At 38.8% G+C, this 72,089-nt stretch overlaps 1 protein-coding gene and 1 long non-coding RNA gene across 2 annotated transcripts; both read left to right on the top strand.

Annotated features, from left to right (window-relative positions):
- Positions 1-25,540: 25,540 nt before the first annotated feature.
- LOC138175543 (uncharacterized) lies at positions 25,541-30,091 on the top strand. Its single transcript, XR_011172030.1, has 2 exons — positions 25,541-25,752; positions 29,137-30,091. It is a non-coding gene; the product is annotated as an uncharacterized lncRNA (long non-coding RNA).
- A 7,036-nt stretch (positions 30,092-37,127) lies between these two features.
- LOC138175367 (glutathione S-transferase-like) lies at positions 37,128-37,764 on the top strand. Its single transcript, XM_069105714.1, has one exon. It carries the CDS (start codon positions 37,128-37,130, stop codon positions 37,659-37,661), a length of 534 nt encoding a protein of 177 aa, XP_068961815.1. The 3' UTR covers positions 37,662-37,764.
- The last annotated feature ends 34,325 nt before the right edge of the window (positions 37,765-72,089 follow it).

The following is a 72,089-nucleotide window of genomic DNA, read 5'->3' as shown; positions in this document are numbered from 1 at the left end:
TAGGTCTTGGAGGAGGATCTAGTCAAAGATACTGATAAGTTATAGTCAGACAGGTAGGAGGAGAACCAAGAGATGCCAAAAATCTGAAGAGTAGAGAGTATCCAGGAGAAGAGGGTGATTAATAGTTTCAAAAGTTATAGAGAATTCAAGGAGGATGGGGACTGAGAAAAGGTGATTAAATTAGATAATTAAGACATTATTGGCAACTGTAGAGAGAGAAATTTTAATTGAATGATCAGATCTGAAGACAGAGGATAGGAGGTAGAGGACCAAATTATAGATAACCTCAAGTCTTTTAGCCATGAAGGTGAAGGAGTAATATAGGATAATGGCTAGCAGGGATAAGGGTTTCTTTTTTTTTTTTTAAAGCAATTGGGGTTAAGTAACTTGCTCAAGGTTACACGGCCAGTTATTTCTGGGTATGGTGCTGAGTATCTGAGCCCAGATTTGATCCAGGTCATCCTGACACTGGAGACGGTGCTCTTACTCGCTGAGCCACCTGGCCGCCCCTAAGCAATTGGGGTTAAGTAACTTGCTCAAGGTTACACGGCCAGGTGTTTCTGGGTGGGTGCTAAGTGTCTGAGCCCGGGATTCGATCTCCAGGTCTTCTCAACACTGGAGCTGGTGCTCTTACTCGCTGTGCTACCTGGCCGCCCCAAAATAAGGGTTTCTTAAAGATGGAGAAAACATGGACATATTTGTAGGCAGCAGGGAAGGAACAAGCAGATAGAGATTGAAAATTAAGGAGAAAAAGGGGATGAGAGAGGACAATTTGCTGAAACAGATAATATGGAATTGGATCAAAGGTGCATGTAAAGAGCTTTGCCTTAATGAAGAGAAGATCTTCCTTTTCATGTGGGACAAGGGTGAAAGAGGAAATAATGTGGAAAGACATCTGAGTGATGTGAGATGAAGAGATGAGGAGAAGAGAGGGCTTTTGGCAAATATCCTTGATTTTTTCAGTGAAGTAGAGGCAAGGTTCTCACCTGAGAGGATGAAAGAAGGTGCCGTGGAAAACTTGAGGAACTGTGAAAAGGTTTGTAATAGCTAAAGTGCTGAATGGTATAGTGATTGATTAGGGGCCCACTTTAGATTGTGACACAAAGCTGTAGTTGAGTCAGTCAACGTGATTTTAGGATTTTTCTCCAAATCAGTTCAGCAATATATGAATGGAAGCGAAGTGTAGCGAAGATGGGCTTAACTCAAGGTTGACACTTGACAAGGCATGCCTGGTAATAGGATAAAGGGTCAAGGGACTCATGTAAATGATAGTACAGAGTTGAATTGATTGATCAGAGCAGGGAGGTAGGGAAGAAAGGAGAGTATAGCCAATGTAAGGGTAATGTCCTGGAAAAGAACTGAGAGATGAAAGGATTGGAGGTCACAAGGTGGATGGAGAAATCGTTACTGTTATTTAGTCATTTCAGTTGTGTTTGACTCTTCATGACTCCATTTGGGGTTTTATTGGCAAAGATACTGGAGTGGGTTGCCATTTCCTTCTCCAACTCATTTTACAGATGAGGACACTGAGGCAGAGAGGGTTACACAACCAGAGTCAGGTCTTCCTGACTCCAGGCCAGGCACACTATTCACTCACTGCACCACTTAGCTGCTCCAAAGGAATCATAGACACAGGTAAAGTTGGAATAATAAAATATGATCAGATAAAAGGATTTCAATATTCATGAACATGGGAGTAGAACACATGTAGGTAACAGCAAGATCAAAAGTGTAACCCTTGTGAGGCTGATGTGAAATGGGGGTAGATAATGGGAACCGAGTAGATTGAGGAACTAAGAAATTAGGATCTTTGAGAAATATCAATATATATCTTGAAGTCTTCTAGTGTGAGGGCAGTAGCTGTAGTGGAAAGCCTATAAACTAGGCACTGAAGGAAGAAGAATGTGCTGAGAGTCAAGAGATAATAGGTTTCAGAATCTTGATTGGAGGATAATTTTGTATTAAATGAGGAATGAAGGGGGAAAGGTTACTGAGTGATATTGGTAGTGGGAGAGCCTGGAAATGTCAATGGAGAGAAAATATCTCTTCAAATTTCACTTCTCACACTTTTACCAGCTATGTGCCCTTGGGCAAGTCACTTAACCTCATTGGGTCTCAGTTTTTCCATCTATAAAAGGAGGAGGAGGTGAGATCCCTTTCAACTCTAAATCTCTATCCTGTTAGTCTAGATAACTTACACCTTTCCATCTAATCTAAAAAGACAGCAGGGAGAACTTTGTTCAATGCTTTTCTGACTTCTAGATAAAGTATAACTACTTTATCAAGAAAAAAATCACATCATGACCAGTAAGTCAAGCAAAAGTGAAAATAAGACTGGAAAGGGTGTCCAGACTTCAGTGAGAACCAGAACATGGAGGGATTGGAAAAGGAAAAGGCTTAAGAAGAAAGCAAATTTGTTAGCTTTGGAGTAGGCATTCCAGAGAATGCAATAAATGGAGTGGGTAAGTCTGGAGTGGGACCATTGGGGGAAGAGAGTTGGGTTTAGGGGAATGAGAATAAGGAAATATGCCACGAGAGATGGGAAATGGGATTTGTAGAATGACAACTAGGACTTCAGAATCATTGAGATAGGAAGAGTATGAGGAAGTGTATGCTAATCATTGAGAAATGAGTCTACAAAGTCCCAAATGCTTGGAGAGAGGTCTGTTGAGGGGAGTAAGTGATTGGACTGTTAAAGGACCTTCCTTGAGACCTAGCCTAGAGATATATTTTACAAAATTTTTCAAATGCTTTATTAACTTCTGATTTACATCATTAATTTCTGCCAGATTTTGAGTTACAAATTTTCTCCCTATTTTTCCCCTACCCACCACCCCAGAATAGCAGTCCCATAGGATATCCCCTCCTCCAATCTGCTCTCTCCCATATCTTCTCCCATACGCCCCTTAGACTTTTCCAGTAGGGCATGGTGGATCTCTATGCCCCAGTGCCTGTATATCTTCTTTTCTAATTACATGTAAGATAGCATTAATAATAGTATATATGTATATATAATTTTAAACATTTGATTTTAGAACTTTGAATTCCAGATTCATTCCCTTCCTCCCTTGTCTCCCACCCTTACTGGGAAGAAAAGCAGTTCAGTATGGATTGTACATGTGTAGCTAATGCTAAACATTAACATAGTAGATATATCGTAAAAGACTGACTATATTTCCCTCCCTCCTATCCCACCACCCACCTGTTCTATTCTCTACTTTGATCCTGTCCCTTTTCAAAAGTGAGTGCTTCCAACTTCCCTCCGTCCCAGCCTGCCCTCCCTTCCATCATCTCCCCTCTCATCCCCTTCCCTCTATTCTCCTGTTGGGTGAGATACCCTATTTAGTGTGTATTTCATTCCCTCCCTGAGCCAAATTCAGTGAGAATAAGGTTGACCCATTCCCTTTTGCCTTCCTATTCTTCCCCTCCATTGTAACCCTTTTCCCTTGCCTCTTCTTTATGAGATAGTTAACCCTGTTCTGTCTCTCTCCATCTCCTCTCATTATATTCCTCTCTCAATTCTTAATTTCCCCTTTTAAGTATCATCCCTTCCTATTAAATTGGTTCTGTGCCCTCTATCTATGTATACCTGTAAGCATATATACACACATTCGCACATATATTCATACACCCGTATACCCTCCGATATAGACATATATATGTATGTATATATACATATATGTATGTATGTATATACATATATATATATTTCTATTCCCTTCAACTATTTTCATACTGAGAAAGGTTTCATCAGGTATAATTATTGTTTTTCCATGTAGGAATGTTAATAGTTCAACTTTGATCAGTGGCTTATGATTTCTTTTCCCTGTTTACCTCCTCAAGCTTCTCTTGTTTCTTGTATCTGGATGTCAAATTTTCTATTCAACTCTGGTTTTTTCATTAAGAATGCTTTAAAGTCCTCTATTCCACTGAATGACCATATTTTCTCCTGAAAGATGATACTCAGTTTTGCTGGGTAGGTCATTCTTGGTTTTAAGCCCAGCTCCTTTGCCCTCCAGAATATCCTATTCCAGGCCTTTCGATCCCTCCAGGTAGAAGCTGCAAGATCCTGTGTTATCATGACTGTGTTTCCACAATATTCAAATTTTTTCTTCCTGGCTGATTGTAATATTCTCTCCTTGATCTGGGAATTCCAGAACCTGGCTATAATATTCCTAGGAGTTTTCTTTTTGGGATCTTTTTCAGGAGGTGATCAGTGGATTCTTTTAACCTTTGTTTTGCCTTCTGGTTCTAAAACATCAGGGCAATTTTCCTTGAGAATTTCTCGGAGGATGATTTCTAAGTTCTTTTTATGATCGTGGCTTTCAGGTAGTCCAATAATTTTTAAATTATTTCTCTTGGATCTATTTTCCAGGTCAGTGGTTTTGCCCATGAGATATTTCACATTGCCTTCTATTCTTTCATTTGTTTGGATCTGTTTAACAGCATCTTGATTTCTCTTAAAGTCACTAGCTTCCCTTTGCTCCAATCTAAATCCGAGGGAATGATTCTCCTCATTGAGCTTTTGAGATTCTTTTTCCACTTGGCAAATTCGGCTTTTCAAGGCATTCCTCTCCTCATTGTCTTTTTGAGGCTCTTTTGCCAATTGAGTCAATCTGTTTTTTAAGGTGTGATTTTCCTCAGTTAGGCTGCTGACTCTCATTTAGTAATTTTCTTGTATCATTCTCATTTCTCTTCCCAATTTTTCCTCCACTTCTCTTATCTGATTCTTAAAGTCCTCTATGGCCTGTAACCAGCTCATATTTTCCTTTGAAGCTTTTGGTGCAGGAGTTCTGACTTCACTGTCTTCTTCCTATTCTATGTTTTGTTCCTTTTTGTCCCCAAAATAGGAGCCTAATGTTGGAGTCTTCTGTTTGTTTTGCTTTCTTTGTCTGGTCATGTGGCCCCTCATTCACTTGAACCTGGGCTTTTTGCCACAGTTGGACTCTGGCATCAGACAGGGGATCTTTCATAGCAAATGCTGGGGTTTTCTCAACTGCCAGAGGTATTAGTTGTGTGCCCTCTCTGAGGCCTCCACATGCTCTGGCAAGCTGGTCACACACCCCAGGATCTCCACCCTAGACTGCAATCCAGTTCTAAGCAGGTTAAAGCAAGAGCAATTACCCCTCATCCTGGTTGCTTGGTTCCCCTACACTCTGCAGGCCAGGAGCTGAAGTTGCCATGTGGCACTGGCTGGCTGTGCTGGGCATCTCAGTGGCTTCTTGCCCTGACGGCAAAAGCTTCCCACTACTGTGTCCCAAAGTCCAGACTGCACTGACCTCTCACTTTGTCCTTCACATCTATTTGTTGATAAATCTGGAAACAGTCACAGCTGCTGGTGATCTGAAGTCCCTCCAGCTGGCTGCTGGTCAGGCCCGCCCCTGGCTTGTGAGTGGCTGGGCTCAGCTCCCAGACCCCTGTGCTAGCTACTTGCTGCTGGCCTGCTGGGCTGTCCTCAGTGGGAGGTTAGCTTCTCTGTGTCATTTTGTGGGTTCTGCAGCTCCAAAGTTTGTTTAGAGTCCCCTTTTTACATGGATTGGGGAAGGTGGAAGCCAGAGCCTGGCCAAGGTCCTGCTTCTACTCTTCCATCTTGACTCCACCCCTAGAGATATATATTTTTAAATCATTATTCTTTTATATAACCCACTAGCTCTCCCTCTCAACTTTGTATCATTTACAATTTTTTTTCTTGTATTAGACCCATATTTTATTCTAGAGTGCTTCCTACCCTTCCTGGACTGATTTGTCCAGGGTCCCCCAGACAATATATGTCAAAGGAGGGACTCAACCCTAGGTTTCCTGACTCCAGGGTTGGTTTTCTAGACATTATAACACACTGCCTCCCTGCCTGGCCCTCATCTTTTTCCTTTCTCAAAAATGCTAAGATGCAGTGATCACTCTTCTCCAAGGTGATATATAGCTTTTTCTATTTCGGGACCCAGTTCTTACATGTTGGGAAGAATCAAGTCCAGTAGAGCAATTCAATACATTGATTCCTCTACATTTTGAAAGATGAAATTTTCATTAATGCAAAGTAAGAAATAATTTTTATTTTTGTTTTTGTAAGCATTTGTTCAATTGATATGAATATTGCATGGTCTTAAGACACTTCATTTTTGGTTGTAAGCTTTGGATCCTCTTCATCTTTCTCTTGTTCTCCTAAAATGTGATAGCCAGTACTGAATTCATTGTCAGGTTACATAAAGACATTTTATTTTCCTTGTTCTAGACACTCTCTCTCTCTTTCTGTCTCCCCTGCCCCTCCACCTCTCAATCTTTCTTAATCCAATCTGTTTGCATTATTTTTGTCTCCTCTATTTTTGTTTCCTATTATTGATGCATAGTTCACAATCTACTAAAACCCTCCAATCTCTTTTGAACTAATGGCTATTTAGCCAATTTTCCCCAGTTTAAACTTTAACTTAAAATTAATTTTTGAACCAAAGTATAAGACTATAGATCCTTATTAAAAGTCATCTTATTAGATTTAGCCTAATCTTGAGATCTTTTGTGGATCTCTACTCTGCCATTCAATATATTCTCTGTGACTTTTCAATTTGAAAATTTGATGACCATGTCATCTATACACACACACACACACACACACACACACACACACACACGTCATTGATAAACATGTTTAATAGAGCATGGCCAAGCACAGATCACTGGGATGGTTTACTAGAGTCTTCCTTCAAGAACCCATTAATGACTTTCTTTGGATCTAGTTATTCAGTCAACTCCAAATCAGCACTGTGGCACAGTAGAAACTACATTGGCTTCAGAGTGAAAGGCCCTGACTTCAAATTTCACTTCTCATACTTTTACCAGCTATGTGCCCTTGGGCAAATCATTTAACCTCATTGGGTTTTTTCATCCATAAAAGGAGGGGGAGGTGAGATCCCTTTCAACTCTAAATCTCTATCCTGTTAGTCTAGATAACTTACATCTTTCCATCTAGTCTAAAAGGACAGGATGGAGAACTTTGTTCAATGCTTTTCTGACTTCTAGATAAAGTATAACTACATTTATTCTCTTGATCTAATAGTTCTGTGTCTGTTGATAAAGGACATGAAGTCAGCTTGATGTGACTTATTTTTGAAGAAGCCATGCTGACTATGATTACTACTTCCATTTCTAAGTGTTTACTAACAATCCCTTTAACAATACATTCTAGAATTTTGCCAGAAATTAAAGCCAAACCCACATCTTTTGAAAATCAGAAGACTATTTGCCCCTTTCAGTCACGCAACATGTTTTTCATTCTTCTTGATTCTAAAGATTACTGACAATGACTCAGTAATCACATCTGTCATTTCCTTCCATATCTAGAGGCATACTTGGTCTGAACTTTAGTGCACCTGACAGTATTCTTATAGAATCATGCCATGCCTTTTTATTCATTTTCTATCTTCTGCCCTGGCTTCTATCTTCTATGCATACCTTTAAAAAGATCTAATTTGGTTGATGAATTCCCTATGTTATCCACATTAGTTTTTTTAAAAACTCCCTTTTCTCCCTTTCCACATTTTCTGTTCTTATCTTTAAATTGTATTTATTAATTTTCTCTGGGCTGGGTTCTGTTATAGTATTTTAAAACATTGTTATTTGACATAATCTTTCTCTGAACCCTTCCAAATCTGCTTTCCCCAAATATAGGATTCATGTCAGACTATGACTTTCTTTTCTTCTGTATCAAATTCTAAAGACAGACTGACTAATACTTCCCAGGTTGCAAACATTTCCACATTAGCAAACAAGTTTCTAATTGGTGACAATCACTTTCAGAATAGTAGTTCTTCTCATTTGTTTGAGTCTCCAGCTGCCATCTCTGACACTTTCACATACCGTTATTTTTTTTTCCGATGTGTCTCTTACATGTAGTAAAATAATGAGAGGGAAGGATTTTGTTTTATTATCCACTCTGTTATTCTATCTCCTTTTATTGAATTGTCTAACAAATCCTCATTTAAAGTTATGATATTTATGTTTGGATTTTCTAATATTTATTTCTTTTGCATTTATTTTTAAGTCAATATTGGTTCCTGTGATCAGTTTTACAATATTAGTTTGGTACTGGTCTATTCCTCCCTTAGCACTATTTAATTGTTTCATCCCAATTCCTTGAATTTAGTTAAATTATTAATTTCTTTGTTTTTTTTTTTTTGCCTTGACCTTCCAAAGGGATGGTCATGCTTAGCTAAGCTTGCTGTTTAAAATCTTCAATTTACTCTGACAACTCCCCATCCTGGAACATTCTTTAGTTTTAACCTTATCTTTTATTTTCCTTTCAGGGAAAAGGCCTTGACATTTTCTTAGCATACAATCCTAGTAGGTTTCCTCACTTCCTACCTTTTTATTTATTTATTTTTTTATGCATGCTTCTATTTGTCAATTCTTTCTCTGGAGGTGGATAGCATCTTCCTTCATAGGTCCTTTGTAGCTGATTAGAGTAATTATAATACTCAGAATAACTTAATTGTTCACAGTTATTCTAATAATATTGCTGTTATGATACACATTTTCTTGGTTCTGCTCATTTCACTCTTCATTACTTCATGCAAATCCTTCCATATTTTTATAAAATCAACAATCTCACAATTTCTTGTAGCACAGTAATATTCCATCACGATCATATACCACAACTTGTTTAGCCATTTACAAATTTCATTCTTTTAAAATAAGTTACACTCTTACAAAGCCGTATTCCAGTCATTCCCCTCCTTCAGTGGTAACCATGAGGTCGAATTTCTTTCCTTGCTTTAAGATTTTTTGCTTGTTTTACTTGTTAATTTGTTTTGTGCATTTGAGGCTAGACATCTAAAGCGAGGCTTTTTATTGATAACTCCTTTCTTGCATTTTGTCTTCCGTGAATTGCATCTCTACTGCTATTCTTCTTATAGTAACTGCTTGTACCTTCCTATATTGTGATTACTCTTGATAGTATCTAGCTCAGTATAAATGCCATTTTGTCTCCCTGCTTTTGTTCTCCTTTTGATTAGAGGTACAAGATTCCAAGCAAATATACATGTGTTGTGTCTATTTATGTATATATGCACACACACACACAACATATGATGAGACTACAGCTCAGGAAACTGACGTTACTTTTCCAAGATCACAGAACTAGTCATGACAGAGCTGGATCTAAAACTGAAATCTTAGTCCCCAGGGTCTTCCTATTCTGCCCCTGCAGTTCAGTAATTGCTTAAGAACCTTGGAGAAGAAACTTCCTTGCTATGGAAGTCCCTCTAAATAACTCTTACTGATCTCATCTCTGACACTTAATTCTAGTGATTTCTGTCTGTTGATTATCTCCAATTTGTCCTGTACCATATTTTGTTTGTACAAAATTATTTACATGTTCTCTCTTTCACTAGACCAGGAACTTGAGGGCAGGGGCTATCTTTTGCATTTTTTTTGTATACTTAAAATTTAGCACAGAGCTTGGCACATAGATGCTTACTGACCACATGACCTTAGATAAGTGACTGTGTCTCTTTTCAGTTTCTTATTCTTATGCCTATCATGGTGTGGAGGTGATGAGTTTTCAAAGGCTCAAAGTTCTGGTAGATCTTACCAAACTCAAAGGTTTTGAATATGGTCTGAGTACCAGCCTATCTCTAAGGCTCATTATTAGCAGGTTGGACATAAGGTGATGAATTCTTTGACCATGGTCAACCAGGAACTAGATTAAAAAATAAACAAACAAACCCTAAACTTACCATGGGAATAACATTGAGTTCTTGTGACTAAATTACTTTGTAAATCTTTAGGTACTATGGAAATGTGAAATTTTCTTACTGTCACAGTCACTGTTTTTATTCTTTCTATAGCAAACTGGACCCATCAGTGCCACCCTGGTGATGACTCGCCCTATCAAAGGGCCTCGGGACATCCAGCTAGACTTGGAAATGATCACTGTAAACACCGTCATCAACTTCAGGGGCAGCTCTGTCATCCGGCTGAGGATATATGTGTCACAGCATCCATTCTGAGTCCCAAGCTGTTTTTTTTTTTTTTAACACTCCTACATGCCAGAAACAAGAGAAAAAAAAAAAAGAGAAAAAGGAACTTTATCCCTTTCCTGCTGAATGTTTCTCTCAAGAGTTAGTGCTAACTGTTTTGACTCCATAATTAGTATCACCATACTGACCTGTTGGTCCATGACACTCTGAGGGAAGCACTGCCCCCATCCCCAGAACTTTCTATGATGTAAACAAGTGGAAGTGTATTATCATGTGGCTCCATTGGATGTCAGTGGTGATTTTTAAAATTTGGTTATTTCTGTCTTTTCTATTTGATTAGATTTGGCCAGGGTATGATTATAATGCAAAGGACTGTGAACACCTTTCCTCTGCTCAGCCCTTCCCTTTTCTTCCTTCCCCTTCCTGTCTGGAGCTCCAATGCTACTTTGCAAAGACCCGGAAGAACTGGTGGAGAATGCTGGGTGTAGCTAGTTTGCTCTTGCATGTACTGAGAAGGCTATAAAAATCAAATTGTGGCAGGATGTAAGCATTTTTATAGAGTTTGTTTAAAAAACGTCTGGAATTGTCAACCATAAAAGAAGTTTCAGTTGTTCCTAAATATTGTCTGATGGTTTACTCCTTTCCTGACCATCTTGGAACCATAAAAAAAAGAGAATGGGAATAAGGGAAGTGGGAGTTGGATAAAAATCTTTCAACATATCCTTAAAAATCACTTTCATATTTTATCTTTCCAAATTCATTTTCCTACCCATTGTAGTACAGCCTATGGTGATAAAACTAACTTCAGTAGTTTGAGGATTGGTGGTTCCACTCCATTGGAGTAGATATTCCTTTCACAGATGCAAAGTCCAACTCTTTCATACCTCAGCATATGGTCTTTATGAGATACCCTGTCCGAAAAAAATTCATCATATGATGACCAACCCTCTGATGATCAACTTCATCATAATAAATCATATTTATATAATACTTTAATATGTATAAAATACAAACATCAAAATAATTCAAAGAGGTAGGGAATACAAGAAGTATTATTCCTATTTTATAGATGAGGAAACTGAGGTCTAATGAAATGATATCCCAGAAGTACACACAGGTAATAAGTGACCAAGCCAAGACTCAAACCCAGGTTTTCTGAATCCAAGCCCACTTTCTGCTACAGTTTATTGTATATCCTGGAAGGACTGCTTAGTCATACATTCTCTAGAATTATTCCACAAATAAAATTGGGAAGTAGGGAACTCCAGGTCAATTCAGTAACAAAAAATCTCTATTTTGCTCATTTTGACTTGCCATTATGGGTCAGCTCTAGTTTTAATTAAGCCTTAGTTATTGTGAACTAGAGCAGAAAGATCACCAGACACTTATTTATGAGTCATAAGAAATGATTATTTTCAATAGTTTTTGGTGAGGAAGGGAAAGCTAATCTTGGATTAGTCAATGAATTTGTTATTTTGAGTGTTAAATCATTTAAACTCCTTGGGATCTGGTCACCTAATCTATAAGATAAAAGGACTAGACTAGATCTCTAGGTCTTTTTCAGCTTCAAATTTTATGATTCAATTTCTTTTTGTTTTCTAGTACTCAAAATCTTCCAGTATGAGGATGAAATCAAGTTTTGGTAGGCTTTATTAAGAGAGAAAGTCTTTCAAGTCCTTGCCATAAAGTATAGTTGGGTGTTACTGAAGGTATCTAATCAGACAACACCTTTTCTGTTTATTAGAAATCTTGGATTGGAGGTACCAAACATTTTTTCTCTGAGGTCCTTCTTTTTTAAAAGCAATTGGGGTTACGTAACTTGCTCAAGGTTACACGGCCAAGTTATTTTGTGTGGGTGCTAAGTATCTGAGGCCGGAACCAATCCTGGGTCTCCTGACTCCAGGGCTGGTGCTCTTACTCACTGTGCCACCTGGCTACCCCTGAGGTCCTTCTTTTAGTCAACCTAAAAACTTCTAAGCAATATAGTAGGGTGAGGTGGGAGAAGTGAGAAGTGAATGCTGCTGATTGAGGTTACAGACCTAGTTTGTGGCACAGGGTGGAGAGTGACTAGAAGTGTAACTTGCTGATGGGCATAGTGGTTGGTATTCTGGGAATCCCCAAGGGAAGTTGGGAGTTTGGTAATGGTGGCCAATTGGGAGACTTTCCAGTTAAGTCTTGAGCTCTATCAATAGATTCATTATAATCAAGTTGTTGGGGAACATTGACTTGAGTTAGTTTTTTATTGGTCAGTGAATTGTTGGTCACGAAAATTTGTTCCGAGGTAGATCTTATTTGTTTTATAGCTGGAATGGACCTTAGAGATTATCTAGTTAAATCCCCTCATTTACAAACGTAACCTTGGATGAGTCACCCAACCTGCCCAGGACCATAGTTTTGCATTGGTAAAAAGAGAATGGTGAATTAGATTACCTCTGAGATTCCTTTCACCTATAGATTCACAAGGCCCAGATCCAAGACTAAAATACAGCTGTGCCCAGATGGATTCTTTCCTTCTGCACAAGTCATACAGATCAGTGGGGAGAAGTAAGGGCATCAGATGCTGGCTCCCATTTTGGACTAGTGTACTTTGTCACTGCTTTGTGTAAGCACTGAGGCCTAGAGAGAATCGTTTTGGCTAAAGATGATCCAAGTGGCAAGTAGCAGCTCTGAGACTGACACCAGTATCCTTCCTCTAAAGCTGGGATTTTCATTAGGCCACACTACCTCATGCAGGTTCTTGGATAAGAGTTAGGAAAAGCAGGGAACCATCATGCCCAGCTCTTTTCACCTTCTACACGGACACATTTCTGTCCCCTAAGGAAGAATATTTGTATGCTTTTTTATGAGGAAGCATATCTTTATACATTCACACTGCCTACCTGCTGTTATAGTCTTTGGTGGTTTTAAACTAAAAACAGGCACCCTCGAATTATTTCCATTTGCATTCATCCAGTTAAGCTCTACTGACAAACAGAAAAAACTGCTGAGAACATCCCAGACCCACAGCCTGGAAAAGACACATTTTGTTTATTCACCATTTCATTCCACACACCCTGATGTCTGTTGGTACAGCTCCATTGTCTAGACTCACTCAGATCAGACTCACAGATTGTTAGAGCTGGAAGGGACCTGAGAGTTCATCTATTTCAAACTCTTCATTTTACAGACTAGGAAAATATGGGGAAACAGGGTATGGCAGAAGAGCCCTTTCTCTGGAATCAGAGGACTTGGGTTCAAATTTCACTTCTGATGCTTACTACCTGTGAAACCTTGGACAAGTCACCCAACTGGCACAGGCCCACATTTTTGCATCGGTAAAAAGAGAACAGTGAATTAGATTATCTCTGAGATTCCTTTCACCTCTATATTCACAAGGCCCAGATCCAAGACCAAAATATAGTTGTGCCCAGACGGATTCTTCCCTTTTGCACAATTCATACAGAACAGTGAGGAGAGGTAAGGGCTCCCATTTTGGACTAGTGTACTTTGTCACTGCTTTTACAAAGCAAACCTGTACTACTGAGTTCTTGAGTTTTTCACACAATGGAAGGCTCAGGTTTCATTTTGCTCCTGGAAAAGAGGGAAAGGAGAATGTATCTTGGTGATTTAGAGACCCATTGGCCTCCAAGGTGCCATATTTGGAACAAAATTCAAACCTCTGGGGCCTGGATCTTGTTTGTTCACATCAAAATGTGGCACAGAGTGACTCATAAAACCTTCAAAGACTCAAGGGGTTCCCTGGACATTAGATTGCTCTTTCAAAACAATGCTGTGATGAGTTAAGTGTAAATGAATCAGGAGCATGTGGATTCAATTTTCCTTAAAATACACTTGGGCTTAAAAATTAAAGGGGGAAAAATGCTTGGGGCAACGTGTGCACTGTATTGCCAAACCCCAAACATTTGGGAAACAGTTCAAGAGGCTCAGATCATCCAACGAGCTGTTTGCTTCACCCACCCCCGGGGAAAAGTAGGATGTTGTTCTTTTCACAAGATTGAGGATAAACTGTTTTTTGGGGCCACAACATTGTCTTCCATTGTGGACTCAGATGAAGCTTGTTCTCCTCTATTACTTCTTCGGACATAAATCTTCCACACTTGGCCTTAGTCAGTCACTTCCTATGTTGGTGGAATGGGATTGCCCTCCTCTCCGTTACCATACTCTGCCTGAACACAAGAACTGAAAATCACAGAAAATTAACTCTCCAGAGACCTCAGGGGTTTTTAGCTTGGGGTCTGTGAAGTTTGTAAAAATATTTTGACAACTGTTACTTCAACATAATTGGTTTATTGTATGCTTTTGCAAACATGATTCTGAGGAGTCCATAGACTTCATCAGACTGACTGCCAAATTAGTAACTCACTCGAACCTCCTAACTTTTTAGATGAGGATCCTAAGGATTCAAAAAGAGGAGTAAGTTACCCATGATCACAATCTAATTAGATCAAAGGAAACCAGGCTTAAAAAGGTGGGGGTTGGGGGGTGTGGGGTCTGGGGGGGGGAGACTAGAGAATTAGATTTTGGGGCCAACAGAATTTCTCCCAAACTATAATTCTGTGGTTTACTTATCACAGTGCTGACTAAATGGAATAAAGTTCACTTACCTACTATTAACTTACATGCTTAGAAACCTGGCTAGGTAACAGATTTGGTCCTGGGGTACTTTTTTCCTAGTTTGTGAACTCATTTAATTTAGAAATTTTGAGTTTTGTCACATTATTAGTGTAGTTCAAATGTATCTGAAGTCCCAAAACAGGACCATTGTTTTGCAACTCGCAAAAAAAAGAAAAAGAAAAAAAAATTAAGGAAGGTAGTACTGAAAAGTGGAAAAAATACTGCACAAGGACAAAGGAAAGTCAGACTTTGGTCCCAGCTCTGTCATTGACTAGGTAACCTTGGGCAAGACACATCTCCTGCGTGGGCCCCAGTTTCTTCCTCTGTACACTTAGGGGACCAGACTAGAATCTCTTGAAGGTTTCTTTGTGGGTCCAGCAAATTAGGGATCTAAGAATCTTTCCTAAACCACAGTGGTCATGGGGTGAGATATAATGTTCTGAAGAAAGCTTGCTTTTCTCTCACCTCTAATTAGGATGAAAGCCTGTTTTGTAAGAGGCAGTTGTCATAAGCAAAGATTTGATTAGGCAAAATTCAAGGAGATAATTTCTTTCCTGTTGTGGTTTTTAAAAAAAATCCTAAAGGATGAGGTACCCTAAAAAACGAAATATTAATAATACATGAAGCTTTATGAATATTGGAAAGTGTGTGTGTGTGGTGGGGGAGGTCACCATGTTTACTCACTAAAAGTTGAATTATCATGCCAGTTTTTCTAGCTCCAGTCCAGGTCAGACATGAATATAAGCTAATAGTATTTATAGAATAAAACATCACCCTTTGAGCTCTAGATTTCTATGATTCTAGAATCTATGAAATATATATGAGATATTTCATTGAATCTTAGACTACCAAAGTTGGAAGGGGCCTTAGGATATAGAAATTTGAAAACGTAGAATAGAATAAACGAGCTAGAAGGAACATTCAAGATTGTCCAGCCAGCCCTATCAGTTTAGAGGAGAGAAAATAATAGACTTAGGGAGGCAGTGGGATTTTGCACTGGTCAGAGCATGTGGCAACAATATTTGTCTGCTCTAATACAGAGATGTAACCATTTTGTGAGGGCAGCCATTACCAGAGTGTATTTGGCCTTTTAAATCCCTTTTTTTCTTTTATTGACTTTTAGTCTTGATGTAAGTAAAAAAGTCAGATGCAAATAGAACTGCTCAGCACATAATACCTAACAATAGGAAGGCCACCATTTTCTTTCCTGAATACTAAGTTCTGAGTCATAGAGAATGAATACTTTGAGCCAGTACAGGAGGCATGAATTAATGGAAAGTTTTATTGAAGGAGGCCTCTTTTAGTCTGTTTCTTGTTTATTACTTCTGCTTGGTAAAGAGCTATTTACACACTTGTTGTTGAAAAAATGATGTGATTTTATTTTATAATTGGGTATACATGGGGGTCCTATATTTAAGATACTGCTGTTTTAGGATAGAATTTGTACCTAAACTACCTTATGCAGCAAATACCATTTGCTGTGATATAATGGAAATTATTTGACCTATTCAATTCAGTCATATCTGACTCTTTGTGACCCCATTAGGGGTTTTCTTGGCAAAGATACTGGAGTGGTTTGCCATTTCCAGCTTATTTTATAGTTGAAGAAAATGAGGCAAACAGGGTTTAAGTGACAAACCTAGGGTCCCAGTGTCTGAGTCCATATTTGAACCTATAGTATTGGTGTAATAACAAACCTGATTTTCCTTGATGGTCCTACATTTTTTTTCCATAATTACCATGACCAGATCTGACCTTGAGCAAATTACTTAATCTGAGCGGGCCTCGGTTTCCTTGTCTGCCAAAGGATAGGGGTGAAATTACATGATTCCTAACATCCTTTCCAGTTCTAAATCTGTGGTCCCTATTATCCTCTGTGGTATTTTTAAGTACCATGAATGGCAGAATGGCCATTAATGAGGTACCAATTGGGAGAGTGTACCTGTGCTGACATTCCTTTATTTAGTAGTTCACTGTTGTCCTTGATAAGAGGATCTCTTAGCACACTGAAAAGAACCCCAACCATGACCTTTGGGAGCAGAAGAGTAGATGCAAATATGACTAATCATTTTGCCAGTCTGAAGCAAAATGTTTTTGTTTTGTTGAAAACTTGTAGTGAGAACTCTTGATCTGTAACTGCTCCCTAAGAAATAACAACAGCCAGTAACTATGAGTGAAATGAATCCATTAAAAAGTGAACAGAAGTGTCAGCACAGGAACAGATTGTTGACGGACTTTGATACTGGAAATTATGCTTGAGTTGGCAATGGATAGCACTTTTCTCAGGTGGTTGGAATGCTATTGAGCAATAATGGCGACTCGAAGGCAGCTGCACAAAGAGCATTGTGACACCTACTGAAATACGTAAGAGAGTGAACTTTGCAACTGCAGTGCATTGAAGCCATGAAAACACGGCAAAGCCATAATTCTTGTTATTTGGGTGTCAGGGAGTCACTGGATAGCTAAGTTCTAGCTTGAAATTGGTCTCAGTTGAGGAAGAATTGTTTTGTTTTGCTTTGCTTTCACCTTGGATCTTTATCTGATTCTCCCTTTTCAATATGCTACTCAATTTACATGAGCTACTCCAGCCCTTGGTTTATTTCACATAAATGGCTACTGTAATTTAAACTAGTAAGTGGTTTGAGTTTTCCCAGGGTTAATATACAAATCCTTTCTTAATTTCTATCCAGAATAGAATAGAATTGATATTATACTTATTGAATTAGTCACCTTCAGTATGCCCTTATAAAACTATGGCTTAACAACTTTTACCGAAAAATAAAAATAAAAATATCTTTTGAATCAAAGCCAATGAAGTTAGAATGAGAGACTTGCATGTTTAAACCTGGGTTTATTTTAGTATGCTGTTCCTTTAAACTGGCAATTATAATGATTCATTAGTATGTACATTTAGTATGTACATTTTTGTTGAAAAGAAAATGGAGATTTCCCTTCAAGCTTTATAGTTTCATCTAGAGGCTCCCCCAACTCCCTGCCCCTGTTTTATCCAGAAGTATTGAAAGACAACGATTTTACAGTACTTTTCATACATTGGAGCCTTGTTTAGATCATAATCTGTTTCCTTTGGTTAAGTAAATGGTCCTGAAAGAAATGTATTATTTTACACATTCAAGGAGAGCAAATAATTCACTGCTTTGGATTTCCTTTTTATGTTGAAGCACAATAACTGATCATTAATTACTGATTTCTGAACTCTAATAAAAACATGCTGGAATGCCCTCCTCTTTTCTAAGTACTTGTCCTTCAAGGTTCAGTCATCTTCTCCCCCAGTGCCCTGTAAACTCACTAAGGGGACCAGGTTTCTTTAAACTACACATCTCCCTTAATGCCTTGGAGCATAGTAACATGCACACAGTAGGTGTTTAGTAATGTTTGTTATATAACCATCCGGTGGAGTTGCTAGCCACTAAGAAATCTATTAAGAAGGAAGGATCAGGTTCTAGGTCATTCTGATGCTCACCCTGGTGTTAATGTTGCTTCACCCCACTGAACATTAGTACTGGGCAGATGCCAAGCTTTCTGTGATTTTCAGAGACAGGACAACTTTTTCCTCCTTGATTCTACCTTTCTCTGGGTGGGCCCCCCAGCTTGTTTTATAGTTTATGTAAATGATCGTGGATTTGCCCAATCAGAATCAGAAACCCACTTCTAGTAAACTAAAGGCGTCCCCTGTACTCATCATGTTTTGCTGAGCACTAGCAATGTGATTTTGTCATAATGGCTCCATCTTTCCATAGGAATGGACAGTCACACCTTTATTCTGTATATGTTTTTGCTCTTGCCATGAAATCAATAAGAAGAAAACAAATCAGAATAACAAAAAAGACATATGACAAAACATTACCATATGGTTGAACACTAATAACCACAACTAGATCAAGGTGATGCCCTAGATAGTAGAAAGGACACTCTGAACTCAGTAGTTCTAGTAAAGGCACTATTCAGTTTTCTTAACTTGCATGGCCACTCCTCCTAAGGTCCAGCAAAGAAGTACAGATAACACAATGCAGTCTACAACTAACGTTCCATTCATACCCAGTATAGCTAGTCTTTATGTGAAGATACTAGAACTCTGAACTCAGGACTCAAGTTCTCTTAAGATTCAGAAACTCTGGGGCAGTTAGGTGGCACAGTGAATAGAGCACCAGCCCTGGAGTCAGGAGGGCTTGAGTTCAAATTTGGCCTCAGACACTTACTAGCTGTGTGACCTTGGGCAACTCACTTAACCTCAATTGTCTCACTTCCCCCCCTCAGAAAAAAAATTCAAAAATTCAGGACTCTAGACTTAACAACATGAGTCATGTACTCAGGACAAGTTGCAAAATCCAACCCCTCTAGATGATGCTTTTCTGATGTTGACACAGACTTCTGATTGCTAGTTTCTTTATTTGTGGAGCATGAGAGATTTTCTCAGCAACAAGCCCCAGAAAGATGAGCTTGCTACCATTCCATCCTGACATTATCTCATTTAAATTTGAGGACAACCCTGGGAGATTCCTGAGGGAAAGGCTGAAGACAATGTTTCTTTGCTTATTCTCTGGTGTTTTCCAAGAAAGCTATCATGTTGTGTATAAATAGAGAATTTGTTGTCTTATTGTTGCAAAAGTTTAGCCAAGAGAAGTCAACAGGCATTTAACAGCTCTAGGCACTGCTCTTAGCACTGGAGATACAAAGAGAAGCCAAACATAGTCCCCCTGTCCAGGAATTTATAATCCAATGGGAAACACAGCATGTAGACAGCTGTGTATAAGCAAGCTCACACAAAACGTATGCTAGGTAATTCAGAGATGACCAGCGGAAGAGGGAAGACACTTCCATTAAGAGTGCATAAGGAAAAGTTTCTTGGAGAAGGTGGGATTTTAACTGGGATTAGAAGGAAATCAGGAGACAGAAGAAGAGGAAGAGAATTCCAGGCAGGGGGAACTGCTAGTGTAAATGAATGGAGTCTGGAGATGGGCTATCATGTGCATTTAATGTCTTTGTCTTGTCCTGTTACTACCACTAGCATTCCTAGAACCAAGTCAAACCATACTGAGTTTTATCTCACTCTTTATTGACTTTGATATATACTTTATGTCATGCTAAAAACTGGTCCTTTGATGACTATGCTTTTTTATAGTTTTTAGCATGAATGAATGTCATACTTTGTAAATTTTTTTAAAAATCTACTGATGTAATCACATAGTTAAGATTTTTTTTAATAGGAGTGATTATGTTGTTTTCTTAATTATGAACTATCCTTGCATCTTTGTTCAGCTGTATCCAACTCTGTAATAATATTTTTTTTCAATATATTGGTGTAGTCTTTTTGCTAGGTTTTAATTAAAATTTTTTGTAACAACATTCATCAGCGATATTGGTCTATCATTGCTTTGTCAATACCTCATCAGTTTAAATATTAGGATCATATTTTTCTCATAAAAGGAGCTTGATAACATTTTTCTCAATTTTGAGAATAATTTATTTGTTAATTACTTTAAAATATGTTAGCATTAGTTGAAAAAACAACTGAATAAAGGGTCTGTTTCTGTGATAGGAAAAAAAGATGCTTTGTGCCTAATCCAAATGAATTTTTAGAGATTGGGCCATTTACTATACCTGTTTCATGCTTAATTTGAGTATTTTGTACTTTTGTAGAGGGTAATCCATTTAAAGAATTCTTGGTAAATATATCCACACTTAATTGTAGGCTTGGGTGCGGGGAGAGAAAGAGGGAAAAGAACAAAGTAAAAAGTGCACAGCAGAGAACAAAGGAAACTTACAAGGAAGCTAAGAAAAGATGGATAGCTCTCAACACAACATGTATATATTACATAGGCTTTCTTGAAATGGAAATTTATTGCTATATATTTTGAATCCTCTCATATTCTTCGGTGTACATGACATGGTTTTTCTTTTCTTAACTTTGTATTTAAATTTTCATATGTAAGTTTATAATGTTTCTTTTTCTTTTCATACTGTGTATTTAAATTTTAGAAAAATAAAAAAAAGAAAAAAGAATCCTTGATTATATTGACATAAAATTTTGTACAGTAGGGCCTGAGAATTATTTTTCCTTCTTCTCTATGTTGTAACTTCTTATTCCATTTGTGATTTACTTTCCTCTCTTTTTTGATCAAGATAGTTTAAAGTTTGACTTTTTTTTTCTTCAAAGGGTTTGAAGCTTTTAGTTTTGTTTATCATTTCTTGATCCCCCTGTGGTAACAACAGAAAAAAAGTAGACCTTTCCATCTAGCCTATATTAAACTCCTCATATATGTGTTATCTCTCCCTTTTAAATATGAACTCTTTGAGAGGAGAGACTATGTTACTTTTCTGTATATACCCTCAGTGCTTGGCATATAGTAAGTGGTTATTAACTTCTTTATTCATTCATTCATTTACTTCTCAAATTTTCAAGATTTCTACTTTTGTGCTTCTTTTTTATTTTTTGCCTTTTTGGAGGGCAATTGGGGTTAAGTAACTTGCCCAAGTTTACACGGCTAGTTTTTGTGTGTGTGTGTGTGTTGTGTGGGTGTTGTGTCTGAAGCCGGAACCGAACTCGGGTCCTCCTGAATCCAGGGCCGGCGCTTTACTCACTGCACCACCTAGCCATCCCTGTGCTTTTTTAAAAGTTTCTTAAAGTTGAATGTTCAGTTTATTAACCTCTTTTTAAAAATTTGTAAAGTTATACTATCAGAGATTAAATTTTTCCTCTGAGGACCACTTTTCACCACCCCCAAATTTTGTTATGCTGTTTCATTATTATTCTCTTTCATATGGTTTTTGTTTCTGTGATACATTCTTGAGTTACTCATTATTTGGCATATCATTATTAAGATTTCATTTTGGTTTGTATTTCTAAATTTTATTTCTTGTATTAATTGCTATTTTGTGACTGTCTTTGTTTAAACTACTTAGGATTCTTTTATTGGATTCTTGACTGTAAGTACATAAGTCATTATGTAGAAAAGCGCAACGGAAACTAACTGAAACATACCCTTGTTCTTTTTTTTTGTTTGTTTCTACACCCAGTTTAATGTGTGGTGTAAAATCTTTCCTCTCCTTCCTCCCTCTTAGTTTAAGTCACACTCTTTTGCAGTGCCCTTGTCCAAGGAAAGCCAAGACATTCAATAATTTAGTTAATTAAATTGCTTTTATTTAATTCATTCAATATAAGCATTCTTGGTTATTTCACTCAATTCACTTAATAATGAGGATGGAAAATCTCTACTTGTATTTCTATACCACACAATAGGAAAAACTTAAGTTTCTGAAAATGTGCTATAGAAAACACTCAACCCAACATCACTTAAGTACCCAAAATAATTTGATCACTTTTCCAAAATAGTAGAAACAATGATGATGAATTGGAGTTCTGAGGGTAATATAGGGAAATGAATATGAAGAGATAGACCCTGTAGCTGTGGATAGAGATAGTTGAGAGTCAGGCTTTGCCTGGTCTAGTCTCTATGAAGTTGGTCCCCTCTGGGTTCCAGGAAAATAGTGTGATTTCTTTACAAATTTCAGGTTATTTATAAATATGAACTTTTGGGTTTTATTTTTCTGGGCTTAGTCTCTACAAAAACAGACAATTTGTTCACAACCCATAGTAGTGACTGGATCATTATGACCTGCTTTTTAGGAAAATTTGATCAATAAACTTTTAGCAGATAAAATTTATGGCCATGACTTTTTATGTCAATACACAAATATATTGATGTCATATGTCAAGGTGACTGTCAAGCATTTGTAAAGAACTCATGATAAATAGATCTGGTGACCCTGTCCATTTGAAAGAGCATTTGGTCAAGATAATTAGATGTGCCAGTTATTAGAACTACAAAATCAAACTGTTTACAGACTTAGAAGACTGGAATATCCATGTTCATTACAAGTTCAAGATGGAGTCACTCATGCCAGCAGTGTTATTTTGATAATTATGATACAGTCTACAAAGGATATGTTCAGTATTTTGCTTTTTTCCTTTATTTTGTCATTTCTCGGTGTTCTAATACATTTGATTTTTGGTAAAGTTACCATACAGTGCTGAGAATGGTTTTTTATTTAAGGCTTTCAACAATTTTTTCAGTTCTATATTTTTCTTTTTATGTTTCTGTTAGATTTATTCAGGGCTGAAAGAGGAACATTAAAGTCTATTGCAGTTATGATGATACTGCCTATATTTTTTTGTAATCAGTTATTTTTTTCTTTATGAATTTAGAGGCTGTGTCATTAGAGGCATATAGGTTTGGTAGTGATATTATTTTACTATCATACCTTTAAGTTCAATGTAGTTTCCAAGTTTCTCTCTTTGAGCATTGTGAATTTTATTTTTGCTGTGTTTGATGGAGTGATTGCAATATTTGCTTTATTGGAATCACCTAATGCAATAGTAAATTTTGATCCAGCCTCTCATTTTCATTTCATGTCCATCTTTATGTTAGGAGTGTTTCATATGTAGGGAACTGGAGTTTGTTTTCTCTTTCTTTTACTGGATTGCTTATTCTTATTTAAGGTTCAACTGGTTTGCAGTTTTCCTCCATTTATTTATTTTACCTTCATTTTATCTTTTTCCTTTTTAAGGCAGTACTTTATTCCTGTAATTAGTCTTGTTTACATTGCTTTGTTGCCAACCTATTACCACAAACCCTTCTCTCAATTCCTGTCAATTTGCCCCATCCCAAATTCTTTTAATTTAAATTGGTAAATAAAAAGACAAAAATATTTTTCTTTCTCCTCTTTTTACCCTTTTCTTTCCTTACCCAGTTTAGTGTGCACTGCAAAATCTTCCCTTTCCTTCCTCCCCACACTCCTTTGTTTAAGTCACATTTTTTCTGCAGTGCCCTTTCCCCCCAATTTTTTTTTATTGCTTTCTCCTTTTCATTATTTATTTTCTTTTCAATGTCCCATAGGTAGCTAGGGACTTCAGTGTATAGAGAAACCCTGGGCCTGGAGTGAGGAAGACCTGAGTTCAAGATTTGCCCCAGATATTTACTAGCTGTGTAACTAAGGGCAAGTCATTTAACTTCAATCCACAAATGTAAAATGAAGATAATAATAGTATAAACTTTCTAGTTTTGTGAGAATGAAATGAGATATTGGTAAAGTGTCTGGCACAGAGTAGGTACCTAGTAAATTCTCATTTCTTTCCCATATGGGGAAGAGTGAAACATAGAATTTCTATAGTACCCAACTTTGAACTTCCTCCTCAATCTCTTTTCTACATTATTGTAAATTATATTCCATTCTACCTTTTCCCTGCTGTTTTACTTATATATGTATCAATTATAAAGAAAGGAATATTGAATAAAAGCAATACTATATGATGAATGTTTTTCTGTGTCTGGAGTCATGGCTCCTGGTTGTATTCCTTGCCCTTAGCATGATCCTTCTCTATTCCTAAGACCATATTATTCAGTGTCCAATTTTATGTTCCCCCTACCCTTCTGGATGCTAGCTGTTATTAGGGACTCATCCATGTGAGACAGTTCTAGGAGATACTAGCTTTTATCAGAGAAGTGAGTCTCTTAATGGCACAAATTTCCGTAGATAAAGCTTTATTTCTAGCTCCTTTCCATTGCTTATCTCCCCTCTCCCCATTTACAGGATATTAGGATCATTGGAAGTCTAGAGTTGGAAGGAATTTTAAGGGGAATCTAGTCCAACCCTCCTTTTACAAAAGACAAAGCTCAGGCCCAGAGAGGTTAAGTTACTTGTCCAAGGACACAGAGATGGTAAGCATCAGAGACTATGTTTAGACCTAGGTCCTTTGACTCCAGAGAATCCCTTTGCATTGGACCACATGACTTTCTAACTACAACTTTCCACCATCTACAAATGATATTGGTTCACTAACAGGGAGAGCATGATGATATCTATATCTATGTTTATATCTATATCTATATCTATATCTATATCTATATCTATCTATCTATCTATCTATCTATCTAGAGTTTGAATTCTTCATTTTGACTACTCCTTCCAATTTTTTTTAAGCAATTGGGGTTAAGTAACTTGTTCAAGGTTACATGGCCAGTTATTTCTGGGTGTGGTGCTAAGTATCTGAGACCGGATTCGATCCCCATGTCATCCCAACAGTGGGACCGGAGCTCTTATTCACTGAGCCACCTGGCCGTCACTTCCTTCCAATTCTTTGAAGTTCCCCTTAAGCCCACAGAAGCATCCATTGATTCTTTTTGTTCCTTGATAATCCTCTTTTCTTCTTTCTTCATCCTACAGATCTATCTCTCTTTATAAGAATACTAGTAAATAAGCATTAGAGACTTGATTGCTTTCTTTAGTCCAGTCACACAATTAGGTTGTGTGTGTGTGTGTGTGTGTGTGTGTGTGTGTAGTTCATATGTTTGGAGGGTTCACAAATTGAAAATTTTATTTACTACTAGGTCTTTTTTTGCAGGAATGGCTCAAATGTGTACTCTACCCCACTCTTTTCTTTATCCACTCTCTCCCTTCTCTCTTCTCTCTCTCCCCCCTTCTCTTTTCTTATCTTTTCCATTTTACCTTCTCCATTCTTTCTCCCTCCATCCCCTTCTCTCCTTTCTTTCTCCCATACCTCTTTCTCCCTTCTCTCTCCTTCATCTCTCTCTCTCTCTCTCTCTCTCTCTCTCTCTCTCTCTCTCTCTCTTTTCCCTGTCTCTTCCCCAGTATTTCTCATATGTAGTAGGGACTTAGACCTTGAGTGTATAGAGTTGATCAAGTAATACCTGATCAATTGAATTTATCCTGCCCAATTGATGAAATTACAGAAGGCAGGATTCAGGAAACACAAAAAAGTTAATACTTTATTACCTCATTGTGAGGATAAAGACGTTATTTAGCCAAGCCTGATGAAATTCTAGGAAAGCCAGTCATCCCTAGTTGGAAAGACTGACCACACATCTACTAGCTCTTTGAAAATCAGCATATACTCAGTTGATGCCAGAGACAGTTCTTAGAAGTTCATTAAATCAAGAAGAGAGCCAATTATGAAAAAAAGACCCTATCAAGGAGGAAATAATTTATTTCCCTGAGAAACAGAAAAGCATTTATTTTTCTTTCCTCCCCACCAGCCACTGTATCTTTCAGGGAAGCTAATAATCGAGGAGAAGAGGCTATATTCAACAGGAAGGAGTCCCAGTAATTCAAGGCACAAGACAGGAGAAGCTTTGTAAGTTGAAAGAGATTTGACCCTGGCAATCAGAAGGTAAGCATTGAAGAGAAAGAGGGCCAGAGAGTCCTGATAAGTGACCCACCCAACAGAGGTGCTTCATGGTTTGAGGGCTGGGGGAAGGGAGGGAAGTGAGGAACAGCATGAGGACAAAAAGTGAAGCAAAGGAAATTCAGGACCAGAAGTTTGATTTGTGTCTTTCTACTGATGTATTCTATGTGCTCACTCTTTCCATTGATTCTTTGTCTAGTTGTGGGAGTAAAATTTAGCCCAGGTTCACGGAAGTAATGCTACATGGCTACTGTTCTTACACTGCCACCTCAGTATATGCCTTTCCACAGGGTTAATTGTGTCATCTGGCTGACCATTAAAGGTAAATGGAAGCAATTCAATTTCCTGGCATGGTGCTGGTATATACTACCCAGGTTTCATAAGAATACAACCATGAGATCAGCACAGTGGCTCTGTAGGCCATCAATTTGGTAGGCACCTCACTACCTCTTTTCTCCCACACTTTCCTCCAGAACTTCCCAAATTCTGAGCTAGCTCTGGCTAGCTCATGCATCAATCTCATCAACTGTATATACATCCCTTGAAATATATACTGCCAAGGTAAATGAACTTACCCATAGCATTCAAAATTTCTCCATTTGCTGTAACCAATGGTTCCATACTCTCAACATCTCTCTGAAGAACTTTGGAATCCAATGGGAGACATATGAGACACTGGCACAGGACTGCCCCAGCATGGCGCAAAGAAGGTACTATTCTCTATGAACAAAGCAAAATAACAGTAGCTCAGAAGAAACACAAAATGAGCAAATTTAGAGACATTTCCATTTCACATGTTCACATAAACTCTATGTGCCCAACCTGTGATAGAGCCTTCCAAGGTTGTATTGATTTGATCAACCAGCAGACACAGTGTACACTGACCCCAATATAGTGATGTTATTTTGGACAAATAAAAATAAATACATTGGTGGGTGCTCATAAGTTATAGTTTTAATAATACAAAACACAGAATACCTTGAATGTCACCACTCACCTCTACTCTAGGAACCCAAACTGTTAGTGATAGGACATAGACCCCAAAAGGAAAAGACCATGTCTCTGGAAGCAACTCAGTGTCTCAGGGGCCCCTGTGAGAAATTCTTACCTTTTTGTAAGAACATATAGACTGTTGACCCTGTAATTCCTCAAATAAAAGCCATAAATGCAGGCACAAGGGTGCTTGCCCAAGGACCCTGTCTTTGGCACCTAGTTTCCAAGGATTATGTTTCTGGCAACCCTTTGTGTAAACAGAACTATATTATCCCTTCTCCCCCAATATCTGGTATCAACAGAGTTATCTCTGTTGACTCCCCTAATTTTCCCATATATTCTGGGAGTTGTATCATTGATGATACTTGAAGCTTCTGTGAAGGTGTAAGGCCAATAACACCAGCACAAAGAAGGGTGGTTAGCACAGGTTCTTTGTTATGCTTTTCTAAGAAAAGAGAGTTTCAAAGAGGTCAACAATCTTACTTTAATTAAACAATGCAGACTGAAAAGTAGAAAGAAGCAAGTATCCAAGAAAGAATCCAATAGACAGGGTTCCAACTGTCTAAACAAAGTAATAGATACATAATCACCAGATCAGGGAGCACGAGGAGAATGACAGTGGATTTTAGACAGTTGAATAAGGTGACTCCTCCCTTGTATGCTGCTGTTCCAGATACTGTCACCTTAATAGAAAAGATTCAGAAATATGATGGAACTTGGTATGCAGTGATTGATTTGGCCAATGCCTTCTTCACCATCCCAATAGACTCTAAACAGCGGGATCAATTTGCTTTCAATTGGCAAGGCAAACAATATACTTTCATCCGCTTGCCATAAGGATATCTGTATAGTCCCATTATTTGTCATAGGATTGTGGCTGAACATTTGGATGAATTAAAGCTACCTGGTATACAGCTTACCCACTACATTGATGATATTATGATACAGGGAAAAATGCAAAAAAGTAGAGAAGAGCTTGACACTTTTGACTGAACACATGAAAAGCAAAGGGTGGGAAATTAACCCTGCAAAAGATCAAGGACCAGCTCAAAATGTAAAATTTTGGGGAATACTGTGTAATAAGGGACTGCGAGAGATTCTACCACAAATCCAACAAGAGATTCAGGATTTTCCTATCCCTACCAATAAGAAAGAGGCCCAAAAGTTTATAGGATTATTTGGATATTGGTGACATCACATTCCACACCTGGGACAGATTTTGAAACCCTTATATAAAGTTACCAGGAAGAAATATGAATTTGACTGGGGACTTGAGCAGAGTAAAGCTTTTCAGGAAGCCAAAGCTGCTGTACAATTGGCTCTAGATTTATGGCCTATGCAGAATGATCCAGTTGCATTGCAAGTGACTGTACAGGATGATTTTGCAAACTGGAGTTTATGGCAGAAACAAGAAAGCTGAAATGTACCTTTAGGGTTTTGATCCAGGAAACTTCCTTCATCTGGAGTGCAATATATACCTTAAAAAAAACAGTTGTTAGTTACATTTTGGGCTTTGGTAGAGACTGGACAACTGACTCTGGGCCATGAAGTGACATTAAGGCCTGGAATCTCTATTATGACCTGGAAATGAGTACCCCAGCTTCTCATAGAATTGGACATGCCCAAGAGTCCAGCATAATTAAATGGAAGTGGTATATTCAAAATAGAGCTAAAACTGGCAAAAGTGGAATTTCTGCCCTACACAAATCTATAGCTATGCCAAACACCTTGTTTGGCAGGATATGATTTACATTGTTTAGAAGACTTTTGGTTGGATAGAAAAGAAATAAGGAACATCTCTACTGGGATACATATGAGAATCCCTAAAAATCATTTTGGATGGATATTACCTAAATCAGGTTTAGCAGCTCGAGGTATACATGTATTGGCTGGAGTAATAGATTTTAATTATCAGGGATAAATTATTGTTAACATTGAAAAATTTGGGTGAAGAACCCATACAGTTTTGTAAAAATGATAGAATAGTTCAAGTGATTATTATTCCTTGTGAAACAATACCACTTGTGAAAACTGACCCTCTTTCTAAAATAACTATTAGAGGAACTAAAGAATTTGGTTCTACTAATAGAATAAAATAGGGAGCTAATGTATGGTTAAAGTGGAAACCAGATGATGTTCCAAAGGCTGCAGAGATTATAGCACATGGGAAAGACAATACCATAGCTGTTGTTTATCCAGGAGATTATTGCCAAATTGTACCCTTAACTCATGTATTCTATTGTGAATGAGGTTATGACAGTGAGTTCATGGACTCCAGAGGCACAGCTGACCCTATATTTGTTTCTTTTTTACTTTTTGTCTGTTATACTTGTTTGCAAGATTTGTTTTCTGCAGGATTGGTACCCTCCGCCTGCAGAGGACTGATCGCTTAAGCTGGATGTCACCCCCTGTCCATGACTGTGATGTGCCACCTCTGGACCTGGCCTTGACTGAGCTCCAGATGCCAGCTAAAGAACTGACCTTTAAAATGGGACCTTCTGGATCTGGCATTTACCAAGCTCTGGATGGCAGCTAAAGAACTGAACTCTCAAATGGGACCTCTTAGGGAAGGGACAGCTCTACGTCCAATTTCAGCTTGAAGTAGCTTTGGAGAAGAGACATTTGCCCCTTACCCCAAGATTTTGAGCCCTATTCATTCCAGGGGGGAAGGATGGGGCACTTGTGCCCAAGCCCCAACCCTAAGCTATTGTTTTATGTGCAAAGTTTTTCTATTATCCCTGTTATATTGTTGCAAAGTTCTGTTGACATCAGTTTTTCCACCAGTTATCCCTAAACTCTCATTTATTGTTAATGTACTTTTGCTATGTAAGGGGCATGAAAGATCTTGGGGCAAAATGTAATGAGAATGGAAATTTGAAGATCTTATCTGCCCTTTTTATAAACATGGGGGGGGGAGTTTGAAGACCTACTGTGGTGTGGGAGGATAAGGAAATTAACTCTGATAAACTTAAGAAGATAAATTCTGCCCCTCTAATAGGCTTAATGTAGTCACATGGAGCCTGTGGTGGGAGGAATTTGCTGGAGGGAAGCAGAGCCCAAAGGAAGCTGGTCAGAGTTAGCAAGACAGTGGGGGAGAAAGCACCCTCATTAAGGAGATAGAGAGGTTTGTGAGTAAATATTGATCTTGTATTGATTTGTGGGAAGGCTGAAGGATGCTGTGGCTCTCAGCGTTATTATGGCTTCTGAATATTTTTGGTACTATGATGGAATTGGCTAACTGGTTTTGGGATTGGGTTTTCTGGTGTCTAAATAAATGCTTCAGTTCTATCCTCTACCTGGAGAGTTTGGTATATTTTGCAATCTAATGTCATACAATAATTATAGTCACAGTCTTTATTGTGATCGTGGGCATTGTAAATATTACATTGGCGCTACAGGGAGGTTGGGGGAAAGCCCGTAACAATATTAACACAATGTTAACAGTCTCATATGGCCAAATCACAAAACCTCAGGTGAACATTCTTCTCATGAGTGAGTCCCAAGGCAAAATACCAACCTCCCAGAATATATATAATTTTGACTAATTGGCTTGGAGCCAGAAGGCATCACAACCCATGTGACTCAGTGCCTAATTGGCTCAGTACCAAAAGGTGTGAAAGCCTTTCTCTAAGTAAGTCTCCCTGTAAGCAAGCTTCTCCCTAAGCCATGTGACCTTGAGCAAGTCACTTAACCCCAAATTGCCCCCAAAAAGGAAAAAAAAATAAATACCTGTGTAACTTTAGACCTGGGAACATAGCCCCTGTTACAAGGAAAAAAAGGGAACACATGGCCCATTTTTGGGTCTCTACAACATAACAGTCTCTTGCAGCTTGATTTATTCTGATACTGCATAGGGAAATGGACTGAAGTCCTAAACATTCAGACTTTCATGGTCCTTTTGTAAGATCCTACCCTGTGGTGACACTGTAGGAAGTTCTTAGCTAAATTTACTTAATAAAATGTGAATGAGACTAACTTGATATCAAAGATCAAGCCTGCATAGCCCACAGGCTGCTTGTGGCCTGCCAAATAATTTTGGGCAACTCATTAAAAATGTAAGGTTGCCACTGTGCACTCTCCTGTTTGTCACATGACCTATGGCAACCAACCATTGTCAGACTGTCTCTAGTGTAACCTATCTGTGACCAGAAGTTTAGCCTCTACCCCTCCCCGTGCCTCTGGTTGCTCCCCCTCCTCTGGTACTGGCTAACCCTTACTAGGAAGCTCCCAGCAAGATAATTCTCTCCCTTCTGCACCAGATCCTCCTGTTCCTGTATGTGGTTTGAAGAAATTTAGCCCATTTTACATTTGGCCCCTACCTATTGCCAAGTTATGCAGGTATGTCCTAGATGATCCCCTTCTTTTGGTCCCCAGCCCATTGGCTGCTAGAATGCCTATACCACCTCCTCCTGCAGCTCCAGCTATTCCCTCTTCTTCCCCTCCTCTGGTACTGGCTAATCCTTATGTAATGCCAGTCAAGGTAGCACACTTGAGGGCTGCTGCTGTGAATAATTTTAAGGGTCTAATTACAAGGTATAATGAACACTGTTTATTCAGAACTAAACCTTATTTAAGACACTAAAGCATTCACAATTCATAACAACATAACAACTTATTACAAGAGTGGCATGGCCTTAAACAAAGCATAACTTTCAGTATATATCATAACACTTAATATGTAACATGGCACACAGCATATATCATTGAATTAAGTATAAAACAACATTGCATATCCCCCACCTTATACATTCTATAGGCTTATACAATCAGGGGTCCCAGGCCAAGGTCCTCCCTAGTACAACATATCCTTAAGGGGTAGCAGTAAATACAAACATTCCACCCCTAGGTCATAGCAGGTTACAATCTCCTCAATCAAAAAGAAGTGTCCAAGTAAAGTCCTTTTGGGGATGTGTACTTCTTCTCATACTGTTGTTTCAGGGTCCCATTTGGCACATTCACTGCTCCTGCCTTGCTGCTAGGTTTTCATCTTGACTCAAGGCTGACTCCCAAACCCCATGGCCTTGGTTCACACATAGGCAGCTCTCCACTCCAAGCTCTCCCATTCCTACCTGACAGCAGGCTCCATAGGCTCCTGCCTGAAGCTTCTGACTCTGGGAAAATAAAGTTTAACAGGGCAATAACAATATTTACACACATTATCAGCATCACTCTCTAGATTCACTTTTAAAGGCCAGAGGCTCCTTGATAACAGATTTTAAAAGGGGCTTAAGCTAAGCCTCCTTACTATGGGCAGGTCTCTTCCCTTCAGCTCAATTCACTTCTGCAACTAAGAGACTCCTTCAACGAGTCTCCACAGCTGCTGCTGCTACTGCTACTGCTGCTGCCAGCTCTTTCAGAACTTATTTTTCTTCTTCTTCATCTCTCTTCTCTTCATCTTTGTTTTCTTCTTCACTTGTTCAGGACACCAAGAATTCTCAGGAGTGAGCCCCAAGATGATATGAAGCTTCCAGCTTATATACGGTTCCATGAGGTATTTGATTGGCTCAGTGCACATGTGTAGCCCATATACATTATATGATTGGCTGAGCCCACATACTTTATCTGATTGGCTCAGCACAGAAAGCCCACCCATGTAGCTCTGAAACTCAGCACTTGATAGGCTTAATGCCCAAAGGCATGAAAGCTGCCTTTGAAAGCACCTAATATGCTATAATTGTGGATTACCAGAGATTAGTCCAGATGTTTACAATTTAGCCTAAAGCTGGGAAACTGAACTCTAAAAGAAAAACAGGAAAAAAATCCCACTTTGCTTGCTGTTACACCTTACTAGGAAACTCACAGCTCCCAGAGAGAGGATTCTCCTCCTTACTCCCTGAATCCTCCTGTTTATCATTCCCCTAAACCTTCTCTTCCAGCCTAATGGCAGGACTCATTTTTCCCAGCAGTCACCACTCCAACTTCTGCCAAATCCTCCTTCTCACCCAGCCTCATAGCTGGACTCAACTTCTCAACAACTCCCACCCCCTGGTCCCTCCCTCTTGAGGAACAGGACTTCCTAGATCCCTCTTTCCCAAGCTCCTGATTCAACCACTCACTCCTTCAGAGGTTTTTCCTGTAAGGGAAGTAGCCACCTCATCAGGTGGGACACTTAGAGTATAAATCCCCTTCTCAATGATGGACCTCTCCCAAGTTAAAGAGAAACTGGGTCAGTACTCTGAAAATCCCAACAAGTTCACTAAAGGCTTTAGAGATGTCTCCCTTCAATTCAAGCTTTCTTGAGGAGACCTTCATATCCTTTTCTCCACCTGTTGTACCATCAAGGAAAAAAAAATAGAATTTTGGACCATGTCCAGAAGTTTGGGGTCAATGTGGCTATATCTTCCCCCATGAGGTATCTGCCAGGAGCTGAAACTGTCCCTACCACTAACCCCAGACAGGATTACCAAAAGAATGAGGACAGGGAAAAGAGAGACTATATGTTAGGCTTGCCTGTTGGAAGGCATGTAAAAGGGAATAAAGAAGCCAGTGAACTATAAGAGACTTAAAGAGATTATTTGGAGCTCACGAAAACTCCATCCTTTACCAGGGCCAGCTGGTGGAAGCTCTCCAGAAGTACACCGATCTCGATTCTTCCTCTTCTGAGGGAGCTGCCATTCTTGGCATATACTTTCTCAGTCAGTCTGCCCCAGATATTTGAAGGAAATCTGCAGAAATTGGCAATGGGACTCCAAACACTTCAGGTCCAATGGATGGAGATGGCCTTTGGAGTGTTTAACAACAGAGACCTAGTTGCAATAGAGGAAAAAAACCCCAGAACTAGAACTAGAACCAGAGAACAGGCTCAACTCTTGGCCACTATAATAGCCAGAACCCCTGATAATGCTCCTGGTAAACTGAGCAATGGGAAAACCGTCTTCTGATGCCAAAAGGAGGGCTCCTGGTCCAATAAGTTTCCCTCCATGGAGGAAGCCACCAGGACAGTGCCCAAGATGTAAACAAGAGGAACACTGGAGGAAGGGCTGTCCCTGAGGTAGGAAGGGTGGTTGAGCTGTCTCCTCTCAGTACCTTACCCCTCAGTCTTCTTAGGACTTAGAGTGATGGGGCCTGGGACTTGGCCAGGCTCCCTCCCACTTTCTCCATTTCTTTGGCTGATTCCTGGGTGACCACCAATGAGGCAGGTAAGACTTCTGATTTTCTTATCAATGCAGGATTCACCTTCTCTATTTTGACCCAATACTCTGACCCTACCCATCCCTCTAGCCTTTGGGTTGTCAGCATTGATGGGAAACTTAGGGGTTGTCAAGAGACATAGCATATTCCATTGGCATAAATATCACCACTGCATAATTGTTACACCCTGTTTTTTCAGTCCAAAAATTGGTTTCATTGCATAATTGTGGCATGATATAATTCTGTTCATCATGTTGCTTAAAAGGTAAACAGAGCAGCAATGTATTCACCAGTGGTATATGGATACTCACTTATCTCTCGTGCATTGTGAGCCATTAGCCTAGAATTCTCAGCACCCACGCCTTGTCAGTATACTTTGGAAAGCCAACTTGCGTGGTTTGTTTAGAGTGCTGTAGTACTAATTATATTGTCACCCAGTCCAACGAAGAGCTATAGGCATAAGGGGAGTGAGCGGGCTGATGAAGCTGTGATGAGTAGGTCATGTGATATGGTTAAGATTGCATCTTCCAGCATGAGCTAAGCTGTACACAGTTCTTCTGCCAGCAATACATTAACATGCAAAGAATTTCTTTCTGATTATGGGTAAATAAAAGAACTGTTCTATGGACTTCAAGCTGAAAGTGATTGTGTTTGCTGAACAGCATGGAAACAGAGCTGTGTAAAGACAGTTTTCAGTGAGTGAAAAGTTGGAAACTAAAAGATAAGCTAAAAAACACAAACTTTTCTTGAGGCACATTTAGAGGTCCTAAAACAGGCAAGTTTCCACAAATTGATGAGGAAGTGTTTGTATATAGCAACAAAACGCATAAAAATGGCTGCAGTACATCATTTAAGATGTTGCAAATGAAGGCACGTGAAATAGTCACAAATGCAATACTCTTACAGCTCAGTTTAAGGTGAGTAGTGGATTGGTTATAAGATTCATGCAATGAATGATGCAATCTGTTGAAGAAGAAAAGAACCAAACTATGCCAAAAGTTGCCCCCTGATTACACTGACAAGGTTGAAAGCTTTTATTGCTTTGTCTTGTGCATGTGCAGGAAACTTCATACACTCTTTTGGTAATGCTGATCAGACTCCAGTGTTTTCCAATATGCCTTGCAATAGCACTATTGTAGTAAAATGACCATCAAATGTATCTATGAAAAACAATGGTAATGAGAAATTAGGGTGCAGGGTAATGCTTGTCATTACAGCTGGTGAAAGGAAGTTACTGACTTGCATAAGTTTCAAGATGAAAACAATGCCTAAAGGATTACAGCTGTGGGGTGGCTAGGTGGTGCAGTGAATAGAGCACTGGCCCTGGAGTCAGAAGGACCTGAGTTCAAATCTGGCCTCAGATACTTGACACTTACTAGCCGTGTGACCTTGGGCAAGTCACTTAACCCCAATTGCCCTGCTTTCCCCCTCCAAAAAGCAAAATAATAATAATAGCCATAATTAAAATAATAAAAAAAGAATTACATCTTCCCTCCAGAATTCATGTACAAGTGCAACCAAAAGGTTGGATGAACTTATAAATTCATGGTAGACTGGATTAGAACTTTGTGGGGTAGAGCAATCGGCACACAGCCAAACAACCAACTGCTTGTTTTAGATAGTTTCTGAAATCACATCATGAATGAAGTGAAGCAAATTCACCATGAAAATAAGATGCAACAGGCAGCCATTACCAGCGGCTCAACATCTATCTTGCAGTCCTGGGATGTATATGTAAACAAACCAGTTAAATACCACTTGCACTGTTTCTACAACAAGAGGATGATGAGCAGTGATCACCTATGGATGCCCCACTGCATATACCAAGTGCCCTTCCTTGGAACTGATGTGCACCCAGGCCATTAAACTTTGGGTCCTCCTACTGCATGAAACAGTCATCAAAAGCTTCACAAAAGACTGCAAGTTTGAATGCACTAGATGGAACTGAAGATGAAAAACTGTAGTAGAGTGATGACAGAGTAGCATTGAGGACAGCATGTCAGATAATTAAACCAGTGATAGCAGTGTAGAATCTTGGGAACCAGAAGATTAAATTTTTTAAGTCCATACTTTGCAACGCTGTAGTAAATTTTCTCAAGTGTAATATTTGACTATAGAAGATGGTGGAGTAGAAACAGGATTTCCCCATGGCTCTGGCTTCCACCTCCTCCAATACATGCAAAAAATGACTCTATATAAATTTTAGAGCTACAGAGCCCACAAAGTAACAGAGAGAAACAAATCTGCTGAAGGCAGCCCAGCAGGTTGGCAGGAAGGGGCTATCTCACTGAGCTGGGAGCTGAGCCCAGCCCTGTGTGAGCCGGGCAGTTTTGGCTCCAGGGCAGTCCTAACCAGCAGCGGTTGGAGCAGACTTCAGGAGCGTGAAGCACCAGCAGTGGCAGAGATTTCCAGACTTCTCAACCCATAAACGCCAAAGACAAAGTAAAGGTCAGTGTGGAACTCTGTTGGAATAGGGGTGGATGGAAGAGCAAGGTCTGGCTCCTGCCCCCGGGCCAGAAGTGGCATAGGCATGGCAGCTGTGCCATGTGGCTGCCTCAGGAGCTCCTGGCCTGCAGATTCTAGGGGGACCAAGCGACCATTCAGAGGATAATTTCTTTTGCTTTAACCATCTTGGATCTGAATTGTGGTCTTGGGTGGAGGTCCTGGAGTGTGTGGCCAGATGCCAAAGCCTGTGGGGGCTGCAGGGAGGCCACCCTCCTAATTGCTCTGGCAGCTGTGAAAACCCCAGCAATTTAGGACAAAGCTCTCTCCATTCTGAAAGCAGAGTTATACTGTGGCAAAGAGTTCAAAAGTCAAGTAATGGACTGGCAGCATGAGCAAGCAGAGGAAATGCAATCCTACCATAGATTCCTTTTTTGGGGACAAAAAGGATCAAAGCATGGAATGTGAGGAAGACAACAAAGTCAGAACTCCTGCATCAAAAGTACGAATTGGTTACAGGCCATGGAACACCTCAAGAAGGATTTTGAAAACTAAGTAAGAGAAGTGGAGGAAAAAATGGGAAGAGAAATGAGAATGATGCAAGAAAATGAAGAAAACTGAATCAATAGCCTTACTGAAGAAAATACATCTTAAAAAATAGAGTAGAGCTAGCTTTTTTTGCCTAGAAGCTGCTCCTCTTGGACACCAGCTCGCGTGACTTTCTTTCTTAACAGCAGTTGAAAACACAAAACATCACAATGGCAAATAAACCAGTCCTCCACTACTTTAATGGAAAGGGCAGAATGGAATCCATCAGATGGCTCTTAGCCACAGCTGGAGTAGAGTTTGAAGAACAACTTTTTGAAATAAAAGATCAATTAGAAAAGTTAAGATCAACTGTCCTGCTGTTCCAACAAGTTGAAATTGATGGGATGAAGCTGGTTCAGTCTAGAGCCATTCTCCACTATGATGGTGACAAATACAATCTACTTGGGAAGGTCATAAAGGAGAGAGCAACAGTTATCATCTACTCAGAGAAAACAATGGATATGAGGGAGCTAGTCATCCTGTATCCTTTCCTAAAAGGAGAAGAGCAGGAGAAAAGACTGATTGAAAACACTAACAAGGCCAAAAACAGATACTTCCCTGTTGATGAAAAGGTTTTAAAGATTCATGGACAAAACTTTCCTGTGGGTAACCAGATGAACATGGCAGATGTGCAATCGATCGAAGCTATTTTAATGGTGGAAGAGATCATCCCTGATGCACTCTCTGGATTTCCTTTACTCTAGGAATTTAAAACTCGAATGAGTAATATGGCAACAATTAAGAAATTCCTGGCTCCTGGCAGTGAGAGAAAGCCTGTGCTCGTAGCCAAGTTTGTAGAAAAGCTTATGAAGAGCAAACTCTCCCCAGTGTGTGATTACTGTGTGATTCTAGGACCTTTAACGTCGGACTCCAGTCATGCCAGTGCTCTGTGGGCCTTCTCTAGGTCACCTTTCAGAGATGTCTAAAAAAGCCAGGAAGGGCATAGGAGGCAAGGAAAGGATCCTCTTTCCATTCTAAAGCTCTTCTTTGCTCAGTCCTTTCTAAACACGACTTTAGAGCCCACAACTGAAGGACTGACCTCTTGATTTCTTGGCCTTATAAGGTGTTTCTCCATCTTATGTAAGCCTTCTCAGATTCCTATGGTTCACTTTCTAAGCTTCAGGGACATACATGTACTAAGCCTAACCCTCCTCATCTGTTCCCTGACCTGAGGGAGACCTCCACTGGCTACATGCCTCTTCACCTTCTGGAAGTGACCTTGTGAGGGAAGCCTTATCTAAACTGCTCCAGCACCTAAGACAAAGAGTGCTTGCAGAATTCTGCACCATGCTTTTTGTGCTGAACATAGCATGTGAAGTTGGATTACTCTAATTGTTGGAGCCTAATAAATAGCAAATTGTCAGTTAATGCTACTGACCTAAGTCCTAATTACCTCTGTATTGTGACAAAAAATGAAATAGATATGCACCAAATAAAGGCTTTCTATGCATAGAAAAAAATAGACTAACTCAAATGGCAAAAGAGGCCCAAAAAAACAATGAGGAGAAGAATGCCTTAAAAAGCTGATTTGCCAGATGGAAAAGGAATTTCAAAAATTCACTGAAGAGATTAATTCCTTCAAAATTATATTGGATCAATCTACCAAAAAAGTACATTGTAGAGTTGGAAAAATAGTAGTAAAATTCATTTGGAAGAACAAAAGATCCAGAATATCAAGGCAATTAATGAAAAGAAATGCTAGGGAAGGTGGCCTAGCCATACCAGATTTTAATCTGTATTATAAAGCAGCAGTCCTCAAAACTACTTGGTACTGGCTGAGGAACAGAGTAGTAGATCAATGGAATAGATTGGGTACACAAGACTCAGCAGCCAATGACTATAGTAATCTACTGTTTGATAAACCCAAAGATCCCAGTTTTGGAGATAAGAATGCACTATTTGACAAAAACTGTTGGGAAAACTGGAACATAGTATGGCAGAAATTGGGTGTAGACCAATATCTAACACCATACACCAAAATCAAGTCTAAATGGGTGCATGATCTAGGTATAAAGGCTTATACTGTAAGCAATCTGGGAAAGTAAGGAATAATTTACTTTTCATATTTATGGAGAAGGGAAGACTTTATGATGAAACAAGAGTTAGATAACATTATAAAATGCAAAATGGGTAATTTTGATTGCATTAAATTGAAAAGCTTCTGTACAAATAAAGCCAATGTTACCAAGATTAAGAAGGAAGTAAAAAACTGGAAAACAATTTTTACAACCAGTGTCTGTGATAAAGGCCTCATTTCTTTTTTTTTTTTATTGTTATTTGTGTGTTTGGTTTTGTTTTTTTTTTGCTTTTTGGAGGGCAGTTGGGGTTAAGTGACTTGCCCAAGGTCATGCAGCTAGGTTTTTTTTGTGTGTGTGTGTTAGGTATCTGAGCCTGGATTTGAACTCAGGTCCTCCTGACTCCAGGGCTGGTGCTCTATTCACTGCACCACCTAGCCACCCTAAAGGCCTCATTTCTAAAATATACAAAGAATTGAGTCAAATCTATAAGAATACAAGCCACTCCCCAGTTGATAAATGGTCAAAGGATATGAACAGGAAGTTTTCAGGAGATGAATTGAAAGGTATCTATAAGCATATGAAAAAAATGTTCTAAATCACTATTGATTAGAGAAATTCAAATCAAAACAACTCTGAGGTAACACATCTCACTGGCCAGATTGGCTAAAATGACAAAACAGGAAAGAGATAAATGCTGGAGAGGATGTGGAAAAATTGGAACACTAATGCATTGTTGGTGGATTTGTGAACTGATACAGCCATTCTGGAGAGCAATCTGGAACTATGCCCAAAGGGTTATAAATAAGTGCATACCCTTTAATCCAGCAATACCACTTCTAGGGTTATATACCAAAGAGGTTAGAGAAGTGGGAGGAGGACCCATATGTACAAAAATGTTTATAGCAGCTCTTTTTGTGGTGGCAAAGAACTGGAAATCTAGGGGATGCCCATCAATTGGGAAATGGCTGAACAAGTTGTAGTATATGAATGTAATAGAATACTACTGTACTATAAGAAATGAGGAGCAGACAGACTTCATAATAACCTGGGGAGACTTATATAAACTTATGCTGAGTGAGAAGAGCAGAACCAGGAGAAATATGTACACAATCACAGACACATCATATGTGTGACAACTAACTTCAACAGACTGGGCTCCTCCCAGCAATGAAAGATTATAAGACAACTCCAAAAGACTCATGATCAAAAGAGATATCCACATCCAGAGAAAAAGATGTGGAGTTGGAATGCAGATTGAAACAAACTACTTGCTGTGTTTCTTTTTCTGGTTTTGTTTTGTTTCCTCTTTCCCACTGATCATTCCATCAGTTATAATCCTTCTTTACAACCTGACTAATGATTAAGGTGAAAATATTTATAGATCCTATATTCGAGTGCATGCCACAATCATGGGAGGGAGAGGAGAAGGAGGGGGAGAAAATTTGAAACTCAGGGGACTGTGGAACTGAATGTTGTAAAATAAAAGTAAATAAAGAAATCAATTAAAAAAACAAAATCAGATTGGAGCAATTGGAAGCTAATGACTTTATGAGGACTCAAGATACTATAAAACAGATCCAAACAAATGAAAGGATAGAAGGCAATGTGAAATATCTCATTGGAAAAACCTCTGACCTGGAAAATAGATCCAGGAGAGATCGTTTAAAAATTATTGGACTAACTGAAAGCCATGATCAAAAAAAGAGCCTGGACACCATCTTTCAAGAAATTATCAAGCAAAATTGTCCTGATATTCTAGAACCAGAGGGCAAAATAGAAATTGAAAGAATTTACCAATTTACCTCTTGAAAAAGATCCCAAAAAGAAAACTCCTAGGAATATTATAGCCAAATTCCAGTTACCAGGTCAAGGAGAAAATACTGCAAGCAGTCAGGAAGAAACAATCTGAGTATTGTGGAAACACAATCGGGACAACACAAGACCTAGCAGCTTCTACGTTAAGGGACTGAAGGGCTTGGAATATGATATTCTGGAGGTCAAAGGAGCTAGGACTAAAACCAAGAATCATCTACCCAGCAAAGCTGAGTATAATGCTTCAGGGAGAAATATGGTCATTCAATGAAATAGAGGATTTTCAAGCATTCTTGATGAAAAAACTAGAGCTGAAAAGAAAATCTGACTTTCAAATACAAGAAGCAAGAGAATCATGAGAAGGTAAACAGGGAAAAGAAATCATAAGGAACTTATTAAAGTTGAACTATTTACATTCCTACATGGAAAAAACGATAATCGTAACTCATAAGACTTTTCTCAGTGTGAGGACAGTTGAAGGGAATATATTTAATATATATATATATATATATATATATATATATATATATGTGTGTGTGTGTATAGGAGGGTATATGTGTGTATATATGTGAGGGAGTGCATATGTATGTACATGTATACATAGACAGAGGGCACAGGACGAGTTGAATATGAAGGGATGATATCTAAAAACTAAAATTAAGAGGTGAAAGAGGAATATCTCAGGAAAAGGAGAAAGGGAGAGATCGATTAGGGTAAGTTATCTGTATAAAAGAGGCAAGAGAAAACTGTTACAATGGAGGGGAAGAGCAGGAAGGTGAAAGGGAATGGGACAACCTTACTCTCATTGAATTTGCCTTAAGGAGGGAATAACATACACACTCAATTGGGTATCTTACCCTCCAGGAAAATAGGGGGGAAGGGCATAAGAGGGGAGGTGATAGAAGGGAGAGCAGATTAGGGGAGAGGGTAGCTAGAGGCAAACACTTTTGAAAAGGGACAGGGTCAAATGAGAAAATAGAATAATTGAGGGGTGGGATAGCATGGAGGGAAATATAGTTAGTCTTTCACAATACACCTACTATGGAAATGTTTTGTGTAACTACACATGTAAAACCTATATTGAATTGCTTATCTCCCCAGTGGAGTGAGTGAAGAGGGAAGAAGGGGAAAAGTCTGGAACTCAAAGTTTTAAAAACAAATGTGTATATATATAAAACCCGCAATTTTTTATATGCAAATGGGAAATAAGATATACAGGTATCAGGGTATAGAAATCCATCTTGCCTTCCTAGAAAGTTGGAGGGGGGGAGAATGGGGGAGGATATAAGAGAGAACAGATTAGGGAAAGGTGTATTCAGTAGGCTAGCTATTTTGCGGTGGGGTAGGGGAAAGAGGGAGAAAAATTTGTAACTCAAAATCTTGTGGAAATGAATATTGAAAACTAAAAATAAATAAATTGGAAAAATATTTTGAGTATAATGCACAAATAAATAACAACTAATGTGTTAACTTTATTTTTCAGATCAGAAAAAAATGTTTGTTAAACTGTCATGAAGAAATGATGTGCATCAATTTGGACTATTCAGTTTTAATGTATTTTCATGAGTATTCTGTGCATCCCAATCTTGAACCAAAGAGTTTAGTAATAAATGATTTTTAAGTAATACTGGCACAAATTTTTAAAAATAAGCTTCACATAATGGCTGCAGCCCACTTTTTTGCAAAAAATGTTAGCATAAAATCTGCAACAATTATGTGGTGAAACATAGTACCCTCTGCACTGCCTATTGGAGGATCTTTTGTTTAACCACTCCTTCCTTATTCTCTCCTTTTTTCCTGCCCCCTTGTTGGGAAGGAACTTGAGAATGAAATTGGATAGCCAATTTTCTCTAGGTAAGCTTCCACTCTCCCTTTTGCCTCTTCTCACTGGACCTCCCTATGTTCCCCCAGAAGTATGGGAGACAATTGAGCAGGTTATCTGGGATCAGCGAATTCCTTGATGAGCTTCTTATATCACCCCAGTGTGATGTTAATGGGAATGGAAAGATCTTTCCCATCCTCAATAGGCCCATGTGACCTGCTTTGGGCCTGAGTCCTGTGGAAGCCTGAGTCACATGAGCCTAAGTCACATGGACCTGCAGTGGGAGGAGCTTGCCAAATGGGTGGAGCAGGAAGGGGTGGTACAGGAAGTGTGGGTGAGGCAGAGCTGAGAGGGAAAGAGGTAGAGCTGGAAGAGAGAGAGCAGGCAGACCAGAGCAGAGCAGCTAATGTGAGTGAGAGAGGGTGTATCAGCAATGCCATATTCACAATGCCTATAGAGATTACAAATATGCTGATATAATTATCCATCACAAAATACATCAGGTTTGCCATTTGGGGAAATAAACTAGAAAATTTATTAAGATACCAAAAGACTGAGTCCCAAAACCAGAAAGTGAAAGCCATCAGAGTAGTTATGACATTGGCACAGGTAGATAAAGTAGAAAGCACCCACATTCTCAAGCCTTTAAAACAGAACAGGCTACCTCAGGCAAAGGTCCTCCTCTCCCCACTCACAGCAACCACCCAGTGCGCTCCCAGCAGCTCCGGCCCCTGGCAGTGCTCAGCAGGGGTCCTAACTTAAAAAAAAAAAAAGGCAACCGCCGCCAATTGCCAACTGCAGGACCGTTAGCTCGGCTTTTCACTTTCTCTTGCTCTGCTATGTCAGCACGTCCATGGGGCATGGGAGATCTTTAAATCCCATAACCCTTACAGAGGGGCATTTTGCTTGTTTGTGGGGAGGCCCGATGGAGGGAAGGCTTGGAATGTTTGTGCTCCCTGCTTTGGTGATGCTTATGGACTTTGTCTTAAAAAGAACACTTGGGATGTTGGTGCTTTCTGCACTGGCAATGTGTATAGACTTTTTGTTACTATGATGGATTTGGCTCTCTGGTGTTTGAATAAATGTCTTGGTTTTGTCTTGAAAGAAGAGAGTCTGTTGTATCTTGCTTTCAAATCTGGGAATACACCTGCATATTTATAGCAGGAACTGTGGGTACTGAATTAGTGATATACACAGTCGTCATTTGCCTCCAAGACCGCTCACTGGCACCAATATCTAATTAAGTCTGAGGCCTAGAAGGGACTACAACCACTGATTGAGAGATTCCTTAAGTATGGAATACCTTTCAGTGCCCATGCAATAACTCTGTCCTTCCTGTAAGAAAGTCCAGTGGGGATTATCAAAAGGTTCAAGATCTCAGGGCCATTAATGAAGCTGTTATACTTATCCACCCCAAAGTCCCTAACCCATATACTATACTCACTTAGATTCCTGGGAGTACCCAATGGTTTTCCACCCTAGATCTCAAAGATGTTATTTTCTTCACAAAGACTCATAGTTTATTTTTGCCTTTGAATGGACACCCTCTGGAAAATCAAATCCATGCCAACTAACATAAATACTTTTGCCCCAAGTTTTGTGGCATAGCACCCATCTATTTGGCCAGACCTTGGGAAACAATTTAAAGGACCTGTAACTATCATATAGTAGTTTAATTCAGTATGTGGATGATGTTCTCATATGCAGCCCCACTCAGGAGACTTCTCTGGCTGCTGCCAAAGGAGCTCTTAATTTCTTGGGCACCTGAGTCTATAGGATCTCTCTAAACAAAGTCCAAATAGCATGTCAAACCAAAAAGAATCTGGGCCATGAACTAATGGCCACTTCTTGCTCCTTAATATCAGAGAGGAAATGTGTCTATCCCAGTTCTAGCCACTTAAAAGCAACTACACCTTTCTTGGGCATGCCTGAATTTTGTAGACTCTTGGATCCCCAATTTTGATCTTTTTGCTAAACCCCTTTATGACTCTACTCAAGGACCTGACTCACTTGCAGAGGTTCCCAAAGTGGCAATACCACTCTCTGGGGTGTACTGGAATGAGGTGGGGGGTAGTAGCCTCAGGTATAATTGGGGGGCATTGAATAAAAATAAGGGGGTGGTAAAAGCATGAAGAAAGAAGAGAAGAAAATTTTGAAAAACTGTTAATACATGTTTTATCTGGTGTATAACAGTTAAAATCATAGTGATTATATTATTTTCCAAATAATCACAAAAAATGCAAGTTAATAACCCATCAGTGGTCAAGTCCACCTATAGGTCTATTAATAAGCAAGTATTGGCAGGTGAGCATGTTGGGAAGTCTAGCATGCATTAGCAAGAATATGTATGTGTAATGACTTGTAAATACAATGTTATATGGTTGGTTACATGATTCAATATTACTTCATCAAAATTTCAATATAGGAAAAACCCACAAATTTACAATAAATTATTAAATTAAGATGTGTCATTTAAAAATTATATTTTTAGAAATGATGCAAATAAAAAAACACTAAAAGGTTAAAGAAAGTAGATATCTGCTGGGGCGGGAGGGTGGGGATGGGAATTAGGGTTGCTAAGTAAGTTTTTTAAAAAGGGCCAGTAGGCCAAATAAGTTTGGGAACCTCTGCTCAAGGCATTGAAAAGATCTTGAAAACTAAACCTATCACCACTCCAGCATTTGCTCTACTCAATCTAGACAAACCTTTCACTCTGTATGTTGATGAAAAGAGAGGCCAGGCTTTGGGAGTCCTAACACAGTGCATAGGACTTGACCCCAGGCCAGTTGCCTACTTCTCAAAGCAAGTTGACTCTGTGGCTGCTGGACGGCTTCCATGCCTCCCTCCAGGCAGTAGCTGCAATGGGAGTTTTAATTGAAGAAGTCTCTAAACCATGGCTAACCCTTGGAAGTTCTGATGGCCCACTGCATCTACAGCATCCTGGAAGCAAAAAATCATCAGTGGCTGTCTAGCAGCAGGTTCACTAAATGTCAGGCCTTGCTCTTAGCTACCCCAATCTAACTCTGTGGGTATACCGCACTCTCAACTCGGTAGCCTTTCTCCCAGACAGCAACCACTCAGATGCTCCATTTCAGTCTATTCTAGCTGACCTGATCTTAAGGATCGCCCTCTCTCTCTCTCTATAATCCAGAGGCAGAGTGGTAAACTGATAGGTTTAACTTTGTTGAACAAAGGGTGAGGAGAGCAGGGTATGCAATAGTCAGCCTCCACCACACCATAGAGGTCAACCCCCTGGCCCCTGCGACCTCTGCCCAGAAAGCAGAATAGCACTCACTAGAGCCCTAGAGCTAGGGGAAAGTAGAAGGGTGAATGTTTTTACTGATTCAGAATAAGCCTTCCATGTTCTGTACATGCCTATGGGGCAATCTGGAAGGAAAGGGGATATTTGACAGCAAAGAATTCCTGTATCAAACATACACAAGAGGTATTACATCTCCCCCAAGCTATTCAGAAACCATATGAGATAGCTGTTATATTTTGCAAAGACCACCAGAGGCTGTGGGAAATCAATTGGCCAACACTCCAGCAAAGAATGCTGCCCACCAACTGTACTGGCTCCTTTACTTCCATAGCTCTGTGATTCCTTCATACCTTCCTACAGTCCCCAAGAGCTGTCCTTTGCTAAAGAGAGGGCATACTCTCTTCCTCCCTCTAAGTGGTTTCAGACACCTTCAGGACAACTTCTTATTCCAGAGGAAAGCCAGTGGAAGCTTCTTTTTAGCTTACATCAGGCCACACACCTAGGGAAGAATGTCTTCCAGACCGTGATAAAAACTATTTTTACTGTACCATCTGGCAAGTCTGTCAAGTTTGCCCAACTTGTGTCCAAGCAATTTCTTATGGGGCAGTCAGACCTCCTTCTCTTTTAAAACTTGTATCTACCAGGTGAAGACTCACAGATAGACTTTACACGTATGCCCCCACGTAGGGGTTCAAATTGCTTTTGGTTTTTGTTGGTACCTTTACTAATTGGTTAGAAGCCTATTCTTGCAGAACTGAAAAGGCTTAGGAGGTATCAAAATTCCTATTAAAGGAGATTATTCCTCAATTTGGCTTGCCTAGCTCCTTACAACGACAATGGCCCAGCCTTCACTTTACAGACAAGCTGTGTCAGAGGCACCAAAAATCACTTATCATCTTCACTCTGCCTTATATCCATCCTCTGGGAAAGTAGAGAAGATGAATCATTCATTATAGTAAGGACCCTCAAGCAGGTCCTTAATAAACATAAAGACTCATGAGGATTGGGTAAAAAATTTCCCAGTTGGACTGCTCAGAGTTCACATTATACCTCAGGAAAATATCAAGCTTAGCCCCTTTGAACTCCAGTGTGGGAGACTTTTCCTAACATCTGATATCCTTATAGACCCAGAACAGCATTTGGTCACCCAATTCGCAACTCAGTGAGGAGCAGTCAAGAATGTCTTAACAGAAAGAATATGCTAACAAGCTCCTTCCAAAATCTCTTGGTAATGAAAAGGAGAATCTGGCTCCAGTATAACCTGGATACTGGGTATATTTAAAGTCATGGAAAACCCGAAAGGGAGAACAATTAGATGTCAATTGGAAGGGACCCTACCGTGTCATATTCACTACCCCAATGGCAGTAAAACTTGAGGGCCTTTCCAGGTGGACTTATAGTACTAGGATTAAACCAATGTCACCTCTTGCTTCCCCTTCAGAGACTCTGGAATATACCTGTTAACTCATGGAGGACCTCAAGCTACTGTTTAGAAGAGTACCTGGCCCCCTCCAGTGGACAGGTGGATGGAAAGAAGTGAAATCATATGTGCCCTTCTTCTCTTATGTTTTGACTTTGCCATAGCCATAAAGACAATGATAACATTTGTTCTTTTTTTCCTTCTTCTTGATGCTTTGAGATCACTAGTCCTCCACAAATGGGAGGATAACTCCCTAGTTAAACTGGGATACTCAGTAGGCCAGAGAGGAGTCCAGGATTGTTGGGTATGCCATTCACACCCATAGAGCACCCCTCATCTCTGACCAGATGCAATCTTTGCAAAAGTTCCCCTCCCTAATGGGACCCCCTTAGAGATTTTTGTCATCCTATTTGTGCTGGTGACTCCTTTGTGGACTAGTCTTTCCATCCTGACACCCTGCTTCTCAACAAGGGAATATTCCCTTGCTTTGGAGATAAGCTCTCAGGTTAATACCCCTGTTGAAGGAGGGCTTGTAAATGTTTCCACTGCTCTTTTGACCTGTACTACCTGTGCAGATACTGCTAGTGATAAGTGCCTCTGGAACTTCACCTCAGTCAGCTGTACCAACTGTGCTCAGGGAGCACTTCCCACTTGCACCTATGACTCTATCCCTCCTAGGGGACCCCCTTTTAAAACTCTACTTCTAAGTTAATTTGCACTGCCACAGGCCCTTTTAGCTACAACACTCTTATTGATCTCTTGAGAACATCCTCTTATCTGGGATCTTAATGTGCAACCACTCTGATCCTTGGGGCATCTATACTCAGAGCCTCTTAGAAACTGGCCCCAACTGTGCCCCCAAAGGTTATACCTTCCTTTGTGGGATGGTGGATCAAGTGGCAAAGATACTGGGGAAGAGGTAAAACAAAATGCCATCACATGGCAAGACCCTGGAACTGCTGTTCTGGCTGCTCAATGCTTAACACTTCACAAGGACTTTGGGTATGCACTCTTGGAATTTTAGCACCCCCCCCCTTTCCATTTTCAATGTCACAAAGCCCAGGACCTCCACCTTGAAAAGGGCAAAGCATGGATTCTGGGAAAATGGTCTTCTGTTTTAACAGGTTAGGTAAGAGGGTATTAGGTTCATTTGTGTTTTCAAAGAAATAGGTTTTAGTTTTGTCTATGAATTCTACAATCCTGTTGAGTTCCAATTTATATATTTCTTTAATATTCAAGATTTCCTTCTTTGTACTTATTTTGGTTTTATTTTTTATTTTTTTGAGTTTCTAAATTTTTAAAATGCATTATCTAGCTCATTAATCTTCTTTTTTCTATTTTGTCACCTTCCTTTTGTTTTCTTATTATTGATGAAAATAAGACTGATAAAATAATTATTATTATTTCTATGATTTATTCTTTCAAACACTTGCTATTTATGACTACTTAAAGTCTGTGACTTTTGTTTGTCCTCCCCGAAATGAATACTATTTTTATTGTACATGGTTTATGGAAGATGTGATTAGTATTTCTACCTTTTACAATCCTTTGTATTCCTCTGTGACTTATACATAGTCAAAAGTAGCATAAGTGTCGTGCAGGCCTGTAAAATAATGTATATTCCTTAGTATCATTGAAGTGATAAAGTAAATATTTTAGCTCTAAATTCTTCAACATTTGTTCAATGCTATATTATCCCTACTGATAAGGCTGACTTGTGTTCAACAACTAGAGCCTTGCCCAAGTCTAAACCTGCCCAGTAACAGGAGAAAACCTTGTTATTTTAGCCAATACTATGCATATGTGATTAACCCCTATAGTCTGTGACCATATCCTTGAATGTTGCAAGCTAAGTTCCCTGTTTTGTGACCATAACTTCAAACTGTTTTGGAATATACCCAGCACAACTGTTTCTCCTTCCTTTTCCCCTTCCTTATGATTAACTGACCACACAGGAGCATATTCCACTCCTAGGTGAGTGCCCAAAACTTCTGTACAAAAGCAAGCCCCTGCCCTTCTCCAAATTGCTAGTACCCCTAAGGACTAGCCCACCACTTTTGTGTGAGTAAAGCCCTCTTGACTAGAAGAGTATCTGCCTCCTGAATTCTTTCTGGACAACATCTCTCTGAACCGCATTAACCACATCACTATTGCTTAGCTTTGTTAGATTAGTTCAATTCTGCAGGAGGATCATTAAATTCTCCTACTACTTTTGTGTTACTATCTTTGTCTTTTATAATTAATTTTTCCTTTATAAATTTAGACACAATGGTATTTGGAATACCTAAGTTTAATATTGATATTAACTCATCGTTTGTTTCTTTTAATCTTGATATAATTTCCTCATTTATCTCTTCATAGGGTGAATATTTGTTACCTGATGCATCAAAATTCTATTTTAGACTCCCATTTTTATTCTATATAGGTTGTTGTTCAGTAGTGTCTAACTCTTTGTGACCCCATGAATCATAGCACACCAATAATGTTTATGAGGTTTTCTTGGCTAACAATATTGGAGTGGTTTGCTAGTGGATTAAGGAAAACAGAGGTAAAATGCTTACCCTGGGTCACACAGCTAATAAGAGTCTGAGTTCACATTTGAACTCAAGTTTTCCTCACTCCAGGCCCAGTGCACTATCCAATGAGCCACCTAGCTTCCTATTCTAAATATATCTTTGATTTATAAATGTGGTTCTTGTAAGCAACAAATTGTGAGGTTTTGTTTTCTTATCCTGTGGGAAGCCAACCCCACCCAGGGACCCCTACCCTTCTGTGGCAGTGTCTGAGATACTGATAGATAGGAGCCCTGCCGGCCAGCAGCAGAGCTGAGAAGTAAAAGTTAGGTGAAATGATAGATTTCAAAAGAGTTTCTTACTCAGAGATTGACAATCATAAACTAGACAGGACTCCAGTATGGTGGAAAACTAAATCAACTCTATTCAGCTAAGAGTTCAGTATATATAGTGTAAAACTGTATAGTCATCATAAGCCACTGTCTTTGGGATTACACCATTGCCCTAGTTCCCATTTGCCTCATATGTGACCTGAAGGCCATGCACTCTATCCTTGTTATCAGGGTACAAGTACCAGGGAGGATGTTCCAAACCTCCCAAAAATCTCCCTAGAACAAAATGGAGTTGTCCCAAGGCTTCTAGTTAATACTACATTGCAACATTATGATAGTTTCACCTGAGAACACTGTGAGCATCCTTGTTCCCAATCTGGGAGTGCATACCACACTTTTCACGGGGGACGAGAAGCCCATGCCTGTGAGCCTTCCTGGGGGTTGGGGAACCAATCCCGGCCTGGTTAGCAGAGTCTTATGCTGAGAGGGCTTATTCAGCCATCAGGGTTAGAACCCCACTGGCCGTGGTCCTCTACTTTATCCAACCTGTTATTTTTGTTTTATTGGATTGTTCAATCCATTCGCATTTACTAATGTAAATGAGGTTTTTTTCTTCCATTTTTGTCTGTAGAAATTTTTATCAATTAGGACTTTTTTTTTTGCTCTCCTACCTGTCTCTACAATAATTTTGCTTAATCTATTTTGATTCATCCTTTCCCTTCTAATTCATCACTTTGTCAACCCTTTTCCTAGTTTTAGAATTTTACTTATTTTTTTTTAGTTATCCAATTCTTCCCCTCTTCCTCTTACCTGCCCTTTCCCCTTTCAGCTCAGTGATTACAGAGGGTTCTCAAGTAAATTTGTGCTATGCAAATTCCATGTTAAGTAAAGAATTCTAAAAGAAAGCCACAGTGCCCCCCAAATTGACCTACATTAACTTTACGGTACTGTGCTCTTTCTCTGCTCTTGCCCCTCAGCTCCATCCTTCCCGTGTCTTCCCCCCACCAAAAATACCCCACAAAACTCTGAAAAACAAATAAAACTTAAAAAAATAAACTTCTCCAAGTGAAAACAAAAGAACACCTGGGATAGAGATGCCACCACCACCGGATCAGGAGCTTGATTTGAAACCTATACCACCCTACAGAGGAGACTTTCCTCAGCCCATGTCCTGCCCACTCTGCCCATGCCCCACCCTTCCTTCACCCATGCTCTGCCACCAGTCCTCTCCAGTCTGACTTTGTATCTGCCTCTCCCCGCTCATGTCCTCATGTTCTTCCTCTGGGTTTCACCCCGGACTCCCACATGGATGGCCCCACCCCAGTACATTCCTCTTCCTGCTTGGCCTTCTCCCCAGGCCCCACTTGTCCTTTAACCTTGGGTAGCCCCTTCCCTCACTGGCAGGGACCCCCCTTCCTACCTGCTTTAAACCCTCCCCCACCCCAGTATCAACACACAAATTTACATTAACTAGAGGTCTGGGTAATGGCCCACTTATGTAAAGCAAGAACTGGCTGTAGTTTAAAAGTCTTCCTAACCTCTTTCCTTTTAAATTCTTTGGTTTATTAGGTCTTTTTCTGAAGAGGCTTTCTTTGCCTCTTCTGTATTAATTCCCTTCTCTTTTGGTCTATTCTGAACTTTTATCCTTTGGCTCATGGTCTCTACATACTTAAAAAAAATCCATAATAATATTTTTGGGTTCCTCACAGAATTTAAAGTTTATAAAGCACCAAGTTTGAGCTGCCTCTCCTGACCAATTCACAGGTCTTTTGAATGTTTTGCAATTTTTTGAATTGTGTCTTGAGTGCTTTTGCTTTTCAATATACATGTTTATTTCCATTTCCTCCTGTGGTTTTTAGCAGGTGTTTAATAGTTTACTTAAATGTTATTTGAATTTCTTTTTCTGGAGGGGAGAGGTCAGGATAATGGGAGTTAAATGACTTTCCCAAGGTCACATGGCTAGTTTTGTGTTAAGTGTCTGAGGTCGAATTTGAACTTCAGTCCTCCTGACTCCAGAGCCAGTGCTCTATTCACTGTGCCACCTAGCCACCCCATGAATTTCTCTTTCTTTATAGCATATGAAGTTAGTATTTTGGATTTTGAACTTTTTTTCCCCTAGAGACAACCTGTGGATTCTTTTGATTGGAACTTTGTTTTCTGTATTCAAAAGTTCTGAGCGGTTTTCTTGTATTGTTTCTTATGTTATGGTGTTCTGGTCTTTGATTTTTCATGTTCTTCTGGGAGACCTTCAGTGCTTAAGTTGTTATGCATTGTTTTTGAGAACAAAGTCTTTTGTTTACATATAAGTCATGCATTCCTTTTGTTTCTCTTCTATTATATTGTTCTTCGCTTCAGTGTATTTGTATTCTCAATCTGTTACATGCTAGTTTCTTTGAGGATTCAAGTTTTTCTATTTTGTTAATTATTTTTGCTGTTAAGGTCATAACTTTTGGCATTTCTTCCTTTCTAACTTCATGTAAAGTGTTCCTTTCTTTTTACTATTCTAGAACATACTATTGTGGTTCCATGATCTCTTGGGATTCCATACAGTTCTGTGTTTTATTAGGTATTTGGTTCAATTGCCTTTGTTGTATAATATTTATTTGTAGAAATTTAAAATCCTTTTGATATTTTAGTACTCACGTTTCTGTGTGTGTGTGTGGGGGGGCAATGTTGAGGGTTAGCTCTGAGGGATCTGCCATAGGTGCAAATCCAGGCCAAGGTCCCCCTTGAGCTTGTTCCCACCTGCCTGGGCCCATTATCTCAGAGTATTGACTCACCACCCTCCATTCATCCTTGCATGCTGGGGAGGCTCGGAACATTCTGGCCTGCTTGAGTGATACAGATAAAGCAGTGATGCATGAGATAATAAAGCAGGGAAGCATCCCATGGGAGTAGCCTCCTGCAAAGTTGCAAGTTAGGTACCTCATGTAACAAACTATGTAAAGTTTCCCATGAGAAAGTATGATGTAAATGCTTCAGCTACAGTATATAAACCCTAACCCTCAGATGCTTAATTGGGATTTGATTAGCATACAAGCAATAAACATATGAATGCTTTCAGTCTCCGCCTGGCCCACATTCATTTTATAGTCCTCTAGTTCATCATGCCACAAGGGTGCGGGCATCACCTTTCCTTTTTAGTATTCTCTCTGTTGATTTATATGCTTGTGTTCTAGTCTTTAATTCAATTTTCTTCCTTTTGAAGACTTTGGTCTTTTTAGCCTTTTCCCCAAATCTTTCCCCTTTTCTCTTTTTTGAATCCTCCCATGTTGATGATGGGTATATCCCCAGGGCTAGAGAGAAACCCTGTCTTTACCTCCTCCAGTATTGGGGAATTTACTTTCGGAGTCTCAGCTGTTTCTGGGGGAATAGAAGTGGCGCCAGGTTGATTCCAGTCCCCTTTTTCCTTAGGCCCACTGCAGCCATGTGTGTTGGACCCTGTCCCAGTGCTCTGTATCTGTTAGTTCTCTGATTGAGCTAAAACAGCATCTGCTGCTTTTGCCAAAGTTGGGGGAGGACAGGGTGGACAGAGTTTCTGCTCTTTTATCATTCCCTAAGCTAAGGACTACCTCAATCATAGGGAAACCTGAGCCCTGCTCCTTTGATTGTTCTCCTTCTCCTTATGGATCTAGGCAGAGTCAATTTCTGCCTCTTGTTGCAATGGGATATGGCCTTGGCAAAGACTCATCAGATTGTACAATTGACCATAGTGTGAAAGTTGGTGAGGGAAGGGTGCTATGTGAATGTCTTAAGGATTAGTTATCCAGTGTTAATTAATAAGGCTGTTAAATTTGGGGGTTTCTTCTTTTCTTGTCCTGTGGATTCAGGTATAGTTGTTTTCTCTCTGGCAGATAATTCATATTTTTTTGAGAATTAGTGGGGCTATGTAAGGTTTGAGGGCACATAGATATAGGCATGGGGTGGGGGAAAAGAGAAAGAGAAAGGAGGGGTGTATCGACAACCACATTGGCATACCCAGGATGGCTGCTAGCATAGGTTCGTAGATCTGCTTTACTAGGAAAGATAGCTTTTTAAGAGGTCAACAATCTTTTTAAAATTACATTCACTAGTTCAGGGGAAAAGCACCCTGAATTTCAGAGAAAATACAAGTAGAGAAATAAAAACCAACAGACAGGGCTCTAACTGCCTGAATCAAAGTAATATTGCTATACACTTTACATACATCCTTGGATCAAGAGAGCCTTTACATCTGAGCAGTCAGGGAGCTCTGAACATAAGGCTGCTCAGAATCTTGACCAGGGAATCACAAGATCCTTCTCATAAATGAGCCCCCAAAGCAAAATACCAACTCAGATTGTATATATATGCTTCTCAGAGCCAGAAGGCATCACAACCCTCCTCACTCAGTGCTTAATTAGAAATTAGCAAAAGGTGTGAGAGCCTTCCTACAAGCAAGTCTACCCTAAGCAAGCTTCCCATAATGGACTCCATCTGAGGCCTGTTAATGGGCAGGGAAGATCTTAAATCCCATTAACATTACAGGGGGGTAGAGAATGAAGGAGGAAGGGAGGGGAGTGAAAGAGAGACAGAGAGAGAGACAGAGAGAGACAGAGAGAGAGAGAGAGAGAGACAGAGAGACAGAGAGAGACAGAGAGACAGAGAGACAGAGAGAGAGAGAGAGAGAGACAGAGAGAGAGAGAGAGAGAGACAGAGAGACAGAGAGACAGAGAGAGAGAGAGACAGAGACAGAGACAGAGACAGAGACAGAGAGAGACAGAGAGAGACAGAGAGAGAGAGAGAGAGCACCTAGAGTCTGTTCAAGTGAAATCAGATGCCTATTGGGTACCAGCAATCAGAGTGAATCCAGAGTGAAACCAGAGTGAATCACAGGGACAGTGGACTCATCCTCTATTGTCTCTGAAGATATTCTAGAGGGCATCTTCTCTCTTCTCTTCTTTCTGCCAAAATGGAGATTTTTTTCAGCAAGAGCTTGAACTTCCTTTACATTAGTCTTTCTCTATGAAAGGTTTACTTTTTCTTGAGCTTAGATAAGCTCCCTTTAGATAAAGTTCATTCTCCATTGCTAAGGGCATGGGGGCTAGCCTTCAGGAAGTTTTTATATTTAACAGACTATATAAGCTAAGATTTCAATCCTATTTAGTGGTCAAGAAGACAACCTGGTAACATTTATGAATTGTTTATCCTATGTATTTCATAGCTAAAGTCCCCAAAGTAGAATTAGGACAAGAATATGTTTTTTTCTCTTTCTCCTACATATCCCTCCCCACTAGGAGCCCCTGTCTCTTTTCTATTGGTTGTAATCACCTTGTGTGGCTTTTTGGGAGAGAAAGAGGCCGAAGATTTCCCCCTTCTCTCCTTTTCTCCCTCAGAGAGAAGAAGGGTGGGTTTAGAGATAAAAGTCCTTAATCACTTGGCTTTAACCTCCCTGGACCTGTTTCCTCATATGTAAAATGAGGGGGTTGGCATTGATGGCCTCTGAGTTCCTTAAAAATCTAGATCTATGATTCTAATTGGTCTCCCTGCCTCCACTCTCACCTCTCCCCATTATCTTGCACATTAGTAGGCATAATGATATTTCTTCTTCTTTTAGCATTCCTTTTTTCAAGACTCTGAGTTTCAAGTTTTTCTCCCTCCCCTCTTCTAAAATGGTAAGCAATTTGATAGAGGTTATATATCTACAATTATGTAAAACATTTCCACATTTGTCACAGTCATGAAAGAAGAAACAGATCAAAAGGAAAAAAAACATGGAAAAAGTAAAGTAATTGAAAAAAGTATGCTTCAATTTGCATTCAGATTCCATCAGTTCTTCATCTGGATGTAGATAGCATTTTTCATCATGAGTCCTTTGTAATTGTCTTGGATCACTGTGTTACTGAGAAGAGCTAAGTCATTCATAGTTGATCAATACTAATGCTATCTCTGAAACATAGGTCTGTGTTCGTTGCTCAAAAATCTATGATAGCTTCCTATCATCTGAAATATAAATACAAAATCTTAAGCCTGGCATTTATGGACCTCCACAATTTGACTCCTGCCTACCTTTCCAGTATTATTTTATATTACTGTCTTTCTCAGACTCTCTATTTCAGTTAAATTGGTGCTTGGGCTGTTCTCCATACCACACCCTGGAAGTTGTACACAGGTAAACTGCCATGTCTGGAATATAATCTTTCATTACTTCTGCCTCTAGCTATCCCTCAATTACTTTAAGACATAACTCAAGTGCCACCTCTTATACAAAATCTTTCCTGACCCCCAGCCTCCTACCATCACGAGTTGTTAATACTTTCCCCATTGGAATTCCTTTGTCTTATTTTGTGCATCATAATAGCTAAAATTTATATGTTGCCTATTATGTTCCAGGCACTGTACTAAGGACCTTACAAATTCTATCTGATTTGATTTTCACAACAACTGTGCAAGATTGGTACATTATTATCCCCATTTTTAGAGATGAGGAAACTGAAGCTAATAGAGGTTAAGTGGCTTGCCCAGTGTCACATAGCAAGTAAGTATCTGAGGTTGGATTTGAATTTGGGTCTTGAGGCACAGCATTCTATCTATCTACTATACCATCTAGCTTATCCAATTATTAGAGCTAGCATTCATATAGTGCTTAAAGGTTTGCAAAGTCCTTTACAAATATTACCTCATTATATCCTCATAATAACCTTGGAAAGTGGGTATTATTTCCATCTTACAGATGAGGAAACTGAGGCAGACCCAGGGTCCCCCAGCTATTAAGTCTCTGAGGCTAGATTTGAACTCCAACCTTCCTAACTCCAGGTCCAGCACTCATTCCGCTGTGCCACCCAGTTCCTGTGTTTGGCTTTTCTTCCTCATTGGTATATAAATTTCTAGAGGTGAGGAATCATTTCATTTCTGTCTTTATATTCCTAGGATCTTACTTAATTCTTTGCATATAGTAGTTGCTTACTAAATGCTTGTGTTTTTGAACTTAATTGGATTAGATTTTTCATATTTTTAAAATAATCCATTTGTGGCAATATTGCCCTTTACTTATGATCATTATGATTTTCCCTTGCCCTTTAGGTCATCTGTGATTTGAATTCTTCTGAGATTATGCCATTATTACATTATTCATAGCCATATAGCAACATTGGAAGACTATTGTTGTTGAAAAATATAATAAGATTTTTGTTTTCTAAATATCCTGCACTGAAAGTCCTTCTTTTATGCCAAATTATGACACAGAGCTAACCCTGGACTCTCCAAAGCTAATTTATTGGAGCACAAGCCTTGGTAGGACTGAACAGGTTGTGGTTAAGGGTCTGTGAAGGATCGACCTACTTACTTTCAGGAAGTTTTACTATCAGAAAGGTGATCTCAGCACCATAATTTTTTTTTTTGACAATAGAAGCCCATGAGAATAGTTTACTAATGCAGTTGAGTCAGTTTAGGGAGTACTCACAATGATGAAATCATGGATTATAGGATCATTAATTTAGAGTTGGCAGAGACTATAAAGGTCATCTAACCTAACTCCTTAATTTTACATATGAAAAAGCTAAGACTGGGAGAGGTTAAGCAATTAGCCATTAGTTGCTTAATATATTAAATTTATTCCAAAAATGATGAATTTTATATTTTTATTTTGTCTCATTATACTAGCATATCTTTTGTTTCCTTATTGCTGTTCAGTCATGTCAGTTGTGTCCAACTCTTTGTGAGCCCACATGGGGTTTTCTTGACAAAGATACTGAAGTGGTTTGCCATATCCTTTTCCAGATTTAGTTTTTGCTTCCCCCAAATAGTTTAATGTATTCAAATAATTTTCAGTTATTCATTCTGAATATTCTAAACTTTTCTTAACAATTTGGAAAAATTCATTTCCACTATTTCACAAGTTCTCTTTGGATAAAACCAATGAAAAAATCATTGGATATGAGTAATTATATTCAAAAGATTTCTGTTTTTGGATGGAGATGATGCTGTACAAGACTGAAGGCTCTAGGGATAATTATAGAAGACAAGATAGTTGTCTTCAAGTATTTAAAGGGCTGTTATTTGGATTGAAGGATTTGACTTGTTCTAATTGACTGCAGCAGGCAGAACCTGCAGGGATAGGTGGAAATTGAAGTGAGGGAGATTTTGGATCAACTTGAAGAAAAAAATTCTAATAATTGGAGCCATCCAAAAGTAGAATGGGCTGCCTACTAGAAAGGCAGAATGGTATAGTGGATGGAGTTCAGGAAGATCTTGGTTTAAGTACCTCTGTTGATGTGACAATAGATAAGTTATCCCTAACTTTTCTGAGTTTTTTATGTACTTTAAAAATGAAAATGATAGTGTCTGTAGTACCTACCTCACAGGGCTGTTATGAGGCACAAATGAAATAATATATAGAAAGCATTTTTCAAAAAAGTGTCATTTGTTATTATGAGAGAGGATTCTTATTTAGGTGGGGGTTATGGTTGAATTCAATGATCTCTGAGGTATTTTCCAACTGTGATTAAATGAAATTCTATGAAATACTAGGATGAGGAAATGGAAACAATGGATCAGATATATTGTAAGGTCCTGTGATAAGAGGTAATCACCTTGAGAGCAGATTTTTTTCTTTTTTTTGTTTTGTCTTTGTATTTCCAATGCTATCAAAGTGCCTAGCAAATAGTAGGTGGTTAAAAATGTTTGTTGATTGATTGATTAAATGACTATTCTAGGTCATGTACATTGAGGGATAGAACCAGTGAAAGAACCTTGGTCTTTTGACTTTTGATCCTATATACTTTTCTCTAGAATGGAGATTCCTAATGTTTTTTGTTATGTAAATTTCTTTCAACAGCAATAAAAATAACAAAATTATTGTTGTCAACCATATGTGTTGTGAAATCCCAGGGTAACTTACTATAATATCCATAATTCTGTCATTATTTACTGATTAATGTGCCATTAAAACTTTTTACTGTGAATCCTCTGGACCATCATGGAGAATCCACCAAGGAGATCATGAACCACTAAATGGGAACCATTGCCTCTTCACCACAAAATCTCCCTTTAAAAGTAGTGATAAGTTTTAGTGTCTGAAGACTAACTGTCATAACCTTATTTCCACTGAAGTGGCTGCAATTCCAGATTTTAAAAGCTAATATATTTTTATTATAAATGTGTTTATAATAAGTTATTTTTAAAATTGATTTGAAATTAAGTTTATTGAGCAGTTTGGTGAATTTTGGATTTTGTTTCTGGCTTTCAGGGAAATAATTACTGGGCTACAGGAATATTTTGTAACTCACAATTTTTTTTTATTCTATAAAAGTTTGCACAAACAATATATCCCACGGGAGAAACTTGTGCCAGATCCCAGATGTCCAACACATTTGCTTTCAGATATTAGAGTTCATGACCTCTTGTGCTTCTAAAACCAAAACATAAATCCAAGGAAATGATTTTTAATAACGAGAAATGCTGTGAGGTCTGTTGGGATTCTTGGCAATCAGTGACTTCACACTCTTCCTGAGATAGGCTTTTATGGTTGATGTTTTTTAAAATCTGACCAAAAAGTTCAATTGGTAAAAACTTTATTTTTGACCAAATCCTAGCTCTAACCATAATGGCTCCACATAGGAATGCCTAGCAGTTCCAAAACTTCTCATTCATAATATCATCTGTACTATGTGCAATTTTTCACCTAGGCTGGCCACACTGTCAACTATATATATAGATTGAACAGCTTGTTGCTGGGTGCAAAAGGTCATCTCCATGTTAGGCTCATAGTTCTGGAAGAGTCTTCAGAGGTCATCTAATCCAGAGGTGTCAAACACTGGACCACAATACCATGGCTAGAACCAGATTAAAATGTAATTGAAAAGTATTTAACCAAGTGAAAATACAATAAAACACAGATATTGTTAATACAGTGGCTTTGTAAGTCAATATATACATGGAAGGGATACTTATGTATGATTTAGTGACCCCTATTTGTGTTTGAATTTGACACCAGTGATATAGTCCAATCCCCTCATTTTATATATGTGGAAATCAAGGCCTAAAGGGATTAAATTATTTGCCCAAGGTCACAAGAATAACAAATGACAGAGTTGGGGTTTGAACCCAAGTTATCTGATTACAGGGCCAATTCTTTTTCAGCTGTGTCAGACACTTGGACACAGATCTTAAAGGGGGTAATCTTTAATCTTGGGACAGGAAAAGTAGGAAAAAATGAGAACCAGAGTTTTGGATCAAGAATAGGCTATGCCAAAGTAATAATATTTCCTTTTTATAATGGGTTTTAGTGAAGGGAAAACCAGTAGCAGTCAAATATGCCATAAGGAAGCCAAGAAAATGAATACAATCTAAGGCTACACAGAGAGGATCTAGGACAAGGAAGAGAATAGCCTCATTTTACTATGCTCAGGTCTGAACAAATGTGAATCTCTTCAAGTGTACATGTTTCTTTTTAGAAAAAGACAATAGTAACATTGGGCAAACATCCAGAAAAAAGATGATAAGAATGGTAAAACGTTTCAGGTTTATTGCAGGCAAGGATTAGTTGAAGGACCTGGAGATGCTTAGCATGGAGAAGAAAAGAATTAGGGTAGACATGATAGCCATCTTCAGATGTTTAGATTTACTCTTTGTTCCTCCAGAAAGAGACCAGACTTTGGAACATGGAGAGGAAGATGCAAGAAGGCAGATTTAGTTTTGATGCAAGGAAGAAATTCCTAACAATGGAAGCTATCTGAAGGTGGAATTGACAGCTTTGGGAGATAGTGGGTTTCCCTTCATTGGAAGTCATTAGGCAAAGGATAGATGGCTTTGGAATGTTGTAGAGGGGCTTGATATTCAGTTACAGATTGTACTAGATGACTTCTGAATTACTTTCTAACTCTACAACCTTTTAATTTTGATAATAGGTATATGAGTATAAGCTCACAGAATAATACTCGAGGGGTCTTTCACGGTCAGATAAAATATCTTTTAAATGCTTCTAATTCCAGTTAAAAAAAATTAAGTATCTACTATGTGCAAAGCACCGGGTTAAGGCCTATGGATACAAAGACAAAAAGAAAAGAACATCCTGCCCTCAAAAAATTTACGTGTTAATGGTGAGATTAAACTTGTAAACAGATGGGTATGAACATGATAAAGAAGTGGAGAGTGACAGTAACCAAGAGGATCAGGAAAGGATTTTCAAGGAGGTAGTGTATGAATTGAGCTTTGATGGAAAGTAGGGGTTGTGGGGTGAGGAGCGGAGTATTTCAGGTAGGAGGCACAGCTTAGGCAAAGGCAAGGAGGCAGGACATGGGATGACAAAATCAGGGAATATCCAATAGTCTACTTTGTCTGTACTGTAGAATCTATGAAGAATAATATGAAATAAGTCTGGGATGGCTAGGTGGCACAGTGAATAGAGCACCAGCCCTGGAGTCAGGAGGACCTGAGTTCAAATCCGACCTCAGACACTTAACACTTACTGGCTGAGTGACCTTGGGCAAGTCACTTAACCCCAATTCCCCTGCCCTCCCCCCTCCAAAAAGCAAAAATATTTTAAAAAATAAAAAAGAAAGAAACTTGAAAAGTTAGGTGAAAATGAGATTGTAAAGGACTTTACATATCAAGCTGAGTTTTTCATATTTTATTCTAGAGGCAATAATAAGCCCCTTAAAGCTCTTGAAGAGGGGAGTGACTTACATAGTGAAAACTGCGTGGAAGACCTATTGAAAAGGGGAGAAACAAGAAGCCAATTAGGAGGAAACAAGTAGGTTCTTGATGCCTAAATCAGGGGAAAATAAAAATAGAAAGAAAACTCTAGTCTGATATCCCTAATGTACATGGACACAAAACTATTAAATAAATAGTAGCCAAGAGGCTATAGCAACATATAACTGTTTGAGACTTTTTGTTTTTAAAGCAATTGGGGTTAAGTAACTTGCTCAAGATTACATGGCCAGTTATTTCTGGGTGTGGTGCTAAGTATCTGAGCCCGGATTCGATCCCAGGTCTCCTGACTCTGGGGCCAGTGCTCTTACTCACTGTGCCACCTGGCTGCCCCATCTGTTTTGGATTTTTGCCAAGACTACACTTTAAAATATTTTATAAAATATCAGAAAAATTATAAGTATAATATACAATATTAATAACAAAATGATATGAACTAGCATTATTATAACTATGCATGAAGAAAAAGCTTTTGACCAAATAAAGCATACATTTGTGTTAATTCATTAAAAAGTATAGGAATAAATGGATCTTTTCTCTCTCTCTCTCTTTTTTTTTTTGCTTTTCATAGGGGCAATTGGGGTTAAGTGACTTGCCCAAGGTCACATGACTAGTAAGTGTTAAGTGTATGAGGCCGAAGTTGAACTCAGGTCTTCCTGACTCCAGTGCTGGTGCTCTATTTACTGTGACACCTACCTGCCCCTGGATCTTTTCTTAATAAGCTAAATACTATATATCTAAAACCAAGAACCAGCATTATCTGTAATAGAGAAATTCTAGAGGATTTACCAGTAAGAAAAGAGGTAACGTCAGGATGTTCATTACCATGGCTGCTATTTAATATAGCTGCATGTTAGTATTAGAAACAAGACAAGGAAAAAGATATCAAGGGAATAACAATAAGTAAAGAGAAAATGGTATTGCTTTATTCCACATGATATGATGGTCTACTTAAAGAATCCTAGAGGTCCAGCTAAATATTGAGATAATTAATAACTTTAGCAAAGTAGCATGATACAAAATAGACAAACAAACCCATCAGCCTTCTTATACATTTCCAAGAGAAGTCAGGAGGAAGAGATTAAACATAGAAAATCCATTCAAAATAACTATAGAATACATAAAACCCTAGAGTTCACCGATTAGGAATTATGAGCATAATTACAAAACCCTTTACGGAAATAGAGAAAAATAATCAGAAATTAGTAATTGCTCATGTTGAGCCATGTCAATATAACATTAATGACAATCTTACCTAAAATCAAATTACATGTTCAGTACTATAATCAAATGACAAAAGTGTTACTGTATAGAACTAGAAAATTTTAAAACAGAAATCATCTAGAGGACCTAAGGGTCAAGAATCTCAAAGGAAATAATGAAAAAAGGGAGCCTCTCAGTACCAGGTCTTAAATAATGTTACAAAGTAGTAATCATTTAAAACTACAGTATTTGGTACTAATTAAAAAAAATAGGTTCATCAGTAGACAGATTAGGTGTACAAAGGGCAGAAGCAAATGAACGTAACAGTACAGTGTTTGGTAAATATGAGGACCACAATTACCAGTAAGGAAATTGGGAAATAGTATTGCAGAGATTAGAATTTAGACTAATATTTTATACCTTACATATCACTAGTAATAATAGAAATGAGAATCAAAACAACTGAATTTTCTTATACCCATCAGATTGACAAAGATAATAGCAAAGGGAAATAATTTTTGAAGGTTATGGAAGGTTAGGGGCAATAACATACTGTTGGTGAAGTGGTAAATTGATCTCAGTCATTCTGGAAAGTAATTTGGAACTAAAACCAAAAAGTCGTTAAACTGAAGTTTTTTTTAACTCTCTCTGTCTCTCTCCCTCCCTTTCTCTCTCTCTTTATATATGTATGTATGTATGTATGCATGTATGTATACACATATTTCTCTTTTTTAAAAAAATATTTATTTATTTTTTAGTTTTCAACATTCACTTCCATAAGATTTTGAGCTACAAATTTTCTCCCCATCTCTCCCCTACCCCCACCCCGAGATAGCAAGCATACTGAATACCCTTTACCCCAATCTAGTCTCTCTTATGTCCTGCCCCATCCTCCCCCCTTACTTTCTTGTAGTGCAAAATGAATTTCTATACTCCATTGCCTGTATATCTTATTTCCCAGTTGCATGTAAAAAGTAATTTTTAACATTTGTCTTTAAAACTTTGTTTTCCAGATTCTTTCCCTTCTTCCTTCCTCATTCACCCCCACTGGGAAGACAGGCAATTCAATATAGGTTGTACATGTGTAGTTACACAAAACATTTCCATGGTAGTCATATTGTGAAAGACCAACTATATTTGCTTCCATCCTATCCCACCCCCCCCATTTATTCTATTTTCTATTTTGACCCTGTCCTTTTTCAAAAGTGTTGGCTTCTAACTATTCTCTCCACCAATCTGCCCTCCCTTCTATCATCCCCTCTTTTATACCCTTCCCCCATACTTTCCTGTAGGGTAAAATACCCAGTTGAATGTGTATGTTATTCCCTCCTTAAGCCAAATCCAATGAGAGTAAGGTTGACTCATTCCCTTTCACCTTCCTGCTCTTCCCCTCCATTGTAAGTTTTTTCTTGCATCTTTTATGTGAGAGAATTTACCCTATTCTATCTCTCTCTTTCTCCTCCCAATATATTCCTCTCTTACCTCTTAATTTTACTTTTTAGATATCATCCCTTCATATTCAACTCATCCTATGCCCTCTGTCTATGTATACATGTACACACGTATGTATATATACACATATACTGTCCTATACATACATATATGTATATAAACACACACACACACATATATTCCCTTCAACTGTTCTCTAACTGAGAAAAGTCTCCTGAGTTACAATTAGCATTTTTCCATGTAGGAATGTAAATAGTTTGACTTTAATAAGTTTCTTATGTTTTCTTTTTCCTTTTTGCCTTCTCGAGCTTCTTTTGCTTTTTGTATTTGAAAGTCAAATTTTCTGTTCATCTCTGATCTTTTCTTCAAGAATGCTTGAAAGTTCTCTATTTCATTGAATGACCATATTTTCTCCTGAAATATTATACTCAGTTTTGCTGGGTAGGTGACTCCTGGTTTTAATTCTATCTTCTTTGGCCTCTGGAATATCATATTCCAGCCCTTCATTCCCTTAATGTAGAAGCTGCTAGATCTTGTGTTATACTGATTGTGTTACCACAATATTCAAATTGTTTTTTTCTGACTGCTTGTAATATTTTCTCCTTGACCTGGGAACTCTGGAATTTGGCTATAATATTCCTAGTGGTTTTCTTTTTGGGATCTTTTTCAAGAGGTGATTGGTGAATTCTTTCAACTTCTATTTTGCCCTCTGGTTCTAGAATATCAGTGTAACTTTCCTTGAGAATTTCTTGAAAGGTGATGTCTAGGTTTTTTTTTTAATAATGGTTTTCAGATAGTCCAATAATTTTTAAATGATGTCTCCTGGATCTATTTTCCAGATCAGTGGGTTTTTCCAATGAGATATTTCACATTGCCTTCTATTTTTTCACTTGTTTGGATCTGTTTTACAGTATCTTGATTTCTCATAAAGTTATTAGCTTCCATTTTCTCCAATCTAATTTTGAGGAATTATTCTCTTCAGTGAGCTTTTGAAATTCCTTTTCCATCTGACCAAATCTGCTTTTTAAGGCATTCTTCTCATTGGCTTTTTGGCTTTTACTCTGCTGTCTTGGCTCCACCCCTCCATTTATCTCTTTCTATCCCAAAGAGAGAAAACAAAAAAGAAAAGGGTGCTAAAGCATTTGTAGTAGCATTTTTCATTATAGCAACAAACTAGAAACTAATAAAAGGTACTCATCAATTAGATGAATATCTGAACAAGTTATGAACTAAAGATGCATTAGATTATTACTGTGTGATAAGAAATGACAAATGGGATAGATTTAGGCAACCTGAGAAAAGTTGTATGAACTGATGCAGAGTAAAGTGAGGAGAATCAGGACAATAATTTATCCATTGACTATCGCCTTGTAAAGAAAAAAAAAACATCCTAGGAAGATCCGGGAACTCTGATCAATGCAATGACCAAGAACAAGTCCAGGATACTGATAATTAAACATGCCTGCTAATTCTAAATGACTAGGTGACAGGCTATAGGTGCAGAAGGAGACATGCATTTTATGACATGTTCAATGTTTGTCTTTTATTTTTGCTTGACTATACTTATTTAGTAAAAGGAAGGATCTTCAGGACAGAGGGGGAGGACGTGTAAATAAAGGGGGTAGTGATTGTGAGGTCCCCCCACCCTGCAAAAAAGCAAGCATCAATGAAACATTTTTTTAAAATTCACAGGAGAGACAAGATGTAAGTCTGGGAAGGGAAATATACAAAAACGATACCTTCAGAGCTGATATGTTGAACTTATTATTTATTAGAGAAATTAGCTATATATAATAGGTATTCACAGTTTCATATATAATCCTCTTTTTTTGTTCTTTACATATGGAAATGCTCATATATGTTAGTGTTTGTAAAGGTCAGAATAAAAAGAAATGAAAGGAAAAGATGATGTTCCTTTCTAATAATCCAGGAAACTGGTAGCCACATAAGTGGAGAGAAGGGGAAGGATGTGAGAGACATTGTTGGGGTAGAATGAACAAGACTTGACAACTGATTTGGTATGAGTAAAGAGAGACAGGATACTTAAGAATGACTGTGAAATTTTGACCACAAGTTTCTCAATAGATAGTTGTACACTCAACAGAAATGGATCAGTTTAAAGGAGGGTTAGGTTTTGGGTAGTGGTTGTGGGGGAAGAAATTGACTTCATTTTGGATATATTAAACTTTGGATGACTATAGAGCTCTAGTTGGAGATGTGCTTTGGTGATGTGGGACTAGGTGTCCCAAAGGCTGGATATATAGATGTTCTTTTCCTCTTATTCAGGGCTTGCCAAGACATTTTCCAATTCAGTTTTCCTGTCACCTTGACAGAGAGAAGTATTATGGTTACTGAAAAAGTATATCTTCTGTTATAGAACTGTCAGTAGTGGGTTGAGTAATGCACTGGGAATTATAACACCTGGGTTCAAATCCTGATTTTTATCATTTAGCTACCTGTGTGACCTTGAGCAAATTATTTTACTTTTCTCATACTCAGTTTTTCCTTATGTAAAATGAAGGAGCTCAACTGACCTATCTTTAAAGTTCAGGCTGGTTCTAATGAGTCTGAATGAATTGGAATTTTTTAAAAATAAGAATTTTCACATTTTAGAAAAGACATTGACAAATTAAATGGTGAGGGGACTGGAGATCATGTCATATAAGGATCAGCTAAAATCCTGATATTCAGGAGAGAAGGCTTGGGTTGGGGACTTGGGGATATGATAGATATATTTTCAATAATGTTAAGGACAGTCATGTGAAAGAGGGATTAGACTTTGTTCCATTTGACTTCAGAGGGTGAACTGGGAACTTGGGAGTCGAAGAAATTGCAGCGGCAGATTTAGACTTGATGTAAAGAAAAATTTCCTGTCAGAGCTGTCCAAAGATGTAGCTGCAATTAATTCACCTTTCCCCTCCCTTTGCCTAACACTATATAAAACCATAAAATGCCCTAGAGTTGGGCTATCGGCCTGTATAATGGTAACCTGGGAGCTCTTACACATACGGCTGTCATGTTTCCTGTAAGGTGAGGAAAAAACATACGGCAGGGAGGGAAACCAAAAGATCTATCTTGTGGTTTCCATAATGTTCAAGAAACCCTCTCATTAAATCCATTCAAGGTGGTTGTGGCTATGTCTTTGTGCTTCAGTCAATACTGAATTTAACTAGTTCAAGCTGGGGGTGGGATTGGGCTTTTCCCACTTGACTCCAAGAGGAGAGAAGCAAGAAGGGACCCAGAGGCAGATTTCTGTTCAACATGAGGAGGAAAAGTTTCCTGAGGATTAAGTCATATGGAAGTGGAGTGGATTGCTTGCCTCTGAAGGTGGGGAAGAGGTCTTTATGAAAAGTCTTCAGGCAGAGACTGGAGGATCATTTGTTCGGGATATTACAGAAAAGGTTCATGATCTATGTAAGATCATACCACATGACCTCCAAGGTCTCTTCCAAACTTGTCTGTAATTCTATGAACATGTATTTGCCCAGGCCCTTTTCTTTTTCCTACACTTAAGATACTTATTATCCTAAAGGAAGGCTATATGGCATAAAGAATAGAGGGGCTGGGGGCGGCCAGGTAGCACAGCAAGTAAGAGCACCAGCCCCAGTGTTGGGATGACGTGGGGATTGAATCCCGGGCTCAGATACTTAGCACCACACCCAGAAATAACTGGCCATGTAACCTTGAGCAAGTTACTTAACCCCAACTGCTTAAAAAAAAAAAAGAATAGAGGGGCTGGCTTTGAAGGTAGAGAGTTATTTGTTCAAATCCTGCCTCTAAGTGGAAGTATTACGTGTGTGACCAAGTTACTGTTTCAAACCCTGTTAGTGCTCCATTCATGCTATTATGCTTAGGTGGAGGCTGTCTAGACACCAGGTATTTCTCACACTAATGAAATCATATATTTAAACCAAAGAGAGAAAGGGGAGAGATGTAGGGGAATTCTACCCAAAAAGTGAGACCAATGACTTGCTACTGAACTTTACAAATTCTTTGTTACATAATTTTCCTGAAGCTCAATTGTCATTTCCTTTGAGCATGGGAAGACAAGACAAAGACTCTTCCTGATTTTTCCTGTTTCTTTTTTTTGCCCCACAGATATCATTATACAGCTGACCAATCAACATATATTAAATGTATATGTTTTTAGCATTGGGCTATAATAACAATTCAGTTTAAAGCAAAACAAAACAACGACCTTATAAGATAGGTTGAGTGAGTGTAACACATTGCCCAGAATCTGAGGCTCTGAGGTTCAGTCTTGGGGTTGTATCTGATAGATCTCTTTTCAGTTCATGTAACTACTGAGAATAGCAGAATTTTGTTTCTTTCTAGGTAGCCAAAAAAAGAAGAAAAGAGTCCTTAGTTTCCGTGTAAGCATTCATGATAACAAGACATTGAATGTGACAGGGTAAATAAAAACCCTACCAAAAACATGCACCCTCCCTTCATCTTTCCTTAACAAATAGGACAGGCATTTGAGACACTGAACAGTTAAGATAACCCTCCTTTATCTTGACCTCCATTTAGTATTTTACAAACTAGATAGATGGATAAACAGACTGACAGAACATTTATTAAGCACTTACTATATACTGGGCATTGTGCTAAGTGCAGTGTTCTAAACCATATTCCTTCACTCTTACTGCCAAAAAGGAAAAATGTTTGTGATTGTGAGCATCAAGTAATTTGCACCCCCGATGAGTCCCCTTTTACCCAGGGACTTCTGTAGTCTTCCTGACAGTTTTACCTTGGAATTGAAGTCCTGTTGGTAGGGGAAAACAGCCAAAAGCTTTATAGTTATCACCTTTCCTTGAACCTGCACAGTCTAAATAAAACACAGTACCAATGAACAGCAAAATCTGAGCTTCTACATCATGACTGTTCTTTGCTTTTTAAGCTCTAATTTCTGCCTCACTTAGGAGACTTGAGTCCAGGAATACATCTATTGCACATGGTTTTCTACTGTGGCTGTATGGCTATTTGGTCTTTCTTTACAACAGTGAACTGACTATTTATTCCTCATCAATTTCTGTCTGCCTGATCTCCCAGTCTTTGTTCTCTACTTTATGCCTCTCTTCCATTTAGAGACCAAGGCCAAGGGTAAAGTTCAAATGTAAAAACTGGCTGTGAATCAATCAATCAATCAATCAATCAGTGTGGTGTCAATAGGGCAACCCAGGGCAGGGTAGTGACTTTATAGCTTATCAATAACTGACCTCATCAATGCCAGTACTATATACCTTATATAGGGAAACATCAAAACTAGAAAAAGGTCCTTATTAGGGAGGGGCAATAAAGACCTGGAATAATGCATGGGCATACTTATTATTTTTTACAGATAAGAAAAATGAGATTCAGAGAGGCTTAAGTGACTTGACCTTGGCCATACAGCTACTAAATGTCAGATGCAGATCTCTTTACTCTCGTGTTCAGTCCACTTTCCACTATAATACTAGATACTTTGCATATACAGCAGAAATGTATGACATCATTCTGATCATGGCCTTCAAAAATCTAAAAGATAAGACTTACAAATGAGACAAGTAGGAATGATACAAGACAGTCTACAACTAAGTGTTAAATAGTATATTACAGTCAGTAACTGCTATAGTAACAGAAAAGAGAGTAGTCAATAAACCTTAGAGTAGCTTGAGAAGGTTGAACATGAGAGAAGGGTTGGATTTGGATAAGAAAAGGGTAAAAAGGTGGGCGTTTCCCTTGTAACACAAGGGTGTGAATAATAACAGTACTGGCAATGGTAATGGTAAGGTTCATTTATGATGTAGTTCCTAAAATTATCTAAAATTCATTATAAGGCATGTATTTGTGGTCTGGCGGTGACATAAAGGAAAAAGTGATGAATGTGGAGAAGGAAGACCTGAATTCAATTGTCTCTCCAACATTTTTTTAACTGTGTGACCTTGGGGAAATCATTTATCCTTTCTCAGCTTTGGTTTCTTCATCTATAAAATGGGGATAATAATAGCAACTACCTCATAGAGTTATCATGAAGATTAAAGAAAATAATAGATGTAAGTAAGTTTCTTTGCAAATCTTAAAGTGCTATATAAATGCTATCATTCTGAATCTTTGTGTGTCCATTTACATTTTATGTGCACAAGGGAATTTAAAGAAGGATTTTTGACAGGGTTGTTTTTTTCATTTTGTTTTTTCCTCTTTTCCTATTAAGCTATGTTCAGTTTGTCCTCAGATGTGAGTTATTATAATTAGTCAGTCATGTGGTATGAGATGAACAGGAGTGATGAGTTCGTCCCCACTGCCAAATGAGTCCTTGCTTTGCAGGAAACATCAAATCGTTCGCCAAGGCACAGTATCTAGGGAGAATGTTTTTCAGCAGTGTAGTGGGTCCACTTCACTGGCCTTTCCTGTCACAGCTTTGCTGCCCTTCAGATCTGCTGTCACTTCAGGGATGAAGATGGAAATCCTCGGTTGGTGACGCACTTCTTTGGAGTTGTTGTATAAGCTGTACTGGCATCAGTTTTCATCCTCCCCACCCCCATTCCAGTAATGTAATCCATAACTACAAGGCACTGGATTTCAAACCTCCCACATTGCCTCAGCCACCCTCCCTCCTCCCAGTATGATCATTTTCCTACTTCCCTCCCCTTCAAAACAACAATAACCCAACCCCCTGCTCCCCAAGAGTCAAAAACATACCCTAAACTCAGTCTTTGGGGGAAAGAGGCTATCTAAAAAATGGGTATAGAGTATTATTTTTTAAAGATGTCAGTGAATGTGACAAACTGATTTGTGACATAATGGAAAATATAACGGGCCAGGAATCAGAAGCCCTGGATTCTACTCTTGGCTTTGCAACTAACAAGCCATGTCTCCTTGCACGAGTCACTGTATTTTCTTCATTTGTAAAGTTAGTCTGTTAGCCTAAATGGTCTCAAGGAACTTGGCTGTAGTCTCTGACACTATGACTAGTGTTAACTTTAAACTTGCAAACAAAATGTAAGGACTTCGGTGTTTGCAAAACAAAATTCTTTGGCTCATCAACAAATGATGTTATTTTTTTTATCAATCCTCTTTATTAATTTGGAACAGATTAAAGTGGGGTTGGAAATGTGGATGGGAAGCCCTGGAATTATAAACTTCATAAGGATATTGTAGTGTCCAGGAGTTTTCCTGACATACTGATGAAAACAAAAGCTCAAATGACATGCTTCAAATTTCATTTCAGATTGTGTTTTGGGGTATTATTTTCAAAGCAAAACTTAGTATTTAAAAGCAACCGTGTAATCAATTAGGAACTCCTCCAAAGGATTTTTTTTTAAAAAATGTTTTCTTTTCCTAATATGACACATATTTTACTGTGGAAAGCATATTGCATGCAGGGAAGAGGTGACCAGCATCATGAACTCATAGCTACGTAGACTATTAGATACTATTTCCAGAATGTGCAACCCTGAACCACCACTTTGGGGATGGGGTTATAAACAGAGACTAGCCCTGCCTGCCAGAAAGAGTACTGGCTTTAGATTCAGAAGATCTGATTTCCAGTCTTGACTTTGCCACTTATTGGCTCTGTGACCTTAAGTAAATTGTTGACAGTTATCCCTTGCACATCATAGTGGTTAGATGTGTGAAGCCCCTATGAT

This window comes from Petaurus breviceps, unplaced genomic scaffold, assembly GCF_028583685.1.
Source record: "Petaurus breviceps papuanus isolate PSGF00001 unplaced genomic scaffold, PetGlider_PUasm1.0 77, whole genome shotgun sequence".
NCBI lineage: Eukaryota > Metazoa > Chordata > Mammalia > Diprotodontia > Petauridae > Petaurus > Petaurus breviceps.
Note: the sequence above shows the minus strand (reverse complement) of the source record. Positions and strands in the feature narration are given on the sequence as shown.

Bases quoted from the DNA above. Each gene is read 5' to 3' on its own strand.
- LOC138175367 (XM_069105714.1), top strand. From the start codon at position 37,128: ATGGCAAATAAACCAGTCCTCCACTACTTTAATGGAAAGGGCAGAATG.